At 41.7% G+C, this 60948-nt stretch overlaps 1 protein-coding gene across 1 annotated transcript; it reads left to right on the forward strand.

The window, feature by feature from the left end:
* The first annotated feature begins 26771 nt into the window (after positions 1–26771).
* On the forward strand, positions 26772–51747 carry elovl6 (ELOVL fatty acid elongase 6). Its single transcript, XM_036551597.1, has 4 exons — positions 26772–26999; positions 45595–45726; positions 50130–50281; positions 51252–51747. The coding sequence occupies exons 1-4, from the start codon at positions 26917–26919 to the stop codon at positions 51683–51685; spliced, it is 801 nt and encodes a 266-aa protein (XP_036407490.1). The 5' UTR covers positions 26772–26916; the 3' UTR covers positions 51686–51747.
* Positions 51748–60948: the final 9201 nt, after the last annotated feature.

The raw sequence follows: 60948 nt of genomic DNA on the forward strand, positions 1-60948 counted from the left end.
ATAGGTTATTTGTTAATTTGATTTCAAACATACGCATGTAAGTAAACATTTACAAGATGGGAGACCTCTTTAAGTGAGGCAGTCTGGCAGTGTGTCATGCATATCTTTACATAGGAGACAGGGAGGGAGAGAGGGGGAGGCAGGGAGAAAGGGAAAGAGGTAGAGAGGGACAGAGGAAGAGAGAGAGGGGGAGGGAGGGAGAGATGACTGTGTGAGAGACATGAGGCATAAAGGGGAGAGAGGGAAGGTAGAAAAATCAGTATTGCCGTAGTGTGATTAGTAAGCATGGTGTGGATTGGGACACCTATATGCTGCAGTGGATCTGATCTACCTGAAGGGTTTTAGTATTCTCTGGGACTGCAGATGGTTCTTTGCCTTGACAGTCTTGAGTCTGGGGCAGAGGAGTATGTTTGGCAGGAACCAGAGCTCACAGGACCGGTCCCACCCATTCTTATTAGCAGGGTTGGGAGGGTTACTTTTAATATGTATTCCACTACAGATTACAGAATACTTGCCCTAAACTGTAATTTGTAACATATTCTGTTAGATTACTCAAGGTAAGTAACTACGTAAGTAAATTACTTTCTGAACACTGTGTTTTTAATTTTTAAAAGTATGTAAGTAAAAGTTTGAATGTGGCATATACTGGTTGGGTGATTCTCATGAGCTATGTCCAAGTGATGTCAAAATCTAAATAGCTAAACTTGAGTGATTTTTTTGCTGCAATACATAAAATACGAAATACAAGGTCTATATTTTTTAATTATGATAACATTTCACATAAAAACATTCAAAGCACTTTATGGAAGTTCTATAAGGACATGCACCAGTAGGCTATCACACATCCGACTAAGGTTCTGAACGGTTATTTTAAGAATGTTCACTTAGCACTGTTGTGGCTAACATTTTGGCACCCCCATGTTAAGTCTATGGGCATTTCATTGCAGTTTCTTCAGAATTGTGAATGTTAATTCAAAAACTGTACATTACACGAAAACGTAAGTTAGAAAAGGTACGAGCCACCCTAAATACATTGTGAGTGAGAAAGGAGTAGCTTAACAATTTAATGTATAATATGCGTATTGTAAAATTGTTGGGAGTAATCACAGTTTTGAACATGTGAAATTTCACTTGTTTTGTTACTGTATCTACTTTCGTTAGTACTATACCTTTATAGTATAGCTTTAATACTATACCTACTTGCCTACTAGCTAGCTGAATAGCTAATCCAGTGCAGCCAAACTATGTAAGATAGCTAGCTAGCGATCAATATTAGCCTAAATAATGAAAAAGAGAACTTACTTCAAGATGCTTCTTCAGGTTATAGGTCGACTCTTTTTAAGTGGATAGCAGTTCGGTTGCTGGCAAACACAGCTTGCATTGTACTGTTATGTTGCGACCTTTGCCAAATATGAAAGTAAAATGGTCCTGGTATTTCCATGACATAAACGCGTTGCACTGTTTGCTTTCTGTCTCACTCTCGATTCTGCTGTCTTGTGAGTCAGGCAGGCTGCGCACTTTTTTCTTCTTCTTTTTTTTTCATGAGGGGCATATGGGAGATACACCCTGGAGTTGACTATCATTGGATAGATTTTCCAACTGAATAAACATTAAATGAAAAAAATCTATGAAATTAAATGAAAAAATCTAATGTAATCCCTTCAGTAATCTAAATATTTTTAAAATGTAACTGTAATTTGATTACCGTCAATTTAAATGGTAACTGTAATGGAATACAGTTACTCATATTTTGTATTTTAGATACGTAACGCCGTGACATGTATTCCGTTACTCCCCAACCCTGCTTATTAGGCAGTGGTACTGCCAAGGCACGCATGCACATGCACACAAACACACACACACACTCCCTCATACACATGCACACACTGTCACTGATGTACATACGCAAACATAGGCATTGTACTATTTTAAGCCTGACCTTATTCACTCTAGCTACTGTTCACCTAACATTGTAAAGTAAGCCTCCAGTAGTTTCTAGTGCCATGTCTGGAGTCATCCACACTTGTATGCTATGGGATTTTTCATTTCTATGGACTCGTAAGATAATGGGTTGGGATTCTATGATAATGAGGTGGAACTGGTCGACATTGATGTGGGATTCTGTAATAGGTAGAATGAGAAGGAAATGAGAATGCAGGGAACCTAAAAGAGATGAACATCAACCATTCATACATAAAGTATACATTTACATTTTTAACAGAGCAGCACATTGCCTCAAAGGCACCAATCAATAAAATGTTAATCTGCAATGTAATACTGTAGAGGCAGTGTGTCTGCAGGGAACAGTGCTGGACTCTGGCTTGTACAACACGAATAATAACAGTAAAAAAAATAAACATATGGTGTATAGATAGTAAGATAATACTGAATATACACCAGGAAGGAAGACAGACAGGGGTCATGGAGGAGCTAATGAAGGAACAGAAGCTGGCAAGAAGAAGCTGTGGTTGCTCATATTTCATATATATATTGTTCAGAAAATGTATGGTAAGAAATGATACTCTTCTGACATACACTCATCGCATATAGACTCATACAGATGTGTCCCAAACAGACTCATCCTATACAGACTTCCCCAGAATCATATAGACTCATTCCATACAGACTAATACAGTGTCAACCCGTAGACTCAATACAACCCATAGACATACAATACAGACTGATCCCAAACAGACTTACCCCATACAGACTCATCCCAAACAGACTTACCCCACACAGACTCTTCCCATACAGATTCACTCCATACAGACTTACCCCATACAGACCGTTGACACAGTGCATGTGCATGATCATGGTACATTGTGACTGACCCTACCTGCATGACAAATGTAATTCTGAACAGGTAAATCCAGGTTTTTTTTCAAAGTGCTATTGAATGATGATCCCAGGTACTCATGTACACAGAAAAGGCCATGAAGGTTCCCTTGCAGGGAAGATGAGGTAGAATCAGCATCAGCACAGCAGCATGTGGTGAATATAAATGTACAGCATGACCGAGTCACAGGGAGTCACAGAGATGCCCTCTGTTTCTTTAGCATGGACCATTATTTTCCAGCCATAAGTGAATCTAAGCCTGGTTTCTCTTCATCCCATCTGTGTTGCACCTCACTTTCTCAGAGGACCACCTCTTCACCCTGTTTTCAGCACTTGCCCTCAGACCCACCTCTTCATCCCCTCTCCAACGCCCACAGACCCACCTCCTCACCCCCTCTCCAACACTCACAGATCCACCTTCTCCCCCCCTCTCCAACACCCACAGACCTGCCTCCTCACCCTCTGTCTAACACTGCCTGCAGGAATTGTGTGAACAACCAATATATTCCCCTTTTCTCAGTCAAAAGCTGATCCCTGGCATGCCCCGCTATTTCAGTGGGCTGCAGCATCCCATGTCCACGGCCATGCAGGCACCAGACCCATTCTCATTAAGTGCTAATTTCCCTGGCTACACTACCACTTTTTCCTATGGAGTCCTCAGGGACTTTCACCCATCCAAATAACACAGAACACAGGGACTTTCACCTGTCCAAATAACACAGAACACAGGGACTTTCACCTTAAGCCCTCTCCCTGAGTATTCTCCAATGTACCCAGACAGTACAGCAAGAGGTCCCCCTCCTTCCTCCAATCTAGACTTCTATTTAGCTCATACCAACTAAGCATTCCATTCTTGATTCATATATACAGAAGTGTAAACAAGATTCACATAATACAATGAGCAACACATTTTCTCAGCTAGGCTAGATAAGTAAACTAGCTAAATCATATTAGTCCAATTGCCCAAGCAAACAAACAGCCATGTTGAGCATGTAAAACCTTGATATTAATGTGTCACTCACTGCTCTGCATTTGGACCAAACAATAAGACAGTATTCTCTGTTTGAAACAACCACATTAAACAGAGAGAAGAGAAGCAGAACACTTAGACTACAAAATTAGGACTGGCCAACACGTGCCTTACAAGCCCCTCCAATCACTCTCTAGCTTGTCACCTGTTTTGTTTGAGAGTTATTATTTTATTTCAATTTACTCTGGGGTGATTGGCTTAAGTCAGTTGGTTCCCAAATTTCTTAGAACTATTTACCTCCACTTATATGAAATAAGAAAGACCCCACTACCTTCATTGAAACTTGCAGAATTGTTGTTAGCTTTGTTTTTTCAAAAGACAAATCACCATCTGGGTAGAAGCATCTGAAATTCATTAACAAAAAAACTACTTTTACATTCAAGTTTAATGCTGGCAAAAGTCACCATAGACAGGAAATTCATGAAACTATCTGTGCATTAAACTAGGCCTATGCACTGTTAAGTATTTTTAGCCTACTGATTTGATACATGTTATGATACTTCAGCTACATTGGGTTACTTCACACAACATGTCTTCACCACTGGGCAGATTGCTGAAAATTCAAACCTAAAGGAAATAACCATATAAATATTTGGCTACTATATATGCAACAGAGAATTTACCTATGATATATATTGTAACTTTCTAGCAAGTAGCTCTTTAAGTAACCACATAGAAACATCCTAGGCTTAATCTGGATCGGGGAAACTGGCCCACTGAGTTATTCTTAAAACTTTGCCAGGATAGTCAATGTACAACATTTTCTTCTAAGATGATGACAATGCCATATCAAATTCATCCTTGATAGGGGCTATTTACTCTCTTATGTATTGTTTATCATCCCAAGAATGGTTCATTATGTACGACTACTCCTATTATCAGTTTGAAAAGCAGGTGTCAAATTTACCATGGTGATTTAAGTTTTGAATAACCTCCAACATCCTTGCACACTTCAAAATTGGGGAGTCTTTTTCAATTAATTCTGTCTTAAGTTCAGTCAGAAATCATACCCATATGTGAAGACAAGCCTTCACTTTTCCTTCAAAACTATTGGATGTTTGTTTTAATTGTTTAAGTTTTAATTTAAATGTTTCTGAATGTTTGTTTTTCCAAATTGCTGTTCTTTCAATTATTTAACTCAATTCACATCAGTTTCATCCAAACAGGTAAATTGAATTGTCATTGTATAATTGTGTCTGTTTAATTGAAGCCGGCCATGAGTTATTGAGCTGCATCTGCCTAATTGAAGGCCAGAGAACAGGAGCCTTTTTGAGTTGATTTTTGGCTGTGTGTTCAGGTTGGTTCCTTTTTGTTGTTGGGTTTTTTTGGTGCTTCAGCTAGCTTCTCTACACCTTACATGTATGCCTGAAACTGAGGGGGCAGTTTCAACTGTGAACTAGGTTCAGGAGAAGGTTGAAGGTTGCTATCGCAGTGGTGTGTCTGTCAGAACACAGGAGTCAGGTTTCTAGTTCAGAGCTTTATTGAGGGATTGCAGGTATGTGTGGTTGGCAATGTGTGTGGGAGAGAGAGCCCGTCTTATGGAGAATTTGTGTATGTGTGAGAGAGAGCCCACCTTACAGAGAGTGTTTGTATATGTGGTTTCCTGCAAGGGAATGAGCATGAGAACAAGGAAGTGAGTACAGTCATGGATGTGAACAATTCACACTGCTATAAATACCATAACTGCATGGATATTGCAGTGGAATGGAAGCCCTCTGCACAAACACAAATGTGACTTTAACCCTACAGCCTCTATACAGCTATGCATTCACAAATTTCCTCTGCATGCAATTGGTACGCTACTCTTTGGTCCACAGCGCTTAGCTTTGCGAGTAGGCTAGCCCTACAGTCACACAAACGTCACAGGAGGGAGACAAAGCGACCGGCTGCCATTCATTTTTGATGACAGTTGGTGATTTACAGCGACAAGAGACAAACGGCCATTGCAAAGCCAACTAGGCGGGGCTAAAATAGACTAGAGGTCTATTTTATGCAAATACTGAGCAATGCAACACGGCGACTACCAATGGGAGTGAAGGCAGCGTGACACACGTTGCTGAAAAGAATGATGCAACATTTTGATTAGTTCTGTAACCTAGTAATCACAAGCCAGGAACGCCCATAAGTGACAAGGGCTCCCGTGTCATCCGGGTGACTGTAGGGTAACCCTGCGTTCACACCGGCAGCGATTTTGTATCTGTATGTTGCCAAGTCGCCTAGCCCTACGGTTGCTGTTGCTTGCAGCCAGCTTGTGGGCATTGCTAACATAGTTTTGAGGAAATGGGCTACAAATGTATTGACAGGAGATGCATCAATTTTCTTTAAAAAAATGTATATACTAATAAATATTATAAATATATATTATATTTTATACATATTTACAGAGCCGACCCTGACGAATTTGGTGCCCTAGGCAAGATTTTACCTGGTGCCCCCTGAATCACAGCCAATTCCACCACCACAGTTAATTGTGGTTTTAAACCATTCTTTATGGTCAGAACATGACAAAGACTTGCCAAACAGCAGAACATTTCAGAAATCTGAGGTTAAACATATAAAACAATTATAATGAAAAATCTTTTTCCAACATCAAAATATGCATGAGTAAAATTAAGTAAATTTTCAGTCCTTTTTCCTCAACAAAATAAATATCTTAATAAAAAAATTAAGTGCTGCAGTCTGATACAGCACACATGTAAGATGGCTCAGACTGCAAAGTTTTAAAGTGTTTTAAAGGATAATGTCAATAACTAAAACAATAAATAGACAAAGACATTTTAATTCATTTCAGCATGCCAAACCCTTTGTACAGATGGTTTGAAACATTTTGTTTGAAACAAGTGTTTTAGATGACAATGTAAACAAAATAAATAGACAAACGAAAAATCTCAACAGAAGATGCTGTGGTCAGTATCTGTACAAGTTTTAAACAAGCAAAGCCAATACCCTACAAGTTATGGCCAAGAAAGACAAGTCTGTCTACAGCCTCAGGTTTTAAAGCTGCCCTGTGACAGCTGATAAGCTTCTTGAATCCCTCATTTTTGACAGTGCTAATGGGAAGCATGTCTTTTGCAATCTTTTCATTTTTTGTCGTAAGGCACAGTGTTGGAAAATGCTGATACGATCGTTTGCTGCTGGGTAGTCGCACTTGGTACTAGCCTGGTGCTTGTCGAGGGTCCACTAACAACACTCATTTGGGACTGTAATTTCTTACTTTCTGCGTGTTCTAACGGGTGATATTGTTTCAAATGATGAAACAGGTTTGTGGTGTTGCCTGTCTTTGATGGCACGTGTGTTTGGCACAGTTTGCAGTTTTTGTCAGATTGTAAATAGCCAAAATATCTCCAAACTACTTAAGCTGAGTGACCTTTCTTGTCGACGAGGTCTTCCTCCTTTGAGCTGGACATGGGTACTGCTTTTTCTTCGGTGTCGCTCATTTTGCTTATTTTGCTTATTCCACTCCAGCTACAAGCCTGTCAGCCACTGTATCTGTAAACAATGCCACGTGCTGGCCTGAATTTCTACCTCTCACCGTGCAACCTAGCTGCGCAATGCATACCTCTATTCCTGCAACATGATTGGCACTTCGTGATTCATTTCTGTGCCTGCTATAAGCATGGAAATTAATTATATCGAACATCTATCGAACATTGGTTATATTTCTATCGAGGAAAATTATATCGCAATAATTATTGTTATCATTTTATCGCCCAGCCCTGCACAACTAATTACAAAAGGGAATGGAGAAGGAAAGCATTTTCATTGACTATTACAAGCAGGGCTAACGTTGGCTAACTAGAGTAAGATGTCAATAAAAATGTATGGCTGGTTTCTTGAGGCAGACAGTGGATGGTTTGTGCAGCACACTTAAAAGAAAAAGTGTGTATTTCTCAAAAATATGTTGTAGGTTATTCCCCAAACACCTGAATAGTCTTTCCAACTTTGCCTAATGAATTTAAGGTGGGAGTAACTGATGTTAACTCTAGCTGTTTATTAAATTAGCGAACTATTGTCCAAAGTAAGCTAGTAACACTGCTCCGACGATAACTACTATGCAATAGATAAACTATTCATTCATCACATTACCTCTGTCTACTTCCTGTTTTTCCACTTCTTCTTTTCTTCTTTTTCTTCCATGGGCACCAGAGGGCTTTGGTGTTTTTGACATGATATATATTTGAATTAGGCTACTGATGTTAATCGTAGGCCTATAACGTTTCACAGTCAGTGTCACTCACTAGAGGGGCGGGGGGGGGGGGGGGGGGTTGATGCTGTGGGCAACCCAGGTTGTTGTGGGCTTTTTTGGTAATATTACGAAATAATAGTATTAAAATAATAATAGTAAAAGATAGTAAAAGTTAAAAATTTTGATTTTTTTTCCTCCCTCATTTGGGGCGCCCTCTATGGATGGACGGCGCCCCTAGCATTCGCCTATACTGCCTATGCCACTGGCCGGCTCTGTATATTTATATGTTATATTTACATCATCTTTGCTATATTCATCGTGGAGTTGTACGTTTGTATTTTCTTAAAGGCAGGCCTAGTAATATATGACCCAATGTATGTGTGAATCCACAAATCAGGTGCAATTCTGCTGAAAAATATTGTGGCGAGTTGGGGTTCCATTGCATGGAGGGAGAAGGCACACTGAAACCTTTGTTCTTTTTAAGTACTCCATTCTGTCATTAACAAGACAGCCCACAAGCACACATTTATTTTACAACCAACAAAGGGGAAAGGGGAAGGGAAGTTAACAAACAGCAACACAAACCACTTACCGGTGACACCCTACTGAACCCAAACAAACCTGGATAATTAAAGCAAAGGACCTAACTAACATAACCAATGTAAACAATACTTAAGCAAACACATAACTAAGCAGTTAAACAACAACAAAACTGCAAATGGTGCATTGGCCGGGAATTATCGGTAATGCGCCGCAGGTAACTCCCGGCTCTCTACATTGCCCCCACCTGAGGAGTCAGCCGTCCCGGTGACCCCCAGAGTCCACAACATAGTCCCTCAGTTGGAAGGGCAGTTGACGCTGGCGGCCAGGGCGCGACCAGATGGCCTGGAAAAATCCGCCCTCAGGGGTGGAGCGGCTACTACCAGCGGGCTAGCTGGCCAGTGTGGGTGCGTGCCGTCCTCGTTCCCTGTGGCCCTGTCGCAGGGCAAGGTGAGGGGGCGGTAGGGAGCCAACCAGTCTCGGTGGAGTGGCGCCTCTGGCTGCCCATCCAGACCCAGTAGACCACATCCGACACCTGCTCCAGGACCTCACATGGTCCCTGCCAATGGATGCTGAGTTTCAGGATCACGCCTTTATTCTAGACCGGGCAGTACACCCAGACCTGGTCCCCTGTCCTGTCCCCAACAGCGGGTGTCATATGCCCTCTTTAAATGGATACCTGAGTCCGCCTGCGCTTGGCGGGTGAAGTCGTGTGCCACCCTGAGACGGTCACGTTGCTGCTGCAGGTATCTGGCTCTGGAGGGCCACCAAACACCAAGTCCACCGACGTCCTCAGTTCTCGCCCGAACATGAGGGTGGCTGGAGTGCACCTGGTGGAGTCCTGGACTGCCATCCTGTATGCTCCATATGAGCCCCCACCAGGTACTGTTGCAGGGGGGCGTGTGAGTGCTGGGTTGGTCCCTTCTGGGCAGTGCAGGCTTCGCAGCAGTGGACATCGAGCTAGACGTCCTGCCTACATCCCGCCCAGTAGAACCGGCTTTGCAGTCGGTGGAGTGTCTTGGCGATCCCGAAGTGGCCTGCCCCCACCGAGACATGGGCCATCTGCAGGACCTGGGGGGCAGAGTGCTCGGGACACCAACAGCTGCAACAGGTCCGTTCCCTGTCCCAGTGCCTGCCACCTCCGGTATAGCAACCCATCGTGCAGTGTGAGCGTGGTCCACTGTGAGTAGTACACCTTTGTCTCCGGATTGAGCGCTGATACCTCAGTCCAGTCTGGTCACCTCACAGACTCCAGCCACCCCCGCACATGTGCCAGGACAGGGTCACCCTCCTGTTGCTGCTGTAACTCCTGGTGGTCACCAGGCAGCCATCCATCTGCCACGCCGTCAGGAGTCAGAGTGGCCACTGCAGGAGATGCCTGGCTGTGCTCCTCCTGCCGCCGGCAGTAGCGGCATTCCATGGTCTCGCAGGGGCGACAGGAGAGGGCGTCAGATTTACCGTGGAGTCGGCCAGCTCTGTGCTGCACATCAAAGTCATAGTCCTGGAGTGCTTCAATCCATCAAGCCACTTGACCCTTGGGCTCCTTGAAGCTGAGGACCCATGTGAGGGAGGCATGGTCAGTCCACAAGAGGAAACACCTGCCATAAAGGTATGGGCGGAAGTGGCATAGCGCTTGAACCACGGGCAGGAGTTCACAGTGAGTGACGCCATAGTTGCGCTCCAGATGACTCAGGGCATGGCTGAAGTCTGCCACCACCCGCTCTTCCATCCCTTTGTCTTGGGACAGCACCACTCCCACCCCTCTGTTGCTGGCATCAGTGTCAACAATGAATGGCCTCTGCATTGGGGTAGGCGAGCACAGGAGCCTTGGTGAGCACACCCCGAAGTTAGTCAAAGGCGGCAGTGCAGGCGTCATCCCAATTGAACCCCAATTGTCCCAATCCCAATTGTCAGTCAGCCGGTGCAGCGGCCTGATGATGGCAGCGAAGTCCTTGATGAACCGCTGATAATACAAGACTAGCCCCAGGAAGCTGCGAAGCTCGGTGACATCACAGGGGGTGGGCCAGTCCCGGACAAAGGCCACTTTGGCTGGGTCGGTGGCCACTCCATTGGCACTCACCGCATGGCCCAGAAACGCAGTCTCGTGTCACAGTAGGCTGCACTTCTTAGGGTTGAGGCAGAGACCAGCCCGGCGGATGGCAGCGAAGACCTCCTCCAGATTGTGCAGAGCTCCTTTGAAGTCCCTGGCATGCACCAACTGATCTTCCAGGTACACCACGCAGCGGCTCCGGGGAACCGCAGCCAGCACCCTCTCCGTGAGGTGTTCAAAGGTGGTCGGGGTGTTGCAGAGCCGAATGGCATCACCCAGAACCAACAGAGTCCCTGTCCAATGGTGAATGCGGTCTTGGGTTTCGCATCTGGGGTCAGCTCCACCTGCCAGTACCCACTGTGGAGGTCGAGGGAGCTGAACCAGCTGAAACCGGCAATGTGGTCCAACGCATCGTCAATGCGGGGAGTCCTTTCTCATAATGGCATTGAGACGTCTGTAGTCTACACAAAACCGCCAGGTGGAGTCCTTCTTGCGGACGAGGGCCAGGTAGTCGTGCTGCTGTTCAGGTGCAAGGTCGAGAAGAACCTGTAGCGCTTTTCCTACAGTGCTAGTGCTAGGTGAACTACTGTTTCTTCAGTGCATCAGTGCATTCTTCAGTGCACTCCATCTATTTTGCCATGCAGCCAGCTGGACCTGAGCGAGGTATGGTTCGGGTGGCTGGCTGGCCTATACCACCTACTTCCTCTGAGCGCTGTGAACAGCATGCGCTGCTGTCCCTTGCCTGCTCTGAGTCCCCTGGGTGGTGAGGAGAGCAGGCATTGCTCCCTACAGCATACCCCAGGTTGGGGAGTCTTGGAGCACTAGCTCCATCGGGGCGAGCTGGGAATGCACAATGATCGTTTCCCAGACTTCTACCCCAGGTCTTCTGGTGCCGATTCGCCTGGAGGTTTCTCAGGAGTTCCTCCAGTTCTTCCATTGACTGTTCCAGTTCTGACACCAGTGTGGCGAGTTCCATTGCATGGAAGAAGAAGGCACACTGAAACGTTTGCTCTTTTTAGGTACTCCGTTCCATCTTTAAGAAGACAGCCCACAAGCACCCAATAAAAGCAAAGGACCTAACTAACATAACCAATGTAAACAATCATTAAAAAACACATAACTAAGCAGTTAAACAAAACAAAACTGCAAATGGTGCATTGGCTGGGAATTATGGGTAATGTGCCTCGTGTAACTCCCGGCTCACTACATTATGTTTTGGAGGGAATTTATTTTCCTATAAAGTGTGATCTTGCTTCAAACACTACCATTTCCCCATTACTGCAAAGTAGCATTCAAAATCGCTGCTATCCATGAGCGAAGACAACACCGCCGGAGATCCTTGTGGGTGCACAGTATTCTGAACAGTTTAATTTTAGCTGATTCAGTTATAAAGAATAAGGCCTGCTCACAATCATTCTCATATGTACTGTTCATGAGGAATTTTAGTTGGCATCATTGACAACTGCTTAAATTTGCCATTCACTTGATTAAACCTCACCACTCATCCCAACAATCTTGGAGATCTGCCTCCATGCATGTTTTTTTTATTAACATCCCTGTAAATAGACAGTGATGCATCGTACAGAACAGGAAAGCCAGCAACAGCTGCAATCAGTAGTTTCTCCTCCATGTCGGCTATGGGAACTAAAATGCTAATATAGGAACTAAAGTTTAAGAAAGTGTTTTACAACAAAAGAGGAACACATCTGCCCTCTGACTGCCCTCTGTCTCTGCTTATTTGATTATTTATTTTGCAAGTTGAACTTTGCTCAACTTTGTTTGGTCACCAAGTCACGGTGATTTTGTCGCCAGGCGAGTCGCCGTACCATGTTGCTCAGTGTAGCCCAGCGACCATTGGAAATTAATGACTTCTGGCCGCTTTGTCGGTTGTTGTTGCTGCCGGTGTGAGCTCAGGGTTACCCTACGGTCACACAGACGACACAGTAGCCCTTTTCGCTTGTTGCTTATGGGCGTTCCTGGCTTGTGATTACCAGGTTACAGAGCTAATCAAAATGTTGCATCATTCTTTTCAGCAACGTGTGTCACGCTGCCTTCACTCCCATTGGTAGTCGCCGTGTTGCATCGCTCAGTATTTGCATAAAATAGACCTCTAGTCTATTTTAGCCCCGCCTAGTTGGCTTTGCAATGGCCGTTTGTCTCTTGTCGCCGTAAATCACCAACTGTCATCAAAAATGAATGGCAGCCGGTCGCTTTGTCTCCCTCCTGTGACTGTGTCACTGTAGCATTATGGAGAGTAGAGACCTGTGCTTTCATGGAAACCTGTGCTCTTATGGAGACCTGCGACCAACAAGAGACAAAAGAGCTCAGAATAGATCAGTTAAAAACATACATTCTTGTATATTAAAGCATTTAATATTCAACTGGTAACTGAAGTAGGTTTTTATTGACCTTCTCAGATCAAAAACATTATCTGAAAATCAATCAATCAGATTTATTTTGTCGTGTTTTCATTATTATTATTATTATTATTATTATTATTATTATTCACAGTACCATGTGGTCTGTGAGCAGCTGCTGGCTGATTGTGCTCCACCATGTTGTCATGGTGATTGACTCTACAGAAACCCATATGACCCCTGTGCACCCTGGCTCATTTTATCAACACTTGATGACTTGATGCAGCTTGAGCTTTGGATATTTAAACATACACCTTGTGTTTATTTCTGGTTCTGAACCTATGTCTGAATGAAAGGGCACTAATGGCAGTTTTATTGGTAAAGATATCAGCACCAGTGTTGAGGTTGGTTCCATTAAAATTAAGTCAATTTAGGACATGAATTGAAATGCAGTTTATTAATTGGAAAATCTTGAAAACTAAAGGGCAATTTTAAATTTGTGAATTGAATTGCAGTTAATGAAAGTGAAATGGAATTGACCCCAACTCTGATTATTACTTTATCTTACAAAAATGAAACATCGGGAATGTTGAGTTTGGCATACCAAGCACACTGTAAATCAATGGCCCTGATACTGACAAGACCCATTCATTTCCTTGTTGCACTCAGAGAGACCCAAGCCTTTTGTAGCAGTGCATAGGCTCTGATGGCCTTGGACTGTCACAGCAGTGCATAGGCTCTGATGGCCTTGGACTGTCCCAGCAGGTAGTAATGAGACCATTTGGAATGTTATTCATGTGCATATTGCAAATCCCTGCTACCACAATTCAGCAACCCCAGGCCTTCACACACTGCCCTCCTAGGAGTTTACCTGGAGATTTCCTGGGTGTTTTAAACTCTTCTCCATAACATTCATGAAATATGTACAGATGTTACAAATTCATAAATCACATAGTGATGTAAAAATGTAAGTGGCTGGCGTTAAATACAGATTTGGGTTTGATTTGATCTGCAGATCAGGAGGGGTCAGCATGTGGTTCCAAAAGAAGGAACCTCTGTGTGAATCTGACCTGTACCACAATGCTTGACACGTCCAACACAGGGTACCCCATCTGTTTGGACCTAGTCTCCATTGTGGCTTCCACAGGTAACCCACTCACCTGAACACAGAGGAATCATCTCTCGTGGCTGTCCTGCCTTTACTGCAGCATATCTACAGTGACCCAGCCTGACTTCATTTACATCTTCTAATTAGTGTAACAAAATTGTCAAACACACTCAAGTTACTCCTCATTTGCACATCAGACATAATTATGAACCTCCATCTAAAAGACTGATGTTCTGAGAATTTGAAAAAATACATCAAAGTGCCCATTTGGTTGTCATGGGAACAATAATAGTTATAAGCAGTAATAGTTACCAAGAAAAAGAAAAAATACATGGTGACTTTGGCTTTCTGAAACTGGAAATCTCTCAGATATTTCTGGAAAGGAGGGTTAACTTTGACTTTTATGTTAGGTAGCATATTCATTATGATGATGTGTTTTAGTCAATCCAGTTCAATTCAATCAATTGCACTTGAGGTTTCCCATTAAAAACATTTTCTATATGAGCTGTAAATCAGCATAACATTCTGCATCCCATGGTGCCTGTTGTGGTACACTAACAAGCTGAACCAGATGAAAGATTGCTTAGGACAATGTCTAAATTATACAACACAATAAATAAATAAAAAATCATTTGTGCCTGATCTAATAACTGTCAAAAATAGTTTCACCCAGGATCAGTTTCAGCTGTTTTTACACTGCACTTAGAGATAGGACTGGGATTGGACAAGCTGGCCTTAGATCAGTTGTTGGGGTAGGATATTTTCTTTAATGTTGCTGGACTGAGTTAAAAATATCTTTCAAGTGGTAGGAGTGAAAACACTTTAGATCAAAATGTGATAAAGCAGAATCTAAATGTCATCACTAGTGGAGTATCTAAATACTGGGGAGCCCAGTTAGTACACTCAAGGTGAGGTGATGTCATACAACCAGCAGGTGGCACTGTGGAGCAGACGCTATACAGCAGAGGTGTCTCAGTGCAGTGTCACATTATACAGCTTAATGAACGGTATTATAGTTCAGAATCATTTAAAGAAAGACATTCAGTAACTATAGTTATAATAGGCAGCTGGAATAAAGTCTAAATGAGCTATGAGAAGTAACAGAAAGGGGAATGGTAGCCATAGCAACCCCAATCTCACCAGCAGGTGGGGGGCCTTGAAGGTGTGTTAAATGGTAGCACCACTTGTAGATAACTTAAATTTGATTTTAATAGCAGTCTTTGGATGACGTTCACTGCATCAAATCTGTGACACTGGCCTGTGACTCCTTTTATTGTGAGCAGTCTTTGTAGCTAACTGGCACACTGTGTAAATTGTACATGGTTGGAAATCGTATGCTGGATACTGTACATCACCATGCTTTACACAGTAATCCAAAGGAAGTAGTAGTTAGATGCAGGAATGGCTGCAGCAGGCATGGTGGGGAGAGCAGCAGTAAAGGCAGGTTACCCTACAGTAAGAACCTGAAACAGAAGAAGTATTGCTAAGGACAATCTCTGAATTATACAAGAATAGCAATAATAATATAAATAATAATTTAAGAAATAATTTTAAAATGCAGTGTTGAGGTGATCTCAGTGGATGTGACCACATGCACAATAATGGGGCGGGAGGACACACACACAATGACATGCAGCACATTGAGCATGACGTAGGAGAGAGAGAGGGGTTTACCTGGCCAAACACCAGGGGAAAGCCTAACCGTGGCCCAACCAAGCCACATCCTCTACAAACCCACATACCCAAAAAAGCCAACAAAGACCTCATTGAGCCACACACCCTTCCCCCCATCCCATGGTGGCAGTGTTTCCGAACCACTGTGGAGAGATGTCCCAACAAGAGTCACACATGCAAGCTATACACATGTTTTACATGCATTAAGGTATGACTCACATCCTGGTGTGAGTTTTCCCTCCTGTGTTCAAATAGCCTACTTTTTTTTGTTGTGTTTTTATTGAAATGAGGGAACAGCTAGGATGTGCAATTTCAGACATGAACCTGCAGAGTTTCAACACTCTCTTTAGTTTGGGCACCTTCTCAACCCTACCTTCCAAAATCATGGAAGTAGTTCTTTGCTGAGCTGAATTTTAAGGACAAATAAGTGTACAGCTTGTGCAATTATAACGTGTTAATGATGTCAGCAGGGTGGGACAAGCTAGCTGGGTTTGGCAACTAGCCAGCTACACAAGTCTCTTCAGCAGCATCAGGTCTAGGTGGGTTTGATAGCTAGCCAGCTACACACATCTCTTTAGCAGTATCAGGTCTAGGTGGGTTTGATAACTAGCCAGCTACACACATCTCTGCAGCAGCATCAGATCTTGTCAGGTTTGATAGCTTGCCAGTTAGGTGTGACTGAATAGTCAGTGTGTAACAGTAATCCATTTTGCTGATCATTTTATGGTAACATGAGCCATATCTGAGTGACAACGCATGTCCCTAAAACACCCCATCACTCTGTCTGGCCCCTTTTCCACTTCACATCAATGTCAGTTACAGCCACTGGGCTTAGCTTTGCTTTTCATAAATTTTAAAACTGAGTTTAAATTATTTCAAATGAACTGGAAACAATGTTGGAACAATCTGCTGCTCCAGGGCTCACTCTCTTTGACAGAAAAATATTTTTCAGGGCAGAACTAGGTCCTGACAGTCACTCTGTCAGAAAGGTAAACTATGGTATTTCAAAAAAGAGCCAGATGTCATTGAAACAAACCGACTATGACAGGAATCTAACCCATCTAGACCTGATACTGCTAAAGAGATGTGTGTAGCTGTCTAGCTATCAAACCCACCTAGACCTGATGCTGCTGAAGAGACTTGTGTAGCTGGCTAGTTGCCAAACCCAGCTAGCTTGTCCCACCCTGCTGACATCATTGTGAAGAAACTTGCTTCTGGAAGGGGTCCTGATGTTATTTCTATGTTTTGACGCTTTATTTAGTTAAATTTGTTCAGTCATGGTTCCAAAATGATTTCTCCAGATATCTTCACTTTGTGAGGTTAATTCTCCACCTAATTAATTTAAAATATTCTTATTTTCTGTCAGTTTGTTTCAATTAAATCTCATCCCTCAGATAGAAGAAGAGAGGGGAGGGAGAGGGAGGGAAGGAGAGAGGCATTTTCTCAAGAGCACAGACACCACATCTCAGTTGATGGTGGACCCAGGGTTCTAAAAATAAAATCAGTTTTTTATTCATTCTTCTAAGGTGATCTCAGGGTGTTACCAGACATAAATACTCAAGAAAACAATTTTTATTCTTGTGAAACATGCTGACCTTTGGCATTTTTTAACTTCTCGGAAAATCAGTTCAGCGAAAAAAAAACACATTTAAACCTATAAACATAAATGAAATTAATTAAAGGTTGCCAAAAAACAAGAACTGGTGAACTAAGCGTAATTTCTCTTGTGCTGTGACATTGCATCGCAGGTTTAATCTGAGAGGAAGAACCATTCTATAAAGTTCAGTGTCCCAGTGAGAATATGAGGGATGTCTAACTGTGAAGAGAAGCCAGAGGATGTAAAGATACATGAGGATGTCTGGGTCATAACATAATTATAACATCATTGTAACAGCATCCTCAGTTTTAATCTGAGTAGTCTAGGAATTATGCAACAGCACACAGACTTGGTGCCATTACTCAAGACATCTCAAGACAAAGGTGCTGTGGATTTAAATGCATATTATTTTACTTTAACTGGACCAGGAAATAAATCAGTAAACCACCACATGAATTCTTCCAGGACATGCCCGCCAGGTTGAAGGTGGTTTCACCGGTGCCATCAAAACGAGCTCTTGCAGCAAATTCACAATCTGGCTTTCTCAGTCTGGCCATTTAATAATTTCCCATATTAATTGATTAAATAAATCCCTCCCTCTTTTGCCAGGTGACATGTTTAGAGTGTTCTGGGGGAAAATGGCTGCTCTGTGCATTTGGTAGATTTGGCACCTGGGTGATGCACAGCATCTCCCCCCCAACCCCCACCACTCACTGCATTCAGCCAGCCCTGGAACCCCAGTGTTAGGCAGGAGGGAGACAGCTGCTCCACAGCGTCCATCACTACATCCCCCTGGACCTGGAACTCAATGTATCTGTTCCAGGCCACCTTCAGCACAGGTGTCCTTCTCCTTGCTCCCTTTCTAGCCAGGGAGTGCTGCTTACAAAGGTGTCCCACATGTGCAACCACGGGTACCTGCAGGGCCTGGTCAGCCTTAGGTGGAGTGAAGCACTACCAGCAAAAACTCCAGAAATGCGAGGGAGAACTTTTACCTGTTGCCCAAAACTGTTCAGCTGTTCAATGGGTAATTGTTTAAACATTTACAGATCTTGTCTTTCAATTTTCAATCTTCTCAATAACTGAGCTCATGTCAATCAGTTTCATCTGAGCATGTTCTTGTTACCGCCTTTACTCTGGCATTCATTGCGCTGCTTTGAAGTTGGATCTTGTTAGTTGCCCTACACCCTGTAGCTGTATAAATTAGCTAGTACTGCGTACTCAAACAGACTTTGCTCTCAGCTGAGAACTACTGTCTCATTGTGGAACTGTATACATCCTGTCCCCATACTGTTGCTATACTTACTGTATGCACTTTTGTATGTCGCTTTGGATAAAAGCATCTGCTAAATAAATAAATGTAAATGTAAATGTTAATGTTTAATTGTAATTGTCTTTACTTGTGTCAGCTGTCCATTGGTTAATTAGACTCACCTGCCAGTTAAGACCTATTAAATACAGCTGTTTGAGTTGGGCATTGGCTGTGTGGTCAAGGCAGGCTCCTTTTGTTTTAAAATAAATTGTTAATTTGTAAATTTTTTTGTGGTTGTTTTTTGTGAGAAGTGCTGGCCAGCTTCTTCACAGGCATCCGGGTCAGGCTCCAAGCACAGGTTGTGGTGGAGCAAGGTGATGTAACCAGGCAGCCAGAAGCTCCTCCAGTCCCCTTCATCATTAGTGGAAGGCCTGCAGCGCCAATCCCACAGAAACAGCAGTTGCAGCCAACACACTATACGCTATGGCCACGCGCCGGCCACATATCCCACCCTGCCACCCCTCCTCTCTCCCATGACTGCATACAACTGCTCTGGGGAGCCCCTGAAATTCAGACGACAGGGGAGAGGACAGAGCCAAAGTGCAGATAAATGTGTCGTCAGTCCTCACAATAAGAACAAGCGTGAGAGTTTAAGGCCACTTGCTCCATGCTGGGTTTATAGCTGTACCCCACCTGTTTCTCTCAGATAGTAGGGAAATGGTAAGAGCATTAATATACACTGGCCTGACAATTGGGCTTTACCTTAACCAAGAGTAGCTGTGAAAAACATAAAACTGAAATTCACTTTGAACCCTTTCAGAAACACTGAGACTCATACACCAGGCTACGTTGCAAAAGATGACTAAAAGACAAAATTTAATTTCAGTCCTGCATGGAAACATTTAACTAATAAAAAGCTAATAGTGGGGTACACTATAACTTATGTTATTATTACGACAAAATATGTATGCATTTCTGTCCAGTTGCTGCGTGAGCTGTCAGCAACAGGGTTGGTGAGTGGAGCACACAAAGGACTTGTACAGAGAAAGATAATGACTCCATCTCTAATTGACATTGTTTTGTTACCAGATATTATATCATCATGCCCTTGGAAGGCCAAAGAGAACAGCATGCTCTGGGGCCAAATCATATGATTTCAAAGTGAAATGGAGAAAATTAAGTAAATGAGGAAAACCATGGTATGACTGCTGGAGTGAAATCAATACACAACATGCTACACGCTACATGCTGAATGCTGCACGATGCTCACAGTGTGTTGCACATGCTACATTTCAGTAAATTCCATACAGCATGCGAGCCATGTGCATTTCACTGCCATCCTCCTCTGCACCACGGTTTGGCCTCATAACATGGTACACAAAATTAAATAAAAAAAGCAAGCACCAGGAGCACTAAATGCTGGAGCTGCTGAAAACACCAGTGCCATTTAGACCACAGTAAACCAGTCTGATACACCAGTTTCCAGACTTCATAAACAGACAGAAAAACGCAATGGCCCACAGGTCAGTTTACAGCTTTCTTCTGTGCCACTGAGAACACAGGGCAATGCAACTGTTGCGCTGTGAGGTTCATGGCTCTCTCCAGGGAATTTGTGGACGCTCTGAATCAAAGTGAAGCATGAAATTCAGTAAGGACCATTGCACAGAAAACATTTGCATTTGAAAGAGAAAGGATATGAAGATGGCTTGTGCTCACTGTCTGATTGTGTGGAACATATTCTCAGCTGGGTCTTTCCCGACAAGAGACTCTGGGCCTCACTCATCAAAATGTGTGCAGAAATGATGGGGAAAATCATTCCTGGGAAAAGTAAACCTGAAAATTTCACATTAAATTAATGAAATGTGCTGAAATTCCCAATTTCTTTCTAAAACTCATTCATGTAATAAGGTGTTATTTTTATGGTGATGACACACAGCTCTATGTCTCAGTGAAGCCTGGTGAAGATCTCCAGATCTCTAGACTTAAAGCATGTCTTACAGCTCTGGATGTTGTCAAACTTAGTGATTCTTAATTCAATCAAAACAAAAATGATAGCCAAAAACATTCGTCTTACCATGGCAAATTTTGTGCTCAACTTTGACAGTTATTTAGTCACCCTTAACTGACTTGTTAAAGACCTTGGAGTTACAATGGACCCAGACCTCTCTGTTCAACCCCACACAAAAAACATTTGTCAAGACTGGCATTCTTCAGCTACAATATATTGTCAAAATTAGGCCTTTTATTTCCATGAGAGATGCAGAAAAGCTAACTCACACATTTCCCACCTCTTGATTAGACTGTTGTAATGCTTTTTTGTCTGGATGTTCAAACACCACCATAAACCCCTTGCAGCCCATTCAAAATGTCACTGTAAGAATCTTAACTAGAACAAAAAGATGTACCCATACTACTCTGGTTTCAGCATTGCTTCACTGTTTACCAGTTAAATATCATATTGTTTTCAAAGTACTGCTCGTAAGGCTTTAAATGTATTTGCATCCATTTACCTGCAGGATCAATTAATTCCCTATGATGTGCCCAGATTACTTCATTCACAAGTTGGCTTGCTGGTGGTTCCAAATCCTTTGGTATAGCCTTTTCACACAAAGTTCCAGTATTATGGAATGGCCTGTCAAGTTATGGTGGGGCATTGGGCACAATGTCAATTTTGGAATTTCCTGCTGGACAATGCACTTGTACATGTCACATGTACAGTGCTTTGTGACAATCTCAACAGTAAAAATGTGCTGCTATAACAAATAAAATGTTTTTGATTGGGTTGTACTCCAAGGGGTGATATGGCTAACCTGAATAAGAAAATAAAATGGCAATAAACAAACAAACAAAAAATTGAATAAAACTATTTTTAAATAAACAGTTCATCTGAGCAACATATTTTGCCAAATTCAAGCTTTGCTTCACATTTCTGGAATGTGGACAATATTATATAATGACATTTCCTTTGATTATATAATTGTACCCCTGCAATGCAGGTAAGTCCAGACAATAGAAATCTAGACAGAAAGTGACTTGTGAATCTTTTTCGTTGATTTACTATTTAACATCTGATCAGTCCTAAATTGTAATTTGTTGTGCACAGTATTGTCTGTTCTACCCTTTACCATCTCTCAGCATCTGGAATAAATCTGTAGCCTCAGGTGCCATATAGTTTCTACATAGTACTGGCAAATTGGCCAACTATTTCCAATTATTCTTTCTCTACATTACATATTCCTTCTCATCTACTTGGATCCTCAAATGCTGCCCTAATCAAAATCCCAAAGGTCAAACAGAAGAGGTGGTGAGCTGCTTTCTCTTTTTATGCACTGAAAGAATGTGATATATTACCTCAAGAAATCAGCTAGGCTGAGTCTGTGAACACTCCTAAAAAACTAAATACGTTTCATTTAACTTTGGTATTTCATTTTATCATTTTAGTTCATCTTTCATTTAATCTACGTTTTATCCATCATTTAAAATATTTTGTTTACCTTTATCATGTTCTAATTTTTATGCAGACATTTTATTACAACTGTAGTATTTTTTCTATTTTGTCTTCCTTTTATCAAACATTTTATTTTAAATATCTTTTAAATATGTCATCACATTCTAAACTCTTTAATATTTGCATTGATCAGATACACATTTATGCCAGCTGCAGCAGAAATGACCAGAAAGCATTACAACGAGTAATCTGGACTGCACAGGACATTATAGGGACACAAGTCCTAGACATCAAGACCATCTACAGCTCACGCTGTCTGCGATAGGCATACAACATTATTAGGGACTTGACTCACCCCAGCAACCACCTGTTCAATCTCCTCCCATCTGGCAGGAGATTCAGAAGTATTTCAGCTCGCCCAACCTGACTGAAGGACAGCTTTTTCCCCAGAGCTGTAATGCAGCTGAACACATCCCCCCACTCCACCTCCCATAGAGGGTGACAACAAACCATGGACATGTGCAATAGTTACATTATTATGTGCGATTTACAATGCAAACTTCCTCTTCTGCAATAATATGGACACCATGTACACCGCACTTTAATACAATACAATGTAATACAATAATACAGGCATGTGCAATAATAAGATATTGTAAAAAAATCTCTGTTTCACATGTAACAGCTAGGGAGTACATTTTCCTTCCAATACACAGACACTTTACTATTATTATTTATGTATCTTCCATACTACATTTCATATCCTATACATCACACATTTTGTACTTATTCTTCTTGTCTTTAAATTCTTGTTGTATGTTGTCACAGCACTGACACTGGGAAGCAACTGTAATTTCGTTGTCCTGAACAATGACAATAAAGCTCTCTTATGTCTCTTATGTCTTAAACACATATTTCCCAAATAATCTTTGTCTACATTTTGTATTTGTATTTATTATTATTATTATTAGTAGTAGTAGTAGTAGTAGTAGTAATGGTGGTATTGTATTGCCCTTTGCAATTTCAGAACCCATCCTGCTACCATTGCCCTTAGAGTTCCAGTTTAAAAGATTATGTAATAATGTTAGAATAATGTAACAATTACATGTATAACAGTATGAGGTGAAATTGGCAATCTTGTGAGTTCTACTTTGAACATAATAGTTTGTTCATTGTATAATTGTGTTTACTGACAGCAACACTGAAATCACAAATAGAGATTTTGTGCATGCATATGCTGTAAGAATACAGGTTTTGGTTTGGCAAATGTATAATGTAAACCTCTGGTTAATACATTTAATAGCATCTATTTTGGTAGATTTATACATGCAGTATAATCTGCATGGATTAATCTATACTGGTTGGATCAAGAACAGCATGTGAACTTTAATCTGTCACACAATACAGAGAAAGTGGCACAAAACTCCAAAAACCTGAAGTGATGCCAGACACAAACTTCTTTATCAGATGACATTTTGAAACCCTTCTGTGCTTGCAAAACTCAGACAGAATGCCATGTGCCATGACTAAGAGAAATCTGTCTGTCCCATTAAGTCATGCCACCAGCCACATGTGACCAATGTTCCTACAGTGTTCCCACACCCTCATTTACATTATTTTTACATTCCATTCAATCCAGCTGCAATATGTTTGTACTCATTTCTGAGCACCAAATATTTTAACATCATTCCTTTACGTTTCACTCCAACAGTTGCTGAAATTTGTCCCTCAATGTCAAAGCCCATTGCCCTGTGATTGAACATGGTTTAAGTTTCTAACTGACCAATACAGTACACATGCAGCTAATATCCAGTGTGCTTTCAGACAGTCACCTTAATCATGCACCAGCATTAGTCTGATAGCAGTGCTTCTTAGGGGGAATACACTGACTGCTGGTGGAAATGAATAGGGGCACATTATGACAAGAAGATAATGCAAGTTCATGGCTAGGCTTAGGTCACCCTCATCTTGGTTATACAGGCTACTCAAAATGCACTTTGGACTGATTTCATCAGTACAGTAGATGATTGCAGTTGGAATTTCCTTCAGGGAAGTAGTTAAAGAAACAAGAAACTAGTTAAAATAGGTAGTTATTGTTTTCAGAGAAGTCGGGAGTGGTCTGTTACCGATTTCATTCTGTCAGAAAGGTAAGAAGAGCACAGGACACATTTGTTCTCATAGAACAAGTGTGTCCAACAACTATTGCCACTGTAGTGCAATTTTTATTCCAACTATTCATGAGCACAAGGTTTGTGGAGAGAAGACAGAAGTGTGGATGCAATAATGACTTCATTATATTGCACTAATTTCTCTGCAATAGCATGCAGTCACATGTAAAACATGTTGATCCATACAGCAGTTTGCCCCTGTGTGAGCTAGCCATCTCTTCAAATGAAAAGTTGGTGCTAACCAATTTTGAAATGAAAAAATGAAGCACCTACTAAAGACAGACAGGATGTAATTTGCACACAGCTGTTGAATCTCTGTCATTGAAAATCATAGAAGATGGTTTAATAAGCTAAATAATAATGTACATTGTACCACTCAGATACAATAATTGCCACAATGGTATTAACACACGCAGGCTAATTAAGTTTTGCATGCTGTAAAAGAACTCATTTGCCAAAAACGAACACACAAAATATGCACACCAAATTAATTCGTATTCTCTCCCAGTGATGCTGGACGCACAAACACAGGCTACTAAACAGTGATGCTTACTCCCAGATTGGCCTACTCACACACTGGACATTAATATGGTAATTTAGACCAGCTAACAAACAAAGATTGGTGGTTCAACAAAGACAAACAAAAAAAGATTGGTGATCACCTGTAGCAATTTCCAGCAAAGTGGTCAGTTACATTGACAATATCCAGTTCTTTGGTTCTTCAGGCTGCTGGTTCAAATGTCCCCACTGCTCATTTTGGCATCACATAAGTGAAGCAGCCCATGTTTACTACATGTGTGGTCTTAGGGCACTAGCTAGCTGCTCGTTAAAAACTGTATGGCAGGAGTGATGAGTTCATAAGTTCATTATCAATTTTAAACGCAAAAAATCTTATCTGATTACTTAAAGGTTTTTTTTTAATTAAATTTATTCTGTTTTACATGTTCAATTTTATACCAAAATATTCCTGGAAATACTATGGGGTGGGTGGGCCTTCCACTGTTCCTGGCCCCACCTCTCCTAGAATGTTTAATGGTCTTTTAAACAGTTTGGCCAAAAATGTTTTTCAATCATTTTTCGATTTAATGTCAACATTGTCACCCATGATTGACAGTTGATAAATCGACAGATGGGTTACATCCCAGGCCTTGACTGATGTGTATTACTCATAGTCTGTAGTCAGAATGAATGAAATTGCAGCCTTTGACTAACTGCAGGATCCTGCATGGTCTTGCCATCTCCCATTTACTCCAAAACTGAATGGTGAGGTTTTCCTGAGGGGCTGTGGTAGCAGGGGGTTTAAAATGACTGTATATTAAAAAGGTTTAACAAAGGCACAACATAAGCACAGAACAGCTTCAAGTACAGCGTGTAGAAATCAGGATGAAAATACTGCCAAATTAAAAGCGTACAACAGCCAAAACAACATCAGCATATTACCCCTAAGAACAATATACATGTTATCAATCAATCATTCAATTAATCTTTATTTGTTATGGCGCAGTCACAAAGTACAAAGTGTACATACAGAAAAGAGCATTTTCCAGAGGAGATCAAAAAAATCAAAATATCAGAAAACCAAGGCCAATTGGAAAAAAAACTGTAAAATTATTCCCTGACAACAGGGACAGACTCCTGGGGAGACAACAGGGAGAGACTCCTGGAAAACAATAGAAAAGATAATATTGGCATAACACAAAAGGCATAAAGCAAAGTGTTGTAGCAAACACAGCATTACAAATTACTCATCTAAATTTCATTAAGTTTGAAATATGTCGTACTAACTGGCCCTCTAATGAAATGAAACTTGATTTCAGTTTTGGGCTTCAGGTGGCACAACTTTATCAAAAGTGTACCCTTATGAAAAATAATATTGTTATATTTTATTTGTTAAGCATAGTAATTATTATACACAATACTGTTAATATATCCTCAGGACATGTTGCAGGATGACATTGTCCTTATTCCATTATTTTAATTCAGGCTCAAACAGGCCTGTGAACCTTGCCCGTGTGCTTTGTCCGACGCGGGCTCCTGCCATGCACGCAGCGAATAGGCTACACTCTGGCGAGGCATTGTGCAATGTTTCCCAGCGGTGCTGATGCGAGGTGTATCCCGCAGCTAGTCTGTGGAGAATATTTAAACTAACCGTGGACTTTACCTTACTTCATCACATTTACGACACTATTTGCTCACACAAGGGGGAAAGACAGATCTACATTAGTCAAACCCATCTAAAAAAAAAAAAAACAACTATGTATTCGCGATAACACCAGATAATCGCGTTGTCTCTGGAGTTTGGTATTTGATAAAAATTGTATTTGCTTCACACCTGATTGCATTCCAAAAGGTCGGCTGCCTTTCCAACAACCTTTTATCACAACATACGACTGCAGTTGTGGTAGCCTATCGCTCAAGGAGGGAACTCAACTTTAAGGCTTTAGGACCTAGAATCCTCCATCTTCTTGGGGGAGAGGGCGTATGCCGGCAGGCGGCAGAGGGCATATAGACTGACATTGTGGAGACATCGGAAGAGTTGTTGGCAGCGGCGAGAGCGATGCGAGATAAGGGGTATAGCTGAGTCAGAGAGATAAGGGGGAACCAGTTAAATTAAATACTTTTGTCACCTCATAGTCGACTTGTATATTAATTTGCTAGAAAACGCCGAGAGAACATGTCAGTCTTAGCTCTGCAAGAGTACGAATTTGAAAGACAGTTCAATGAACATGAAGCCATCCAATGGATGCAAGAAAACTGGTAGGTATTTAAAATACCATTTGAGCTAATGTGGGAGGAGGCATTGATTCTGTTGGTACGGGTTAATTTGGTATTCACACGATGGGAAAATGATCGGAAGTCGGTTTCGACAAATGTGCTATCCATGTGCCTTTATGTTCTAAAGGCTATCTATGTATGCAGGTACTGTGAATGTTGATATGTCCTAGGATAGAATACCTAGCTAGGTAGCTATGCATTCTGATATGAAAAAATCACGTTTTATAGCGGTTTAGGCAGCCATATAGTATGATATGACATTGAGTGTATGCATAAGCAGGGAATCTATTGATATGTCGGTCGCTGGTGTATGCATTAGTGTGGCAGACGGTGGTGAAATACTACATGAGCATTTATTTGTTTTATGCCAGAGAAGCCGTGCTTTGTAATATACGAGTTTCAGTGTTTTCCTCGAAGAAAGAACCGCGTGATGTTTTAGGAATCGCTGCTGTAATCAGATTCCAGGTATTCAAGGTGATGTTGTGCTGTCTGTCTCCTTCAATGACACAAGAGAAGCTCATCCTCTTAGGTGCGCTGCCCTGGCCCGCAGGTCTGAATGAAACGAAGCTCGCTGACAGGCCGTCGCGAGGTATGCTGGACTGGTGCGACACATTTCATTGCGTTACAACAAAACGGCGCAGGTGAAATTAAGCACGTATTGTATAATTGCGGTTATCTCATTCGCGCTTTCTGGTAGAAAGCCTAAGACACCACGAATTAGCTACGTTAGCTTCTCCTGGCATGGTAATCAGGTTCCGCTTGTAATCAGCTCACTGCAACAATCTGCAATTTGGTGACACAGTAATCAGTGCAAATTTAGATACAGTGGTGTCTGATTTTTTTAGCCACCACTGTTGTAGTTTTCTTCCATTACTAACCTATCAACGCGAAGCGGATGTGCTCAGTGTATTTAGGCTAATGCCCCATGCTTAACATGCTTGTAAGATGACCCTTCAACTCTCCTGAGAAGATGACAAAAGGCGGTGACTTACTGCTGTGTGCAAAACCTGCTCATAAAGATGAATAACATACAGTTACAACCCCCTTCCAGCGAGTGGAGGATTCCGCAGCGCTTTGAGATCCTTGCATGTGCGACTGCTGCTCTGCTGTGTCAAGGCTATTTCTATGGCAGCAGTTGCTATCTAATGTATGCAGCTGTACGGCCACAGTGGCATTATTCTTAGATTCATTTAAGCAAATTTAAGAGTATACATAAAACAGCGAACCCTTACAATTTACCCAACCATTAAAACGTTTTCACGAAAGTTTAATAAAAGCGAATCATTTCCTGTGTTATTTAAAACACTAACAAAGAACATAAAAGGCTGTATTGATCGCAGCGTGAGTGCATAGGTGTGGCTGTTAATGTTTCGGTAATTGATACTAATGTAGTAGGCTAGTTAGTGTTACGTGAGCATGGTACACGCTTGATTAAGCATTTGATACCACAGTTTCGCTAAGTCTAAGGCGGAATGTACCGCACGACAGCGTTCTCGTTGCAAATTAATTCACGAATGTTTATGTGGAATACCTAAATGGAATTTACACAGTAAAATAGCTACGTTTATTTTGCGTTGTATTACGATGTAACCTGGGCACCAAGAGTGAAAAGAGGCAGCGTGTCTCTCCGTCAGTGGTACCGGTTAGCCAATTGTAATTATCTTCTGATGTCTGCTGACAGCATACTGACCAATCACGTCGCAGCTGGTCTGTGCCGACTGTTCCGTAATGCCCCCGCATCAACGCGTTTTGTCTATGTCGAGCCGCTTGCAGCAGCCGCATGAGTTGTAGGTGCAACACAAGGGGCTGAGGTGATACCGGTTTGATGGAAAAGTTACAGCACTATGTGCCGCAGTTTGTAACATTAAAATGTTATGAACTCGTTAGGAACTCTTGAAGCTGCTTAATAACAAACTGATCATTTAAATCAGTTGTGTTGGAGCAGGGAGAGATCTAAAACATGCAGCACAAGTGGTCCTCCAGGAGGGGTTTGGAAAACGCTGCTCTAGAGAACTTTTGTCATATCCACGTGCGCGGAGCAAATGTAGCAACTAATCACTGGTACCCAAATAAACTATTAGTAATAACTTAGGTCACTCTTTCACCTGCCAGCTAGTCAGCCAGTTCAAAGGTGCTGCACTGGAGGGTTACTGCGGTATACATTTTTATCATTGGCAGTAAATCATGTTACTACTTACGGCACTTATTGGATATGAGAAGTTACCTGGTGAAAATATTACAGCTTGGAATTTTTTGGAACTATGGGAATAAATAATTAAACTGACGATGAAGCAGACATAAATGTACACATGTGGGTAAATCAAGCATGTGCATTTGATTGAGCAAGATTAAGTAGGGGCAGGTTTGTTCGCAGCAAGTTGACTTCACAATTCAACGTAGCATGCAATTAATGTTTAGTAATCATGTGCCAAGCAGTCTGAAACTTTTGTTATGAATACTGTGTGTGCTTCAGGGCATCAGAACAATAAAAAACTGATCATATCACCTGAATGGGCTCATCTCACACTGTCGGTGTCTGCCCATCCTTCTCATTTAAAGATCAGAGATCAGCATGTTTGCTACACAGAAATGATGAGCAGCAATCTTACCAGAAATAATGATCTCAGCCCAAGCTTGGAGCATGTTCTGTCTTGGTGAGTGGTTAATGTGTATTTATATTACAGTATTTGGTAGCGTTAAATTCCCAAATGATGTTAAACATTTACAGTTTCAGACATTCTGGAACCCTCTCTCACACAGCTGTGTTTGCAGAATGGCTGAAATTAAATTATTGTGCAAGCAGTGACCCACATGAGGACAGTGCAGTCAACACACTGTCAAAAGTAGAAGGGGCAGTGTTTGATTTCGCCATGTCACTTCTCCTCATTGGCCATATCATTCCTGTCAGCCTCTCCTTCAGCAGACCCTTGATGGATCTCATGAATAATCTGACCCATTCTGAACCCAGGTGGTAATCACCATCTGAATCTGATGTCACAGTGTGGGAGTGCAGGACAAAGTAAATCTAACACCCTGATTTATCTGCATGCCAGTGTGGCTGTTTTCACACTACAGGTTCCACAGTGAACCCAATTGACATAGGCACTGATTGGAGGATAGGCACTACTTAACAAGCATTATCTGAGCTAATTACAAGCATTTGTTAAGTCATACGGGTGCCTGAGAGTAGTGTCACGAGAAACCCCTGTGGTACATGACCATCCCTATCCCTGGTAGAATGAAGCCAATTTGTTCTGCCACTGTGAGCTCATGGTCATTGTTCATAGATGACACGGCCAGTTTCCAACCCGAGTCATAGTACCTTCAGACTCAGAGTACCCTAAAGGCAAGCATCTTTCTGACTAAGCCACACAGGAGACCTTTAGTGTTGTATTTCAAAGAGCATTGCCCAATGTTAGTTAGACCAGAGAAGAGTCCAGAGAGCATTGTTACATCCATGTTATGAAGTTTGTAAAGGACATCTAACAGATATAAAGAAGAACCACTGCAAGGACTTGTCGGCATGTACAAAAACCCAGCCCTTAACCAGTGAGACAAGGGTTCACATTCATCTGGTTAGAATTAGGCATGACTTTAAACATTTCTGGGAAATAGTATGTATTTGAAAACTAACAGCACAGAAAAGTTTTGGCAGAACATAACAAGTAAACGCCTTATCTGTGTCCCTCACAAGGCAGATTCAGAAACTTACATTTTCATCTGTTCAACCAAACGCTTCCCCAAGATTTTATTTTGTCACAGAATTTGTCAATATGCCTTAAATCCCTTCTGTTTGGAACTGGAAAGGATTCCATAATAATTCTGCTGTGCCAACTCTAATTAGCAAAGTGAAGTCACCAGCATTCTGGTATAGGTATAAATCTTTGAAAGCCTTTAAAGGCCACCAAGGCCTGACTCTGGTAATGGCCGAGGTTTACTATGTGGTTATTATTCAACATGTAAATATAATTGAGGCTGCAAATGAATTATACATTCTTCATAAAAGGCAAAAAGTATTTGTATTTAGTTGGACATGTGTGTATAATGTATAATTTTCCTTTGGTTTTGCTGTCTCACAGAGCAGCCCTAAGGGCCTTTCATAGGACTTGGCCATGACTCAGCACTTGCCAGGGCTCCGCCCCCCTAGCTGTGGTGTTTTTGTTTTTCCCTGTCCATGTGCTTTTTGTTTTTCCTTGTGTTCCAGCCCCGCCCCGCTCCCCGCCTGGTCCCCGCCCACCTGATTGCCCCATTACCTTCACCTGCCTGCCTGCCCACCAGCCCAGCCCTATTTCTACCCTGCTTGTTCCTGTCTTGTTTGCCAGTTCGTCTCAGCGTTTTCGTACCTGTTTCGTTCTCACAGTTTTTTGGATTTCTGAATTCTCCGTGTTTGACTCTGCCTGCCCTTCGTCTTCGTTTTCTGCCTGTTGTTTTGTCCCGTTGCCTGATCGTTTGCCTGCCCGGTTCCTGACCTTGCCTGCTTCTGTTACCGACCCTGTTTTTGTCCACGGACTGCCTTCCGGTTTTCGACCCTGCCTGCTTTTGTTTCGCAACTTGCCTGCCGTCATTAATAAACCCGCCTGGAACCTGAAGTTCTCTTGGTCTGCGACTGAGTCCTTGCCTGAGCCCTTACAGTGCTTTGGAGCTGCTGTAGTGCAAGTGTTGCTGCCACTGTTACAGGGGGCAGTAAATGGCTATGAAGACAGGCCATTCCATGTGTGCACCATTTTTATATTTAATATGAATGTTTTAAAAATGAATGTCCTCTTCTCCTTGGCCAAGCTTTGAAGAAAGGATGCAGTGCTCTGAGGTAGACGATAGGGGCATGCATTGCAGTCCCGTTTTCTGATGTTGGTGGGCTGATGGGACCTACAGGTAGCAGGGATCTGGGTGCCAGGCAATTCAGTGTGAGTTGTGTGCTACAACTGAAGAGAATTGCAGATTGACATGTAAAATGTGTTTTTTTTTTTTTTTTTTTTTTTAAGGAACCTCACATTGTCATATATAACACTGTGTTTGGCAGATGCTCTTTCCCTGTACTGGTTAAAAGCTGTACTTTCACTGCTGTACAGGCTGGGCTGAGTACTCTGCTTAAGACTACATCAGCACCAGAGTTCAGGCCTTTAGTCAAGCTCAGATGGAAAGGGATTCAGTGGTAATGAAACCCTCAAATTTGCACGTGCACCCAGAGGACTGCTTTCCCTACTTTGTTTGCTTATTGACGTAAGCGCCTTCTGGGCTCTCATGAGTACATGTTCTGGATTCATAATGCCAGCAGTAACATGGCTTCGTACCCACAGCTGAGTATATTTGGAACAGGATTCATTTTGTGGGAGTGTGTTGGGTCCTTTTTCAGAGAGTGCCCCATGACGATCCATGTCCAGTCCTCTTCTTCATCACTCGAGGTCATATGATCATCAGCAAATGGATCAATCATGCCATTTAGACTCAGTTATGCAGTTAACATATTGATTGCTGTAGAGTAGAACAGTAAGGCCTGGAAAAGCCTAAGGTTGCAAATAATACCAAGCTAAGCAGCTGTGGCATGGCTGCTGTACTTGGTATGGAAAGAAATGATGAGAGAACAAGCACTTATCTTGGATCAGTATCCATCCTTTTCTCAAAACAGATGTGTTGGGGATTAGGGAGGGACTCGAGCAGTTGTTGGAAGAAGAAGAAAGTACATGCAGCTATCGCTACAATGGGTGATGCACCAATGGCAGCTGTTAATAGTAGATCTGGGGAAAATCATTTTTACGATGCATCGTGAACATAACAGAAACAAGCAGTTAACACATTTCCAGTTATCTACCAACCCAACCCAACCCTTGTTTTTTGGAACAAGCAAGTATCTATATTAAGCCATGTTTAATATTTTAATGATTATGCTTTTTAATTACATATATTCCAAATAAAACATGGTGAAATTACCTCTAATAATGCAACCTCAGAATTCACTTGTCTGTATGTCTCCAGTCTCTCATCTTCAGTGAGGAATGGCAGTCCCTTGAAACGGGGATCAAGAGTAGAGGCTGTATAAAGGATGTTCTTTTCCTCCTCACTAGAGTACCTCTTCTGGGGGTCTAATTTGATGGCTTGCTTAATGTCTCGGATCACTGGCGAGTCTCCAATATTGTCAGTCATGTTCTGGATAAGTTGTGCATTCAGAGGAGCAATGAGACACACTGTTGGGTTGCTTTCCTCTGACATCAATGTGGTGGCATCTTGCATTGGCTTTAAGGCCTTAACAGCATCCTCAGCATTGGATACGTCTGTTTCACTGAGAGTGCAAATGTCACTCCCTGCTCTTCTCACCTCAGGAGACAGCAAGGTGGCACAGATAGCTACTTGTTGCTCCAAAAATCATTCCATAAGCACTATTCCACCTGGTGCTAACATCAGTTTTCAGCTTATGACAGGGGAGAGCAAGTAATTTCTGCTTCTCCTGAAGATGGTGCTTTGCAGTGGTGCTGTGGTGGAAAAACGAGATCCGTCTGATTCTAGCCAGTAGCCTTGACACAGAAGAAAGTTTCAACACATGCTGAGAGGCCAGATTTAAGGTGTGCGCGAAGCATCGGACATGTGGGAATTTACCCACCTGAGCAGCAACCACCATGTTTGCAGCGTTGTCTGTAACGAACACTATTTCTTTGTTTGTGAGCTGCCATTCTTCGATAACATTTTTCAATAACTCCACCAGCACCCATGCTACTTTTGTAAATGGCTCTAGTTTGTAGCACATGCGACTGCACCCGCCAGTCATCGTTAACGTAATGTGCAGTTACAGTTACAGATGAATCCATGGCGATGGACATCCAGGAGTCACAGGTGATGACCACTCGGCTTGCGTTTCTCATTGACTCCATCACTCGGGCTTTTGTATCACTGTACAGAGCAGGTATAGCGGTGTCTGTGATAAAACTACGAGATGGGATTCTGCATCTTTGCTCCAAGGTATGGAGAAGGAAGCGAAAGTGTTTTCCAAAACCGAATATGGACGGAGATCCTTTGTAATGAATTCGGCAATAGCTTGGGTAATCTTCTTTGCCCTTTCGGAGTTCGGCAGCAACGTTGATACCATGGCTTGCTGTATGGTTGGCTGTAAGTATTTAATTTTGGCTCGGCAGGTCTTACACACAGCATATGATTTGTCAAGCTCATTTTTGCCTATATTTTCATAAAAACCAAAGTGTGCCCAAATATCTGCTTTTAAGATATTGGGCATGTTTTTAATCTCTGGATGCTGGATATGTTGCTCTCCTTCTGCCATGTTTCCAATCACACCAGGCACAAGTGATAAAAGCTGGGGGGTGTACTTTTTAGTTACTTTATTTATGAAAAAAACAGTATGCTGGCATGTATGTTATTTAACCCTTTCACACGTAACTTATTTTTTATGCTATATAGCGTGCGTGTTATGTTACATGGTTTGTTATATTTTCATTAGCGTTATTAAGCTTCTCATAGTTTTCAGTCAGCATTTGCTATATTTTTTAACATTAAATTGCTGTTTCTTCAAAGCTAAGATTATCTAGAATTTTTCCAATCTAGTTTTCTAATCACACCGGTTTTAGCATACACACTGAATGGCAAATCACACCGGTGTGACCATATGCGCAAAAGGGTTAAACAAAAAGTTGAAAAGTAAAAACAGTTCAAATCTGAGGGCTTGTATTCTTGCATTAATTAAAAAAAACATGGAGGACAAGGTGCATCGTGATGCATCGAGAATTGTTTTGTAATCAAATTGCTACCCTTTGAATTGTAATCGAATCAAATCGTGAGACCGGTGAAGATTCACACCTCCAGTTAATAGTACTAATAGATACCAGCGGGAAAGATATCTTGCCAAGTCTTACCTCATCATAGCTGAAAGATAATGTCCTTACCCCCTGGTTATGACTTAACTGCAACAATATTGCTGAAAAGTCTCAATACAAATTCATTTATTGCCCATTCAGTAGAGATTTATATCATGTCCATCTAATACAGTTCATAGTAAGTTTCATTTTTTCACCCATTCTTTCATTAATTAATTCATTAATATTTGAACCTTTTTTTCTTTTTCTGTAAATGTAACATTCTTCTGTAATGTGTTGATAATTGATAATACTTGATGAGATTTTACTGTATTGTATTAACTGTATTGGGTGCCTAAGTTGCTGACTGAAATCATAGTACTGATTAGTGATTTGTAACCCTGGGCCAGACTGCAGAGTAGTGTAGTAGTAAGGGGCAGGGCAGCAGTGTGATATATTGATAACAAGCAGTGGTGTGGTGTAGCAGTAAAGCGCAACAGTGTGGTGTAGTGGTAAGGAGCAGCAGTGTGCTGTAGTGGGTAAGGAGAAGGACAGCAGTGTGGTGCAGTGGTAAGGAGCAGCAGCATCATGAAATGGTAAGGCGCAGCAGTGTGGTGTGACGGTAAGGAACAGCAGGGTGGTGTAATGGGAAGGAACAGCAGTGTGGTGTAATGGTAAGGAGCAGCAGTGTCGTGTGATGGTAAGGAGCAGCAGGGTCATGTAATGGTAAGGAGCAGCAGTGTGGTGTAATAGTAAGGAGCAGCAGTGTGGTGTAATGGTAAGGAGCAGTAGTGTGGTGTAATGGTAAGGAGCAGCAGTGTGCTGTGATGGTAAGGAGCAGGTCAGAAATGTGGTGTGGTGGTAAGGAGCAGCAGTGTGCAGTAGTGGTAATGCTGAGGGTCATAAGGTTTATGGGTTGATTCCCTGGTATGTCACTGCTGTTGTGCAGTTAAGCTGGACTGCCATATACGGCTCCCACTATATAAATGGATAACAGAGAATGTGGTCTTTAAGCTATGTAAGTCACTCTGGATAAGACTGTCAGAGCAGCTCCAATCATTAGCAAATGCAAAATGAAGCTTTCTGAGTTTCTTATGAGTATACCTCAGGAGTTTGTCTTGCACCCCTGTCTTTGATGGGGAAAACAGGGCTTCATGTTCACAGGTCACCTCTAAGTAAGAGTGATCAGTCACCGCTATGTTAGAGTCATCCATCGTGATCAGTTACCTCTGTGTTCAGGTGATCAGTCACCTCTGTGTTAGAGTGATCAGTCACTTCTGTGTGATTGGTTACCTCTCACCCTCAGGATGAAGGCTAGGTGTGGCCAGCGTGTTCTGTCTGTGCTTCGTGACCCCACCCCATTTGATCCATGGCATGTTGCTGGATGAGCTTGTTGTCTTTGCTGAGGCCCCGCCCCTGCATCTTTCTCAGGCCACACACTAAGCAGCAAGTGGTTGCGGCCTCAGCATGTGACACTGTAACCCACATAGCTTGTGTTATTATGAACTGATCCTATACAGCAGGGAGTGTGCTTTTCTGCTGGATCTGCCATTTCAAGTTCATTCTAGTATCAGATATTCCTCTACACTTTGAGAACCAGATCACACACCTTTACTAGCAGGTATGTGGAAATGCAGTGCAGATGTAGACTGCATGCTGTTTTCATGCCTATACACAGATGACACAAAGCTTCCCTGTGAATTACTGTGCCATAAATGCTAACAGCTTTGTTTTAGCAGGGAGGAAAGAATCTTGTGCTACTAAGTGTGAGGATGATGCAGTTCCCTTCCCCCTAGGGTCCCTGGCAGTCTCAGACAGACTTGGCCCTGGCCAACAGGGAGAGGAGAGAGAGGCCATCCTGCAGGAGAGTTAGTCGAAATTGAGCGAGCATGGTGGAGCTAGCTCTGAGCATGTTAGCCAGCTGAATAACACCAACTGTACTGAGACCAATGGAGGTGGACACAGCGTGTTCCCATGTCAGTGGAATTCACATAGTGGAGTGTTCCTTCATAAGAAAAGCAGTGCTTTAATGGTGATGTTTTTTTACTTTTGACTGCCTGTGGAGATGAACAGAACACCCCTCAGAACATATGCACAGAACATATCCCTCTAGCCTAGGGCACAGGCCTAGCCTTCATTAGCGAGGCAAATATTCACCTTGTTTACGCCATAGCGATGCAGAAGACCTAGGAGAAATGTGAAAATGGTTGTAATCAGAAAATAGTGCAGGTAACACAGAAAGAAACCTCCTGTATGAAGTGCTTATTGATACAACATTCACTGCACCCCAGTCCTCAGTGTCTCCTTACACTCTCCAAAGAATAACAGTCATTAAATTTATTGGTAAGTATAGGGGGAAGAATAGGTTGCAAATGCTTTCAGTATTACTGAGGCAGATTTAAATGCCCATGAGGCAGCATATCTCTGCGTCGCAGGTTGATATTTCCCTAAAGCACCTGTACATTTATGGACATGGGTGATTACCTAAAAACTGCCTCTAAGGAAGGTGAAAGCAGAAATAATTTGGCAGGTGCTTACCTTAGCAAAGCTTTTATTTTTACACTCCTTCCCTGTCACACATGTATAAATACTCTTCCCTCTCAGTGCAGATGGATAAGCTCTTAATAAGCTAAAACTATTATCTGCTGAAAGTCAAGCAAAAGAAAGAACTGGACAGGTAAGATGAATATGTATTCAGCCCCATCTGCAGAAAATCTGGCAGGCTACAGAATTCTGTGCAGTTCTCTGCAGTATTTCTGTATCATTAACACAGTCCAGTGGTATGCCTATGTTAGTAACACAGTCCAGCTCTACACAGTATGTCAGTGTTAGTAACACAGTCAATTTCTTCTCAGTACAACTGTATCATTAGCACAGTCCATTTCTATGCATCACACCTGTGTCTTCTGCTTCTCTTACAGAAACCATTCAGTAAGAGTAGGCAGAGAGTAGCAGCTGTGTTCTCATGTCCTGGACTGTCTTTAGTGGTTAGGGGTGTGACTGCATGAGCAGAATGTGTGATGGAGGCGCCTTTACCTGTCCCCCAAAACCGTTGATTTTTTCCTTGTTTCATTGTTTGTAGTTTAAATGTGTGTGTGTGTGTGTGTTTGTGTGTTTGTGTGTTTGTGTGTATGTGTGTGTGTGTGTGTGTGTGTGTGTATGTGTGTATGTGTGTGTGTGTGTGTGTGTGTGTGTGTGTGTGTGTGTGTGTGTGTTGTTAAGGATTCTTCATCCATAATTCATCCATAACTGAGCTCTTTTCAATTAGCAGGGCTCAAAATCAGAGGTTGCTGGTTCAGTTCCCTGCTGGGGCACTGCTGATGTACCCTTCAAGGTACCTCCACATTTTCTCTGTGAATATCCAGCTGTATAAGTGGATAATATTAAAATGGATTTATTCATGTAAAAATTGTCACCTGTGTTAGTTAGTCTGGATAAGAGTGTCTGCAAAATGGCAGTAATGTAATGTAATTGTTAGTTGTCTGTGTTTGAGAGCCAGCCATTGGTTAATGAGCCTCACCTGTGTAATCAGCAATTGATTATGTATGTGTGTGGCTGCTGCTAGAGACATAGCATTTTTACAGCATTTTGGCTGTGGCTGTGTGCTTAGATTGGTTCTTTTAAAATAAATTATTTGTTAAGTTTATTTGATAAGTTTTTCTCCCTCCGTTTGCTTTTTATGATAAGCATCAGCCAGCTTCTTGACACAAACTAAATGGAGTCCCGGTGCCCCAGCTCTCCTTGCATCTGGGTCTCATTGGCCAGATTTGAATCCTTCTGTAGAATTTGTCGTATTTCCTGTGGAATGCTTGCTTTGTGTTTGTCACACCAAGTCCATTGAATTAGCCCTAGGAGGGGGCACTGTCCTTCCCAGGTGCAGGACTTGGATGCTTAAGATGAAAGACAAAGTTGGAAAGGGAGGATGGGGGGTGAGGAATTCTGGGATTGTTGCTCAGCTAGACTGCATTCCTCCTTCTCCTTCATTTACCGTGCTGTCATACCTCCATCAAAGCAGTTACTGTGCTTCTGTGAAGGCTGTTACCATACTGTTGTGCCTCTGTGAAGGCTGTTACCGTATTGTTGTGCCTCTGTGAAGGCTGTTGCCATGCCAGCGTACTTCTGTGAAGGCTGTTGCCATGCCAGAGTACCTCAGAATGTGGCCATCTTTTCAGACTTTTCAGTGTTGCAGAGATGCACAAAACTCGATGTTCGATTTTCACATAGCTGGTCGCATAGGCATAGGTTAGTCACTGTTTAGAGTCAGTGTGGATTTTTAATGCTGTAGTACCCAAGCCTCACACCTTTTAGTGGGAGAGGTCCCTCAGCTTATTGGTCTGACAGATAAAATGGTTGCATTGTCTCTTGGGTGTGCAGCTCTGAGGCCTTATGATGTGCTTGGCTGCCCAGTGCAGGATAGGAGATGTGCTAGTCCTGGCCTGTAATTCTTCCAGGAGGTTGGTCTGGCCTGCACCTCACTGGCAACAGAAGCAAAAATGTCAAGTTGTTTCCCGGTTTAAAAAAAAAATAAGAATAACAAATCACAAATCTCCCACACTGCTGGCTGCAAGCCCTAAATGCAGCTGACGCCTGGCTGGTTTTCCCTACATTACTGATGTGAATAAACAGGAGGCATAGCTCCACCACTCCCTCCACCTCACACCACTCTGCTAAAATATGTGCCATCCGCACCAGTGAGCGGCAGAGCCATGCATGGCCATACCCGTGTGCGTCTGACCACCGTCCCCATTCCTACTGCGCTGTCCCCACACACCCTGGCAGGCAGAAGTGGAGAGTATTCAGCAGTTCCAGCTGTGACCTGGTGGTGACAGCCTCAGATCTTTCCTCATGACTGTGCCAGCCCTTTGCTTCCCATCCCAAATATGCTGCCATAGCCTTATTCTGTTGGGGTTTCCTTATTGCACAGACACTATTCTTCTCTACTCTCTCATGTAGTCAGTCCTCTTTCCATCAGTGTACATCTCCCAAATAAGGGCTCCACTCTCCTTTATGCTCTAGTCTAAAGCATCTTCTGGCACTACAGATATGAGAATGAGCAGCCTGTTACAGCTCCACCTGCTCTCGTACCTGAACTCACCCAGGCACCTGATCCAGCTAACCAGTAGTTCCACTGACCAGCCCCCCCCTCAGACTTTTTCCTCCCTACTACCCTCCTAATTTGGCTGCCTGGTGTCAGCTAGAGGCAGATGGGCTCTCCGTTTGAGCTGGGGTCTGCTCAAGGTGTCTTCCTTTTAGGTTTCCTTGTCATTGTTACTGTAGCCTTGCTCGTAGGGGTTCAGGCCCGGGAAATTTATAAAGCTCACAAAGTTTGCACAAATTCCTTTTGTAAGAAGTACAATGCAGATAAAATTGAATTGGACTGAAGACACACAGACAGCACTGGCAACATCCTGGTGTAGCATGTGGTCGGTGTTGGGTTTCCATTGATTTGTTGTACGTAATGGGCACTGCACACACTCCTCTATTGTATACGCGTCTGATGGGTTCTTTGTAACAGTATCATCAAACATTGTGACAACAGTGACTCTGTAATGAAACACGAGCAATGTACTGAACAGGAATGTGATGGGGCACTGTATTTGGGCCAGCATTGATCTGGATCATTTTAAATAGATCTTTACTCTCTTTAAATGTGTAGTTTTGAATTACATATACCATAATGTAAATCATGTGGCAATCATGTTGTTTACCCCAAACAAGGAAAAACTGCATCAGGAAAGAGGAACAGGGGTTGCAAGTTGAAGTTCGCTGATAGGAATACACAGTCACTTAAGGATTAAGGATAATTGCTAAAAACTGCAAAACAACAGCCTCAAAAATTACCACAGTGCTGAATCTACACATCCATGACCCAGTCTCAATAAATAACTGTATGTTGAGATCTTCATAAAGCTGTTGTTTCTGGTAGAGCTGTCATTCATAAATGCTCTTATCTGGAGCGAAGTACAAGATGGGTACATACAACATTACATTTACGTTGTTGACATCCAGTAGATGCTGTTATCCAGAGTGACTCCAGAAGTCAAGCACAAAAGGCATCCAGCAAAATGATACAAAAACATTACATAAAAAAGGAAACCATCATCCACACATGAACAAGAGCTGATGTCAAACACACAAGGCTGAGACCACTAATGTGCACCTGGCCCAACATGCAAGTACAACACAACATAACTGATAGACATGCAAAGTAGGTTTCTTAGATTAAATGTTACATGACCAGAGTTGAATTCCTTTCTAGATCCAGCCTGAGACAGACAATGAACTAACCTGTATATCTCCTAAAAACCCAGACTAGCATAACTGTATGAGCAACACACAGATACATCTGGTATGACAAAAATCGGTTTACTAGTAAGAACAGCAAACGAAAAAGAAAAGCAGGCAATATGTGCAAATTATTAAAACTGTCTTTCAGAAACCCTTTTTAATCATAGGCCAAGTGTGCCTCTGGATTAAAAATAAAACCCCCTTCAAAATACTGTAAATAAATAAATGTCAGACTCTTCTTACTGCTAGAAGTCTAGTCTGCCATGAATGTCCAGTGAATATAATTTGAATACTTAAGGGATAAGTGTGGTTACGCCCAGCGTTCACAAGCTCAGAAGTGAATTTCATCACCCAAGCTAGCCATTTATTCAGCAAGGCTGTTCACTCTAAAGTAATCTTGTTGGTAGAATGCTATGTATAAGCCATTTAACACTGACTGCCAGATTCAGTTGGATTTTTTCCCCTTTGTGAATACAGATGAGTTTCAGTTCAAATTGTTTTTAAGGAATCAAGTTTATTATGATGAAGTATGAAGATTTGTTCAGAATGTTATTCCGTGCATTTTGTTCAACCTTAAAGTGCAGTTATACTTGGGCTCAGTAAAAAAAAAAAAAACATCATAGTGAAAGAATAGTCTGATAGCTGTGCTGCAATATACCAATCACAAGCCGCTCAAAGGGCCATCTTCATAATGCAACCAGACAAGTGCTATCAGGCATTTTCTGTTGCAACTTAGCTGAGTATTCAGCTGCTCCTTTCATTCATTATAGTTGCTCAGAGGAAAGGATTTCCTCACAGGCTTCAGTGTTCCTCATGTTTGCAGTCTGTATGTCTGTCAGGAAGGGGTGTGTCTGTCAGGAATGAGCATGCCTCTCAGGAGTGGGTGTGTCTATTAGGCCTGTGCTCTTCCCATATTTTCTATTTCAATTGTGTGTCCCTTCTAGCTCAAGTTCCACAAACATGCAGTTTTTTTCATCTGAGGCATTGTGTCAAATATAATATTCCTCATAATGTCAGCCCTGACACCAGTATTTGGTACACTCAGGTGCATGTAAATGTGACGCAAGCTGGTCAGGCCAGCAGCAGAGGACTGGAGTTTTTCTCTCTCAGGTAGCATTCCTTTCCCTCGAGCAGCAGCAGCTTTCTGGTGCAGCTATAAAGTGTGATTGAAAGCATGGAGTCCTGTCTCCTGTTGCACTGGAGCTGCTGATGTAATGGCCTGCTGTGGAATACTTTTGCCACAGTAGCTGGCACAGTGGAAAGTGCTGACCCCAGACCTGTAGTGTATGTTCTGGAGTAGGATGATTCCATTTATGGAAAAAGTATTTGTATTTTCCCTTACAATAGTACTCAAACTATACCTAACAGGACTGGAGTTTGTACACTTGTAGTGTAGATATTAATATATTGTAGTATAGGTGCCTGTTTAAATGGTAGAAGTATAAAAATACATTTTTACAGTAAGCATTTCTGTGATAAATGTGGGAGGGCTATAGATACAGCTGGGGATGAGTACAGCATTGATGGGTATAATCTGGTCAGAAATAATAGAACAAAACGGGAGGTTAAGGACTCTGAATGTGCAGGAATTATGGGAACTGAATCCTAACAAGGAGATGTGGATTACTATGGAAAGTGAGCAGGGCCTTAATGGAAGAGTGACTATCAGAATATAGCAGTGGCAATTGGGATTCCCTGGGATGTTAAACACTATGGTCCGTGACAGCATCTAAGAAGTCTATCTGGAAAGAGAGACAGAAGAAAAATATCAGGATGTGGCCAGTTTGAACAGGAGTAAATGGTTTCTTTTCTCGTGCAGTGTTATCTCCACTATTACAGGGAATTCATGTCTAGACCATTTTTTTTCTAACCAATACATAATACATAGGTGTCTTTTTCAAATAACAGAAAAAATCAAATTAGAGGAGGTTGATTGTCAAAATAGGAAAATGTTTTGCCTTGACAACAGTAGATAAAATTATTTTGCAGAGAACTTCGACAGAGAAGAGACTACATATTTACTTATTTACATCTGATATCCATGGTAATGATGAAGGAAACTACAGGTTGGTGATGTTAGCCTGGTCTCATGTAAGAATCTATCATAATGGACAAGTAAGAACTTTTCCTAGAAAAAATAATATTGTAAGACAATAGTCAACACTGTTTTCACAGAGGGAGATTATGGATTTGATTATGGATTATGGAGTAAATTACCAAATGTATTTTGCTTCTGTTATTATTTCAAGTTTCAGAAAGTACTTAATGTAAAATTTAAATTTGCAGGGTTTAACTGTGTTATCTTAAAGTGGATCCAGCACAGAATATAAGAGGCAACAATAAGAGGGACCACATCTGAACAATGGCTTCTGGGAAGTGGTATGCCCCGGGGGGAGCGTTGCAATCTATTCTCTTCCCTCCTTACATAAATTTAGCATAGTCACATATAACATTCTCCATGTGAGCAGTGAGAGTGCAAGCCAGGATTAGTTTACATTAGGTACAAATAGGGATGGTAATTGATAAGATTTTATTGATACCAATGCCATTACCGATTCTGCTTATCGGTCTAATTCTTTATCGATTCCCTTATTGATTCCTGATGAATTTTCTGTGTGGAAAAAAGTAGGCCTACACAGGTTTTCAGTGTCAACGCAGCTGTTTTATTATCCCTCAGTCTGAACACAGTGTAGAATGTCTGCCTAGTAACATTTGAACATGTGAAAATAAATTACAATGCTCCTTTTCCTAAAAGGATATAACTTGGAAAACAAATATAAAACTGACTGATAAAATAAACAATTCTAACTAGCTAGCTAACTAAAATTGCGAGGCAAGTCGGTAATGACCACCAGTACTGCAGCAATGCCTATGGTTTGCGCTGTTTACGGCTGTTTCAACCGATCAAATCGGGGAAAAAAACAAGGGCTACTTTCGAGTCCCAAAAATAGTGGTACACAAAGGGGAGAAGTTTAAAAAACTCACAGGCTCCTTTTCCACCAAGGCAGTTCTAGGGCCGGTTCGGAGCCGGTGCCTAATCTCAAACCAGTTCTTTGCGTTTCGACAGCCAAAGAACCGGCTCTCTGCCAGGAAAACTGGTTTGAGAGCGGCACCAACACTTTGCTGGTGTAGAACCAAGAACTGCTTACGTCAGGGGCTGGGAGCGGGATTATCATGACCAAGAAGATCAACTAAAACTTTGTGACCACCATTAAAAAAAAAACAGAGCTGGTGTTGTGTCTAGTCTGTGTAAAAAGAAGAAGAAAAACCAGAGTTTTATTTTTTGAATGTTTCGCTTTGTTGCCAGCCAGCTATGTATTTTTTAGCTGTTTAGCAAGCTACTAATTTCTCACTAATTTCTGTTTAGCGAGCTACTAATTTCTCACTGGCTAGCTAGCTGTTGGTCAGCTAACATTACCCAAGCATGTTGTTCGTAACATTGATGTGGGAAATTAGTAGCTATGCTTGTAATGTTAGCTGACCAACAGCTAGCTAGCCAGCTACCGTAACCTTGGTAACAGTAGCTAATGTTAGCATGCTACTTTCTAACATTGCCATTGTTAGAAAGTAGCAAAGGTTCTTTTTTCAGGAAGTTAGTATAGCTGCAGAACAAACACCACAGGGTGACAATATCGCAGATTTAGCTAGCTATGTTTCTGTTTGTTTTTAAACTTCTCCCCTTTGTGTACCACTATTTTCAGGACTCGAAAGTAGCCCTAGTTTTTTTCCCAGATGTGTTTGGTTGGAACAGCCGTAAACAGCGCAAACCATAGGCATTGCTGCAGTGATGGTCGTCATTGCTAACTTGCCTCAGAACCTGCCTCCAGCTGCCAGCCCTCCATCTAGAAAGCACACCGGTTTGTAACGTCATATGCAAAGAACCTACGTGCAACTGTCAGAAAAACATGCCGGCATCGATAAAAGGAATTGATAACCTTAGAGGCATACGATTCCGATGGATTGGACAATTTGGAACCGGTTCTCACCCCTAGGTACAAAGACATGTCTTCAGTCTCAACAGAAGCAAACTCAGGGAAGGATTTGTTTTGAGAGTTCAAGATTTTAAAGATTCAAAAAAACAAATACATTGAATTACTTAAGCCATTTCAAGCGTGGTTATGTCAGCCACACAAGAGGACATAGGTGTAAATTGGAAGTTGGAATATCACGCAGACAGTAGGACATATTAATGCTTGCTGTAGCTCACCGAGATTTATAGCAGAAGCAAAGAATCTTCAAGTGATTAAAATCAGGCTTGTCACAGTGCTGGATTCACGCTGGACTGTAGGCACAGAAATGAGCCTAGATAAGCTGGATGGCATGTTCCCCCCACTCTAAATATTATGTTTGAAGTGAGTGGACAGTGACAATGGGAAGTCCTTGGTAGGATGTGCAATTTCTGCTCAAAGCTGTCGGCTGGCATTTCCAGCCAAGTGCTTGTGCAGCTGGCCAACGTGCAGCCACAGTCATGCCCGCTGTTGTGCTTCCTGCAGGAAGAAGTCCTTCCTCTTCTCCGCGCTCTACGCTGCCTGCATCCTGGGAGGCCGCCGGCTGATGAAGCAGAGGGAGAAGTTTGAGCTGAGGAAGCCGCTGGTCCTGTGGTCCCTAACCCTTGCTGTATTTAGGTCAGTCTTCCTCAGAAGGGTCTGGGGTACTTCTGGAACAGACCCAGGGGAAGTGTTTGGAGAGGAATTTCATTACCACAGTAAATAAACACCATAAATTCAATCAACTAGGTGCACAGTACATCTAGCTGAACACTTTCCCTGAGTTTCATTTAAAAATATTTAGCATGAATATTTTTTATTTACAGTTAGGTCCATAAGTATTTGGACAATGACACAGTTTTCATGATGTCGGCTCTGTGTGCCGCCACAATGGATTTGAAATGAAGCAATCAAGATGTGTTTGAAGTGCAGACTTTCAGCTTTAATTCAAGGGGTTTAACAAAAATACCATATAAACCATTAAGAATTACAGCAATTTTTATACACAGTCCCTCCCATTTTCAGGGGCTCAAAAGTAATTGGACAAGCTAACATAATCATAAATAAAATGATCATTTTTAATACTTGGTTGAAAATTCTTTGCACTGAATGACTGCCTGAAGTCTGGAACCCATGGACATCACCAAATTCTGGGTTTCCTCCCTAGTGATGCTTTGCCGGGCCTTTACAGCAGCTGTCTTAAGTTGCTGCTTGTTTGTGGGTCTCTCTGCCTTCAGTTTTGTTTTAAGCAAGTGAAATGCATGTTCAGTTGGGTTGAGGTCAGGTGACTGACTCGGCCATTGAAGAATATTGAATAAATGAATAAATGAATATTCCACTTTTTTGTCTTGAAAAGCTCTTTGGTTACTTTCGCAGTATGTTTTGGGTCATTGTCCATCTGTACTGTGAAGCACAATCCTATCAGTTTGGCAGCATATTTGGCTGAATCTGAGCAGATAGTATAGCCCTATACATTTCAGAATTCATCCTGCTGCTTCTGTCAGCAGTCATCATCAGTAAACACTAGCGACCCAGTTCCATTGGCCGCCATACATGCCCATGCCATAACACTGCCTCCACCATGTTTCATAGGTGATGTCGAATGCTTTGGATCATGAGCCGTTCCTTACCTTCTCCATACTCTTCTCTTCCCATCATTCTGGTACAGGTTTATCTTAGTTTCATCTCTCCAAAGAATTGTTCCAGAACTGGGCAGGATTTTTTTTATATGTTTTCTGGCAAAGTCTAATCTGGCCTTCCTATTCTTGAGGCTTATCAGTGGTTTGCACCTTGTGGTAAACCCTCTGTATTTACTTTCTTGAATGTACCATACTGTTGATTTGGCCACTCCTAATGTTTCTGCTATCTCTCTGATGGGTTTTCTTTTGTTTTTTTCAGTCTAATGATGGTCTGCTTTACTTGCATTGACAGCTCTTTGGACCTCATATTGAGAGTTCACAGTAACAGCTTCCAAATGCAAATTCCACATTTGGAATCAACTCCAGACCTTTTAACTGCTTAATTGTGAATGAAATAACGAGGGAACAGCCCACACCTGGCCATAAAACAGCTTCTCAGTCAATTGTCCAAGTACTTTTGAGCCCCTGAAAATGACTGTATAAAAATTGCTGTAATTCTTAACGGTTTATATGGTATTTTTGTTAAACCCCTTGAATTAAAGCTGAAAGTCTGCACTTCAATCTCATCTTGATTGCTTCATTTCAAATCCATTGTGGTGTGTACAGAGCCAAAATCATGAAAATTGTGTCACTGTCCAAATACTTATGGACCTACAGTTTCAAGCTTCAGTTAACTGTATATATTAAATTAGAACTGTGTGTGTAAAGATCATTTTACTTTATGTATCATAATGTAAAGTACACCTCTATAAATCTGTATCACCCTCAGTTCCTGCAGTCTTGTACAGGTTTGCTTATTTTAACCAGGATGAAATCGTAAAGCACAGTGAAACAAATTCTCAGAACACTGAGCATCTTCCCACATTATTAAGATGTAGAATCTGGGAAATTTGTTTGTAAGAGTTGGAAAAGACCAGAGCTGGAGCTGGAGGTCCCTGTTATATGGATTGATCATCTTCAGCAAAAGTTTATTCCCACAGAACACCACTGAGTTTGCACACTCAGGCCACTGTGGGTTCACAGACTCGCAGTGCTGACCTTCAGAAAGAAAATGCTGTGGTCATTTCAAAGTGGAAGTAAATTGTTGTCACAGCACAGAGAGGTGGCTGGGTAATCCTGACAGATGGCGTCTCTCTTCCCTCCCACACCAGCATTGTCTTCATCCAGAAAACAAGATGTTAATTGGACATGTGTTTAACCAATATTTTTGCGCTTACTACCAAAACAGTGTCTTGGAATTTGAGTATTGGACTGAAAATGGAATAGTAGAGCCCATAACACAATGTTAAATATTAAATAGCATTTTCTTCTGAGCCCAATTTCAGTAGAATGTGAGCTGACACATAAAAGAAAAAAGAGGAAATACCCACCCTGGATGTGCTGTCTTACAATACAATTTCAGAACTCAATTTGAAAACCGACTATGAATGCAGCTGAAAGTGGAATTTAAATTTGTACCTTTCAGCTTGGATTTGAATTTTGTAAATGTGAATTACAAACTCAAAACTTAATGAACTGTAAAATTGAATTATAAAATCTGAAGGTAAGGTGTGTGAACTTAAATAATGAACTACATTCAGTAATACATGTTCAGAAATACAAAATTCAAAATGCAAAGCAGAGATTTGTTTCAATGCATTCATTAAATCAAGTTGTGAATTCAAATGCAAAACTTTTTAGTACTTAATTGTGTACCATGTTCCTGAAGGACAATGCTCTCTTACTAATAGAAATAAAAGTGTTCTGATTGAATTAAAAATTGTATTTAATATTGAATTAGTATTCTGTTTAGGAAAGTTATTAATCTTGCACTTCGGAACAATTACATTTTCCTCTTCTGACAATCGTGCACTCACTCAGTACTACATCGGACTGTGCATCACTCACTCAGTAGTACATCAGACAGCGAATCACTCACTCAGTACTACATTGGACTGTGCGTCACTCACTCAGTAGTACATCAGACTGCGAATCACTCCCTCACTCAGCACATCAGACAGCGAATCACTCCCTCAGTAGTACATCAGACTGTGCATCACTCACTCAGCAGTACATCAGACTGCACGTCACTCACTCAGTAGTACATCAGACTGCGAATCACTCACTCAGTAGTACATCAGACTGTGCATCACTCACTCAGTAGTACATCAGACTGCGTGTCACTCCCTCAGTACTACATCAGACTGTGCAACCATCCCTCACTGCAGGACATCACTTCACATCACTCATTGCTTAGTATATCAGACTGCACATCACTCTGCATCACTCCATCTGCAGTACATCAGATGGGCCTCTGGAGAAGAAGCTGTACTCTACTGCAGGGGACCAGTCAGGCTCTTAAAAGGCTTTATGTCTGGGCTAATCTTTATCCACTTTAGCATGAGTGGTTCATAGAGCCAGAAGGACTGCTGGACTGCAGCCTCTCAGATCTGCAACTACATCAGGCTGTTCGTTGCCTAGTCACTGACTTGGCCTGAGTCCAGCCAGTTACTGTCAGACGGGCCTCAGCACTGACCACATTAAATCTGATCTACACCAGTGCCCTGACCAGCACGTATCTCATTAGAAACCCATACAGGCAGCACCTAGCAACCATCTCTGTACAGCTGCTTTCAACTATGTAGGTATTCCACATGCTGTAATGAGCAGCACAGAGAGCAACACTAATACAGTGCATAGAAAATGAAATTCAGGGGTGTAGCACTGTCATTGGATTGCTAGAGAAGGAGTCATGCAAGCTTGAGTGTGTTCATGTTTGTGAGTATGTGTGTGTGTGTGTGTGTGTGTGTGTGTGTGTGTATGTGTACGTATGTGTGTGTATGCCTGTGAGACTTTTTTAATATATAGAGATACAGACTGAGACATAGTTCATTTTTGAGTCCAGGACCCTGTGTACCCCCTGTCTCCGTGTTTCCTTTCTCAGGACCATGCAGACATTTATGCCTATTAATGCTCACAGAACTGCATATTCAGAAGTGATAATCAGGCTTCATTTCTGCACAGGGTTCCACAGGCCCTTCTCAGTGCTGAGTCACACTTAGGGACACAGGCTGTCCTACTGGACAGTGAGGGAATTGCACTATCATGTTACAACACTCCAGCACATATACACAACCAGGATTAAAATATAAATGTAATAAGTTCTTAATATATTTTGTGTAGAATGCACAGTATTTTTGTTAAATAAGATATTCCTTAAATATTGAATCTTGATGTGTTTTGTTTTTTAAACACTGCAGTCATTTCATTGCAGTAAATTTTTGATGAAAGGGTTTTTATGGATTTTGTAGTTGTTCATCATGTTAAGAGTAGAACACTGCTCGTGTGGATATAAAAGGCTTGACTGATGCCTGGGATAGTTTGCTTCATGCAATGGGTTTAACTTCTGTCCCCCCTGTGCAGTATATTTGGAGCAGCCCGCACTGGAAGCTACATGATGTACATTGTGATGACCAAAGGGCTGAAGCAGTCAGTATGTGACCAGAGCTTCTACAACGGGCCAGTCAGCAAGTTCTGGGCCTATGCCTTCGTCTTGAGCAAGGCGCCAGAGCTGGGTAAGAACACTGCCACTGCTCCCACAGGAAAACTCTACTGCTCCCACAGAAACACTCCAATGCTCCTACAGGAACACTGCACCGCTCCCACAGAAACACTGCACCGCTCCTACAGGAACACTGCACCGCTCCCACAGAAACACTCCAATGCTCCTACAGGAACACTGCACCGCTCCCACAGAAACACTGCACCGCTCCTACAGAAACACTGCGCTGCTCTCACAGGAACACTCCAATGCTCCTACAGGAACACTGCACCGCTCCCACAGAAACACTGCACCGCTCCTACAGGAACACTGCGCTGCTCTCACAGGAACATTGCACCACTCCTACAGGAACACTGCACCGCTCCCACAGAAACACTGCACTGCTCTCACATGAGGAACACTCCACCGCTCCTACAGGAACACTGCACCGCTCCCACAGAAACACTGCACCGCTCCCACAGAAACACTGCACCGCTCCCACAGGAACACTGCACTGCTCTCACATGAGGAACACTCCACCGCTCCCACAGGAACACTGCACCGCTCCCACAGGAACACTGCACCGCTCCCACAGAAACACTGCACCGCTCCTACAGAAACACTGCACCGCTCCCACAGGAACACTCCAAAGCTCCCACAGAAACACTGCACCGCTTGCACATGAGGAATACTCCACTGTTCCCACAGGAGCAATGTTTTTCAGCTCAATGGGACACAATAGGACTCAATAGGACAGCCAAGTCATAATCTGTCTCCTTCTCTCCTCTCTCTGTCTCTCTCTCTCTCTCTCTGTCGCTTTCTCTCTCTCTTTGTCTCATAATCTCTCTCTTTCTCCATCAGAAGTCAGGTTTCTTTGAGACTATGCATCTGACTCTTCATGAAGGTATGATGTTGTAAGATTGGTCAGTTGATTCGTCATTGATTAACAAAATTCTTTCTGTATCTCCATCTTTGCTCTCCCCCCCCCCCCCCCCCCCAACCAGGGGACACCCTTTTTATTGTTTTGAGGAAGCAGAAGCTGATCTTCCTGCATTGGTACCACCACATCACGGTCCTGCTCTACTCCTGGTACTCCTACAAGGACATGGTGGCCGGCGGCGGCTGGTTCATGACCATGAACTATCTTGTCCACGCGGTCATGTACTCCTATTACGCCCTGCGGGCAGCTGGCTTCCGGGTGTCGCGTAAGTTCGCCATGTTCATCACGCTCACGCAGATCACCCAGATGGCAGTGGGCTGCATGGTGAACTACCTGGTGTTCTCCTGGATGCAGCAGGGCCAGGAGTGCCCGTCACATGTGCAGAACATCGTCTGGTCCTCGCTCATGTACCTCAGCTACTTTGTGCTTTTCTGCCAGTTCTTCTTTGAGGCCTACATTAACAAGACCAAGAAGGACACAGAGAGGAAGAGCCAGTAGAGTGGGAAGAGGGAGGGGGAGTGGGAGGGGGGTGGAGGCACAGAGAGGAAGATGCAGTAGAGCGGGACAAGCAGGGGGTGGGGTGGGATCAGGGCAAGGTTAGGCGAGTGGAGGGGATGGACAAAGGGATTGGTTGGAGGGAATGGCACTCTATGGCTTAGGGGAGGGGTCTGGGGAAGGGGCAGGGGAGGGGCTTCGTGGGGTTTTCCTTCCTTTTTATCATCTCCTAGAGATCAGAGAGGTGCCACAGTGGACAGCGCCAAGGAGTTGTCACGCCAACAGTGTGCTTTTCTTCACCCAGTGTTCATTATGAGGACTTGACCGTCCACGTGACTTGCCACGATATTAACAACATGATCCTGGAGGATAACATTCTGGGGATAATTGAGGATACACAGGGAAACAGCACCTGCAGGAAGCAGGAAGTGAGAAATAATCAGCACTTAATATGGTTTATGTTTGATTGTTATTACTCCTGTTTCCATTTTGTTTTGATTGTTTACATTGTTTTAAATGCAGGTTCGGTATGTGAGGTTGATTGATGCTTAATTTTTTACACTGTGCACTCTGTGTGCATTACAGCACAGTATTTCCTCAGGTCCTGGCTGTGACACTGCTAAACAGGAAACAAGTGGAAGTGGAAATGTGTATCTGCAGAGCTATCCAATGAGGTGCTGCACAAACCAAGATTCTGTAAAGGAGTGGGACTTAATCCCTAGGCTACAATGAAGAGGCCGGCACAGATTTCCCGTATCAAATTATAAAATACAAAATACAAATAATATATTTCCAATATGTCAAATACACAGGGCATACTTACAGTACAGCTCTTATCCACTTTTATAATCATCATACTCATCAATTTCATGGATATATTACATACGTTTTGCTGTTAACATATCATTATATAATTTATAATATAAAGGTATACCTCTGAGAACAAATCTCATATATATCATTATTTTCTTAATGATTAAAAATGCAATATTTGTTTAGCCATTCTCTGTAAGTCAGTGGAAGCAATTCAAAGTATGAACTTGCTTCAAAGAGAGCATTGTTTGCACTACCAAAAGCCACAGTGAAGAGGTTTGAGAGTTTGCCTTGTGTGGCATCTGCATGGCCATTATACAACCGTAAGCAACCATCTGGGGCAAAAATGAAATGTGAATGAATTCTGTATATATTAAAATGCAGGCAATGTGGAGGGTAGAACAGAAAGAAAAGGAAGAGTGAAGTGGTGTGTTCAATCGAGTGACAACAGCTGACATTGAGAAATGTTTTTAAGCTAACAGAAAGATTAAGGGCTTCAGTGGGGTATGCTGGTGATATCTGGAGCTAAAGTTGTGGCAAGACCTGACTAAGTTCTAATGCATCTGACTGTTTGTTCAGAAATGCTTATTAAAGAAATGTCTAATTTATTACTAGGGTCATTTAATGTTATTTCTTTAGTAGTTAAGAACATTTTTGAAATTGCCCCCCTTTTCTTAGGTTCTGGAACACATATTTAGGCTACATATTCCATGTTATATCTGTGTTTGATAATAAAATTTCTGATAACAAAGTAACCGTATGGCACACTCTTACTTTCTTAACTGAGGTATACCTGTACAGGAAATTTGACATATTAAAATATGTTTCTTGTATTTTGGCTGTAAATTTAACGTAAAATTATGTTCGGGGACCCTTTTAAAACACCTTCAACATCTATCCTGTCTGAAAATCTGCTATTGAAGTACACCATTTAAGAGACTCACTGGATTGAGTTAAAGTAACATATCAGTAAACATAGCTGTAAATGGAGTCAACTATGAAGTCTAATGGGCATTCAGTAACATTAATGAAGGGTATTTAAATTAAAATATTGCAGAATATTAAGATTCATTGTGATATGCCTCCCTTATTTTTGTTTATATTTCCAACTTGATTTCCTGACTTTGGTCATAACCCGGGCCAGGAACGTCTGACATTCTGACAACATTAGGCCTACCTTGAGCCTATCAGCTTTCCAGAAGCATTGCAGAAACATTGTGAAAACGTTCTTTAATTGGAAACAGCCTCTCACTTCGTCACCAGCATGGGGTATGTAGTGGACTGTTGCCAGGCTACACAGAGCTTTTTTGAAACCGTCTCTCCATTAGTCAAAAGCAACTGCTAATCAATGCTGGTCTCTTTCAACCCTCCCTGAGATGCACTGCCATTATTGTCTCACTCTCAGTGCTTTAAATTTTGTGTTTATAACTGTGTAATCAGGCAGAGGCTGGAAGACTTTATTCACAGAATAAGCATTTCTAAATTCTTATTTCACAGTGTAAGATGCTGAGTGGGACAGCATAATGAGGCACTAGAGAGAAAACAAATCCTTTCACTTTTTGCTTTAAAGTTTTCATTTTCAGCAGACAATGCCTTTCTCCCAAAACTGACTCACTTACTGTGACATCTGTGCAAACATGAAGAGTAGCACTAGCACTACAACCCTTTGCTGGACTATCTCGCAATCAGCTGGTTTGCCAAAAAAGCATTGAAATCAAGGGATTCTGCACTGTTAGGTAACACAAGTGTCCTGTGTCCTGTGACAATGAGCCAGCTCTTCTATCTACCTGTTATCTATCTGAGAGAGTCCTCTTTGGTAACAGCTGAAAGATAACATGTTCAAAGCCGTGCCAGCCCCTTTAGGAAGCAGATAAAACACCTGTTATGTATGACTCCTTAAGACAGATTCAGTGTTGCACTTTGGAACATCAGCTCACTAAAGCAGAGTGTGGATGCTCATGGTTTGCTGTTATTGGATAGTAAACTTGTATTCTGCTGCATTTCATTCACACTCACCTATAGGGCAAGCACTCATGCACAAAAAAGCTTTTTAAAATATCAAATCCAAAAAATAAGGAGGAAAACATTTTAAGTGTGTGTCAAAATTCAACTCAATCTTTAATACAAATTGTAGACTGTTGCTTATTTCATATATGTCAATTAACACATGTAAAGCATGTTATATAATACTTTCTGTATTGTTTGCATATATGTTCTATATGTGCAATACATAAAACTGGCAAAATGTATATGCTTTGCAGTATATGCAAAATATGTTATATATATGACAAATTATATTCCTTGTATTTTGGATGGTATATTTTGAGATAACTTATACAGTGCTCTTTTGAAAGGGATGTCTAGCTGTTGACCCAAGAAATCCTCCCAACTATTATTATATTCATGATAATTTGTTTACAGGTGTAATGTTGAAAGCACAAATGCAGTCTAATGCTTCTTATTGCTTCATTTCTTTGTAAGGACCTCAATGGCTGTTTGTCCCAGTTTGGTCACAAAATGTGAGTATACCTGAACCCTCACACACCTTAGTCTTTAGGGAGGTCTTACAGACAAGGAACTGAGAAATTGTTTTAATCATGAGAGAAGCAAATAGTGAGCACCTTTAGTGTGGTTCATAGCCAGAGCCCATTTGTTGTAAGGGGTCAGAGGATGGATAGGAGGGTGGGGTATTAACATATCATGTACTTTGTATGTTTGTGTTTACTCTGACTGATAGTGGTCATTATTGAGACAGCATCAATTAGTTTCAATTAATAGCATTATTGATATTCATGACTGGGTCGAGCCAGGTAGTCTTTGAAAGGAGTTTTGCGTTCTGTGTACCAGGCAGACCTGGGGCCGTTTCCCTCAACCCTGCTGCAGTCACACACTCGCATGGGCCACAACAATCTCAGAAATTTATTATTAAATCCCACGGTAAACCTCATCACCTTTGACCTTTAAATCTGTAACCCCGCTGCCAAAGTGGTTTTACTTAACTATACCTGGACATTGGGAGACTGGGAGATTTTATTCTTTGTCTTTTTCATCTCTTTTGTAACAATTTGTTGAAGTTCCTAAATGATCACATAGAAAGGCATTAGCTGTTTGCCTTCTTCAGTGCATTTATGAACATGTTTGCAATATATGACTGGGGAAAGGTGGGGGTGAATACATTTACGACAACAATCCATTTGGATAATTTATACAATACTGGGCCTGCAAAGGTGATGCCATCCCAATCCTAAAACAGAGTAGAATGCCTCTATGCATTCTACTCTGCATCACATTAATAACAATGAAAAGTAAGTAACACAGAATACAACAGGCTAATGCACTCTGAATCAAAGTGGCTGAAAGAGATCAACTATATAAAGAAAAACTGAATCTGCAGGTTTATTTAAGCAGTGATGTTTCATTAAGTGGATATTATTCACGCTAGGAAGATTTATTATATGTAGCATTTTATGCCATGTTCTGTAATGAACCATGAGTTTTCAGAGTACTCTGTGCTGAACTCTTCAATGAGTCATGAGCATTGAGTATTCTGTGCTGTGTTTTCTAATGAGTATTGAGTATTGAGTGAACCATTTAGGGAGTTCACACAAACCTGTCATGGGAATCACCTGTTTTATCCTCTGCTCTCATGGTATCAGAGGTTTACACTGCATGTGCATTTACAGTTTACAGAATGAATCTTAAACTGCACTGAAGAAGTCAAATGCCAAAATACTTATTTTTCACTGTACTGTAATTGATCATTTATGAGGTCAATAAGTTGTTCTGAAGAGATTTTTTGAGCTTTGAGTCAAATGTTTTGATCTAAATCCCTGAGAGTTTCTGCACACCATAGGTATAAATGTCAGAATGGCAAATGTGTAAGTGCTTCTGTGTCACAAGCCTCCAGTCAAAGGCCCAGGAGCCAGAAATGTTGACCATGTTGACTTGCTATGTCACCATATGTGCTAACACAGAGTACTCTCCATAGCCTTTAAATGGGTACACTCACTCAAGCGGGGATTTTGTGGGCAGAACTTCTGGGCTCTTTCTTTCCCCACCAACTGATCAAGGATCAGTTTACCAAACAATAGAGCAATAGAGCAAAACTAGCTTACTGAAGTTAACCCTTACCCTCAACATTGTGTATAAAAAGCTGACACTGATCCAGATCAGTGCATAGAGGCCATGATCAGTGCATAGAGGCTGATTTTATCTACTGTACACCAGGCCAGACCTGTGCTGGAAAAGGAGTGGTCCAACAGAACAGGTTGCAAGTTCATCCCTGGGCTTTAAGCAGGCACTGACCAAGCCACCCTTACCCCAGCCGTAGGACCCCTCCCTGTTTGCTCATTGCTGTTTCAACTGGCAAACCAGGATTACTGTTGTGGGGAATCCATATTCCTGTTTGTCATGGTTGTCCAAAGTTGTTTTATGTATTAAATATGTGTGATGACTGCCTCACATTCGTATCATGCTTTAACATGTAACATACCAGATAATAGTTTCTGAAAAAAATGTCATTATAAATGTCTGAAGTGTCTTACTGTATGTAAACATATTTACACACATGAGGATCTACTGTATGTGTGTGTCATAGTATGAACTACACATTCAGAGAGTTGCTGTGTTCATGAAGACAAACTTTCCACATGTGAATAGAGTAATTTGTTCTTTGTTAAAATCCAGAGAGCAAATGACAATATATTTACAATGTTAACGCAAACAGAACTAATATAGAAAGAATAAAAATGCAAGGCTTTGTCAAAATGTCCTTTGGCCAGTAGTGGAGAGAGTAGTGGAGAGAGCACTCATGAATCTGACTTGTAGTTTGTTGACCGAACAGAGGCTTGTTATGTTTGATGCTGCTCTGATGTGCTTGTCTCTGCATTGATGCTCAGATTTGTGTAGTTTGTCAAAAGGTGTGATCACCCTGCAGATTTTGGCTGAAAAACACAAGTCTTCCACCTCCCTCCACAGATGTGCCCAGTGGTTCATGCTCTTGCACAAAATAAACAAGTTCACAATTTGTGAGCGGTTGCACAAGTCTTTTTTTCTTTCTCACAGACACCTGTTGGAAGAAATGCAGCAAGTGTAAGACAAAAAGTGTAAGACAAAAGACACTTTGTCTTCAAATTATGATCAAGCTCTGATCTGATGACCCTGTACATCAGTCGGGCTGGAGCTGCAGTTTAAAGATTACTGGATGTTTTTTACTCATGATGCTCTCAGATGGAAAATTCAACTCTTACCCTGGAAGCTGTTTAATTTAAGAAAATAATAATAACAAAAAGAATCATAATCATAATAGTATTATGTGAAACATTATTTGAAACATTTTCTACTTCATCTTGAAGCCATATTTCAAAATACATTCCAAATACACCAAACATTACTAATGCTAATAAGGACATAATGAGTGTAGTCTTCATATTTATGAAGAGAAGTAACTACTGGGAAGGCAATTAACATAAGCCTCCTTGCATTGCTACAAGTCAGCACATACAGCCTTGTATGACCAAACCTTCCTACATTCCTACAGCCACCCTGCCTGTATTTACTACACATATTCATCTTCGAAAATGGGATTCTGCTCATTGGTCAAGGCAGTTAACATATGAGGATACTAGTTTAGGAATAACAGTAACTTTTCATACATGGCACATGGATTTCAGCACACCTTTGCACTTAGTATTGATTGCTGTTTATATAGGTTGTGCTTGCCTTGTTCCCAATGCATTACTATGACAGAATGAGTGAATGGTCGATTACCTACATTTTACAAATGAGCTTCTAATCCCCATTCCTCAGTCAGCCAAAAGGAATGAATGGGCTTGACTTAATAAGAACATAAGAACATACTATGATGAGAACAGGCCATTCGGCCCAACTAAGCTCACCATTTCATTTAAAGAATATCCAAAACTGCATCAAGTCTGGACTTGAACACAGCAAGGGTCTCTGCCTCAACTACATGACCTGGCAACCTAGTCCATGTATTGATAACTCTTTGTGTAAAATAATATTTCCTTATATCAGTGCGGAACTTACTCTTAACTAGTTTCCATTTATGTCCTCTTGTTCTACAGACTGAACTCACCCTAAAAATGTATTGTAGTTAACCTTATTGAGTCCTTTTATAAATTTAAAAACCTCAATTAAATCACCCCTAAGCCTCCTCTCGCTAAGTCTAAATAGGTTAAGTAACTTGAGTCTTTCCTCGTAGCTTTTATATTTCATGCCAGGAACTACTTTAGTTGCCCTTCTTTGAACTTTTTCAAGAACCTCAATATTTTTCTTATAGTGCGGTACAGTACAGTATTCCAAATGAGGTCTGACTAAAGCATTGTATAATTTCAATATAACCTCTTTAGATTTAAACTTTTGGCTATATATCCCAGCATCCTGTTGGCCTTTTTTACTGCTACAGCACACTGCCTAGATCCTGTTAAGCTTGGGTCAACTATTACTCCCAAGTCTTTTTCAAATTGAGCACATTCTAGTTTTTTCCCCCCACAAAGTAGTCTTGTCTAAGGTTCTTATTTCCCACATGCAAGACTTTACATTTAGCTAAATTGAATGTCATCTGCCAGGTATCCGCCCACTTTTGGATGCTGTTTATGTCTTCCTGTATTACCTTAGTTGATTCTATACTGTTGGCTAGACCCCCTAGTTTTGTATCATCTGCAGATTTTACTACTTTACTACTAACCTCTGCATCCAGATCACTTATGTACATAAGGAATAGCAAAGGCCCCAACACCGATCCCTGCGGGACTCCACTTCGTACAGGACCTTGCTCTGATACAATACCATCCACAGTTACAGTCTGCTTTGTACTAGACAACCAACTTCGAACCCACTCAGTGATAGCTCCTGTAATTCCTGCAGATTTCATTCTCAATATGAGCCTCTCATGCGGTACTTTGTCAAATGCCTTGATAGGTAGATAATATCATAAGCTTGGTTTGAGTCCAAACATGCTGTAGCTTACTCAAAGAAGTCCACGAGGTTTGTTAAGCATGACCTCCCTCTGCAAAAACCATGCTGGCTATCATTTAAGACACCATTTTGCTCCAGGAATAATTCCAAATTATCTCTAATGATGGATTCCAGTAATTTACATGCGATACAAGTTAAGCTGACAGGCCTATAATTTCCTGGATCAGTCCGGTCACCTTTCTTGTAGATAGGTACTACACTGCCATGTTTCCAATCATCTGGTATTTCTCCAGTTTTAAGGGATTGTTTAAAAATAACTGTCAGAGGCTTGTAAACCACTTCTGCTAGTTCCCTGAGAACTCTTGGATATATTCCATCAGGGCCTGCTGCCTTATTTTTGAAGTTTATCTAGTACTTCTGCATCATTTAAGTCAATTTCTTCCATAAGTCTCTGAGAACTGACTGCACCTGAAGGCATACTGTATGTGAAAACACTTCGCTAGTGAAACTCTACACAAAGTAACTGTTTAGTGTATCAGCAATAGCTTTGTTATCATAAACCATAACTCCATTCTTCTTTTTTATACCTCTTATTTCATCCTTAACTATCATTTTTCAACTGTAATATTGAAAAAAGCATTTAGAGTTGTTCTTTGCATCTAGTGCAATTCCTTTTTTGTTTCAAACAATCCTGTAACGACTTTGTGCTGTACATCCACAATAATCATTTTAAATATGCACATTTCTTTCACAGTTTTACCATCTAGAAGAGGTACCCAGTTTATATTCCTTGTATAATCATGCATCTTAATAAAGTCAGCTTGTCTGAAGTTGAAAACTCTAGTATTGGAGAATGCAGACTTAACTTGCCAAAAACTTCAAATGTAACTGCACTATGGTCACTTGTTCCAAGTGGCTCCCCTACCTCAGTACTGCCGATTCTATCAAGATTATTACACAGTACCAGATCTAGAATTGTGTTGTCTCTCGTAGGTTGAGTAACAGACTGTATCAAAAAGCAGTCATTTACAACATCCAAAAACTCTTCCTCACATTTACCTTGACCTGACACAGCTTCGCAATTAATTGAAGGGTAATTGAAGTCCCCCATTACTATTGTCTCACCCTCCTGACATGCTAGTTTAATGTTATCAAAGAGCATACTGTTGACACTGCTGTCTGAGGCTGGTGGCCTACAACATACTCCAACATTCAGACCCTTTACATTTTCCCCCAATATTTTAATCCATATGTCTTCCCTAACACCAAGGGGCGCAATTCCTGGAATGTCATGAATATTACGGTTATCCTTTACATAGAGAGCTACGCTTCTATTGATTCTATCTTTTCTTAGTAGCTTGTATCCCTCTACATTATACTCATCCCCATCCCCTGCACCAAGCCACGTCTCTGTGATCCCAACAACATCGTAATTACTATTACTCATAACAGTTTCTAGATCCAAAATTTTATTTTTTATGCTTCTAGCATTTAAACAGAGGAATTTCAGGGTA

Source organism: Megalops cyprinoides, chromosome 18, assembly GCF_013368585.1.
Source record: "Megalops cyprinoides isolate fMegCyp1 chromosome 18, fMegCyp1.pri, whole genome shotgun sequence".
In the NCBI taxonomy this organism is placed as follows: domain Eukaryota; kingdom Metazoa; phylum Chordata; class Actinopteri; order Elopiformes; family Megalopidae; genus Megalops; species Megalops cyprinoides.

What these genes read in the sequence shown, in the direction of transcription:
- elovl6 (XM_036551597.1), top strand. Translation starts at nt 26,917, where the DNA reads ATGTCAGTCTTAGCTCTGCAAGAGTACGAATTTGAAAGACAGTTCAAT. An exon ending in CAATGGATGCAAGAAAACTG is followed by an intron (nt 27,000 to 45,594) that starts GTAGGTATTTAA and finishes TGCTTCCTGCAG; the next exon opens with GAAGAAGTCCTTCCTCTTCT. An exon ending in CTAACCCTTGCTGTATTTAG is followed by an intron (nt 45,727 to 50,129) that starts GTCAGTCTTCCT and finishes CCCCCTGTGCAG; the next exon opens with TATATTTGGAGCAGCCCGCA.